This window comes from Staurois parvus, unplaced genomic scaffold (genome assembly GCF_062004578.1).
Source record: "Staurois parvus isolate SC_StPar_1 unplaced genomic scaffold, SC_StPar_1.0 ptg003145l, whole genome shotgun sequence".
NCBI classification, from domain to species: domain Eukaryota; kingdom Metazoa; phylum Chordata; class Amphibia; order Anura; family Ranidae; genus Staurois; species Staurois parvus.
In genome coordinates this window covers 3,959-76,047 of record NW_028320941.1, presented here as the reverse complement: position 1 = coordinate 76,047, position 72,089 = coordinate 3,959, and the positions used below count along the sequence as shown (strand labels likewise).

At 42.7% G+C, this 72,089-nt stretch overlaps 1 protein-coding gene across 1 annotated transcript; it reads right to left on the bottom strand.

Moving 5' to 3' along the window:
- Positions 1-40,305: 40,305 nt before the first annotated feature.
- LOC149428546 (tubby protein homolog) lies at positions 40,306-70,563 on the bottom strand. The gene is made up of 8 exons (XM_089667277.1): positions 69,854-70,563; positions 66,551-66,672; positions 64,059-64,250; positions 61,383-61,495; positions 51,005-51,119; positions 48,039-48,137; positions 46,696-46,867; positions 40,306-42,994 (listed from the first exon to the last, which is right to left on the bottom strand). Exons 1-8 carry the CDS (start codon positions 69,864-69,866, stop codon positions 42,861-42,863), a joined length of 960 nt encoding a protein of 319 aa, XP_089523403.1. The 5' UTR covers positions 69,867-70,563; the 3' UTR covers positions 40,306-42,860.
- Positions 70,564-72,089: the final 1,526 nt, after the last annotated feature.

Sequence of the window (72,089 nt, the reverse complement as noted above, 5' to 3'; positions counted from 1 at the left end):
TTTCTTCAGGGGTACCTTGAGGTTTCTTCAGGGGTGCCCAGGCACTCTGGGGTGCCTTGAGGTTTCTTCAGGGGTGCCCAGGCACTCTGGGGTGCCTTGAGGTTTCTTCAGGGATGCCTTAGAAAAATGTCTAAAAATTGCCCAAAAATTGTATACAAGCCAGTGGGTGGAACAAGCCGGCCTTTTAGTTACACAAAGCCACGGGCTTTCATTGTGCGCCATAAAAGGCCTTCTAACCGCTGGCGTCCTAACAACCAATAACATCAGTTGATGAGGACGATGTCAGCTACCAGCACAGCATCCTAGTTTGACCCTCCCCCGCCCCTCTCCATCAGTGCTGGGGTTACACTAGCTTTTTGATGGAGAACAATTGTGGGAGAGGAGAAACAATGGAATACTAGTCAGTACCAGTGTACAAAAGTGTATTTGCAATGGAAGGATAAATCCCCTCTAATATTGGGTGTCCTACGTGTGTGGATGTTGCTGTGTCATATAAAATTATTAGAATCTTTTTTCTCATTTTGGAATGGGGCGCCTCAGGACTGTCTATCATTTTAAAGGGTGCATTGACTGAAAAAAGGTTGAGAAACACTAATCTATATGTCAAGTCCAGTCACTTCGGTGTGGTCAGTATCGGTGGGAGGAGGGGAAGGGGTGCTGCCCTCTACAGGAAGCTCCCTGATCTGCTCTCTTATCCGCCCCTTGTTACTTGTTTCACTAATTGTAGCTGTCAATCAAATGAGAAGAGAGAACGTGGGATGGGACTGGGAGGAGCCATACTGTCCTGTGCAGTGATGTGCTCCGCCTTTTATGCAAATGTAGGAGCATGATGGCATATTAAGAGGGAGGTGTGGGATGTCTGTGACCTCTGAGCTGTTCAGCCAGCAGAGATCAAGCCGAGAGGTCGTAGAGAATCCCAGATCCTGCGGATCTACCTGCGGAGCAGCCGGGGAACGCAGTGAGGGCCACGAGAACTGCAGATTCCCCAAAATGTATTTATTACTGGATTCTGAAATCTGAAATCTCACACAAAGAAACGTTAACTATAATGTAACTTATATGAAGTGCCATGTCATGTGTCAGCACTACTCCCCTCCCCCACCCCTTTCCTCTCTCTCCCCTCCCCCCTTTCCTGTCCCCCCCTCCTCACACTCCCCCCCACCCCTTTCCTCCCCCCCCCCTCCTTACACTCCCCCCCACCCCTTTCCTCTCTCCCCAACTCCTCACACTCCCCCCCACCCCTTTCCTCTCTCCCCCCTCTTCACACTCCCCCCCGCCCCTTTCCTCTCTCCCTCCTCTTCACACTCCCCCCCACCCCTTTCCTCTCTCTCCCCTCCCCCCTGTCCTCACTCTTCCCCCCCCCCTCCTCACACTCCTTCCCTCCTCTTTGTACCCCTATTTCCCTTTCTCTCTCTCTCCCCTTTCCTCTCTGTCCCCCTCTCCTCCCCCCACTGCTTCTCTTGCTCCCCCTCCTCTCTCTGTCCTTCCTTCTCCCCCCTTCTCTCTTTCTCCCCCCCCCCTCAATATCCCTCTCTCTCCACCCTGTTCTCTCTCTCTCTCCCTCCCCCCTCACTCCTCCTCTCATCTCTGTCCCTCCCCCACTCTCTATCCCTGCCTCCCCTCCCATCTCTCTCTCAATCTCTTTCCCTCCGTTACTCCCCCTCCCTCTATCCCCCTCGCTCCCCCCTCTCCTCTCTGTCCGCCCTCTGTCTCTCTCCTCCACTTCTCCCCCCTCCTTCTCTCACTCCCCCTTTCTTTCTACACCCCCTCCTACCCCTCTCCCTCCGTCTCTCCCCTTTCTCTTCCCCCTCCCCACTCTCCCTCTCTGCCCCCCTCCTCCCCCTCACCTCTCTGTCCCTTTATTTATTGCTCTCATTCCTCCCTCGCTCCCCCTCTCTGTCCCTGCTCCCCTTTCCTGCACCTTCTCTCTCCCCCCATCTCTCTCAATATCTCCCCCCTTCTCCCCTCCCCCCTTCCCCCCTCTCCCTCTCTCTCTGTCTCTCCTCTCTTCCCCCCTCTCCCACCCTCTCTTTCTCACATATACCCCCTATCCCTCTTCCTCTCTCTCTTTTCTTCCCATTTCTCTATATCACCCTATCTCTCGCTCCTCCCTCTAGCCCCTTTGCCCCCCCCCCCCATCTCCCCTTCTAACACCCCCTCTTCCCTCTATTATCCCTCCTGGGGATACACAGACAATAGATTCCAAATTATTAACAAGAGAATTTCAGGCATCACTGGTTTTTATTTTCCATTTATACTGTAATGTCCATTGAATGTCAGCTGTGTTGTCTCTTATGGACTGCTATAGTCCTGGATGATTCCTTTATTCCAAAAGCTGAAAATGTATCGTTTACAGATGGATATCTGCCAATCGCGGGGCTCATACACTATATGGCCCGCAGTATTAGGCCACCGGCCTTTCCACACACATGACCTTTAATGGCCTCCCAGTCTTAATCCGTAGGGTTCAATATTGAGTTGGCCCCGCCCTTTCCACACACATGACCTATAATGGCCCCCCCCTGTCTTAGTCCTTAGGGTTCAATATTGAGTTGGCCCTGCCCTTCCCCCACACATGACCTTTAATGGCCCCCCGTCTTAGTCCGTAGGGTTCAATATTGAGTTGGCCCCGCCCTTTCCACACACATGATCTTTAATGGCCCCCCAGTCTTAGTCCGTAGGGTTCAATATTGAGTTGGCCCCGCCCTTCCCACACACATGATCTTTAATGGACCCCCAGTCTTAGTCCGTAGGGTTCAATATTGAGTTGGCCCCGCCCTTTCCACGCACATGATCTTTAATGGCCCCCCAGTCTTAGTCCGTAGGGTTCAATATTGAGTTGGCCCCGCCCTTTGCAGCTATAACAGCTTCAACTCTTCTGGGAAGGCCGTCCACAAGGTTTAGGAGGGTGTCTATGGGAAGGTTGGACCATTCTTCCAGAAGCACATTTGTCAGGTCAGGCACTGATGTCGGAGGAGGGGGCCTGGTTCGCAGTCTCCGCTCTAATTCATCCCAAAGGTGTTCTATGAGGTTGAGGTCAGGACTCTGTGCAGGACAGTCAAGTTCCTCCACCCCAAACTGGCTCCTCCATGTCTTTATGGACCTTGCTTTGTGCACTGGTGGGCAGTCATGTTGGAACAGGAAGGGGCCATCCCCAAACTCTTCCCACAAAGTTGGGAGCATGAAATTGTCCAAAATGTTCCCTTCACTAGAACTAGGGGGCCAAGCCCAACCCCTGAAAGACAACCCCACGCCATAACCCCCCCTCCACCAAACTTTACACTGGGCACAATGCAGTCAGGCAAGTACCATTCTCCTGGCAACCTCCAAACCCAGACATGTCCATCGGATTGCCAGACAGAGAAGAGTGATTGGTCACTCCAGAGAACACGTCTCCCCTGCTCTAGAGTCCAGTGGCGGCGTGCTTTACACCACGGCATCCGACGCTTTGCATTGCACTTGGTGATGGAAGGCTTGGATGCAGCTGCTCGGCCATGGAAACCCATTCCATGGAGCTCTCTACGCACTGTTGTTGGGCTCATCTGAAGGCCACACCAAGTTTGGAGGTCTTTAGCTATTGACTCTGCAGACAGTTGGCGACTTCTGCGCACTGTGCGCTTCAGCATGCGCTGACCCCGCCCTGTCATGTGACGTGGCCTACCACTTGGTGGCTGAGTGGCTGTTGTTCCCAGTTGCTTCCACTTTGTTATAATCCCACTAACAGTTGAGCGTGGAATATTTAGTAGCCAGGAAATGTCACGGATGGACTTATTGCCCAGGTGGCCACCTATCACGGGACCACGCTTGGAGTCACTGAGCTCCTGAGAGCGACCCATTCTTTCACCAATGTTTGTAGAAGCCGTCTGCATGTCTAGGGGCTTGATTGTATACACCTGTGTCCATGGAGGGGATTGGAACACCTGAATCACATGATATGGAGGGGATTGGAACACCTGAATCACATGATTGGGAGGGGATTGGAGCACCTGAATCACATGATATGGAGGGGATTGGAACACTGAATCACATGATATGGAGGGGATTGGAACACCTGAATCACATGATTTGGAGGGCGGGGACAATACTTGGGGCAATATCGTGTATGAGACAGTTGTCAGAATATTATTCAGTCAGTTGTGTTTAATTCGGGTTTTTGGCATTTTAGTGATATGGATATCCTGTATGGTCCCCTATGGTTCATTAAGGGTTAATATGTAAAAATGATGTAGTTTCTGTGTACTTGTGCTGTATATACTGTATCTGTATATGTATCTTATTATATGGAATGTAATAAGATCTTCTTACAGTTTGTTAAGGGTTATTATATTTTTATAAATATATATTTTTTTGTTTAAATATAAAAAACAAATTTTTTTTATGCAAATCTTGAATAGTTCTGTTCCCTGTGGCCATCATTAATATTTATTTGTATTTATTTATATTTATAAAAATATCTTTTTATATAGTGTTTTTATGTGTATTTAGTAATAAATTCCTCTCTGTAATGACTTTTTTGTGGGTGAGATTGAGGATATGAGCTGTTGCTGTGGTGAATTTATCTGATTTATTGGATTATTTTTTTTATTATTACACACATGTGTTGCAGATGCAAAAGTATCAATATTTTTATACAAGCTTTATATGATTTATTTATTTATTGTTGTAACTGCACCAGGGTGTGTTCGGTCTTTTTCAGATTTCAATACCACCAGGGCTTTTCTTTCCTCACAGAAAAGGTGCAGAAATTCCACCACGACCCCCCGAACACCCCTTCCTGTGAGGGAAAAGCTCGCTACATCAAATGGTGGGTGTGGTAAAATAGAGAAGTGGGAGGGTCTTAAAGTAATGCACAGAGTAAAGGACAACGCAGAGAATGCAGGGGTCAGATGTGCATAATGCACAGAATGCAGGGGTCAGGGGTAAGTAATGCAGAGACTGCAGGGGTCAGAATCAAGTAATGCAGTGTGTAGGGGTCAGGAGCAAGTAATACAGAGAGTGCAGGGGTCAGGGGTAAGTAATGCAGTGTGTAAGGGTCAAAGGTAAGTAATACACAGAGTGCAGGGGTCAAAAGTAAGTAATGTTAAGAGTTCAGGGGTCAGGAGTAAGTAATGCAGAGAGTTCAGGGGTCAGGAGTAAGTCATGGAGAGAGTTCAGGTGTCAGGAGTGAGTAATACAGTGTGTAAGGATCAGGAATAAGTAATGCAGAGAGTGTAGGGGTCAGGAGTAAGTAATGCAGAGAGTTTAGGGGTCAGGAGTAAGTATGCAGAGAGTTTAGGGGTCAGGAGTAAGTATGCAGAGAGTTTAGGGGTCAGGAGTAAGTATGCAGAGAGTTCAGGGGTCAGGAGTAAGTCATGGAGAGAGTTCAGGTGTCAGGAGTGAGTAATACAGTGTGTAAGGATCAGGAATAAGTAATGCAGAGAGTGTAGGGGTCAGGAGTAAGTATGGAGAGAGTTTAGGGGTCAGGAGTAAGTATGCAGAGAGTGTAGGGGTCAGGAGTAAGTAATGCAGAGAGTTTAGGGGTCAGGAGTAAGTAATGCAGAGAGTTTAGGGGTCAGGAGTAAGTATGCAGAGAGTTTAGGGGTCAGGAGTAAGTAATGCAGAGAGTGTAGGGGTCAGGAGTAAGTAATGCAGAGAGTTTAGGGGTTAGGAGTAAGTAATGCAGAGAGTTCAGGGGTTAGGAGTAAGTCATGGAGAGAGTTCAGGGGTCAGGAGTAAGTCATGGAGAGAGTTCAGGGGTTAGGAGTAAGTCATGGAGAGAGTTCAGGGGTCAGGAGTAAGTCATGGAGAGAGTTCAGGGGTTAGGAGTAAGTCATGGAGAGAGTTCAGGGGTCAGGAGTAAGTCATGGAGAGAGTTCAGGGGTCAGGAGTAAGTCATGGAGAGAGTTCAGGGGTTAGGAGTAAGTCATGGAGAGAGTTCAGGGGTCAGGAGTAAGTCATGGAGAGAGTTCAGGGGTCAGGAGTAAGTCATGGAGAGAGTTCAGGGGTCAGGAGTAGGTAATACAGTGTGTAAGGGTCAGGAATAAGTAATGCATTGTGTAAAGGTCAGGGGTAAGTAATAAAGAGAGTGCAGGGGTCAAGAGTAAATAATGCAGTGTGTAAGGGTCAGGGGTAATACAGAGAGTGCAGGGGTCAAGAATAAGTAGTGCAGAGAGTGTAGGGGTCAGGAGTGAGTAATGCAGTGTGTAAGAGACAAGAGTAAGTAATGCTTAGAGTTCAGGGGTCCTGAGTATGTAAAACAGCGTGTAAGGGTCAGTAATAAGTAATCCAGAGAGTGTAGGGGTCAGGGGTAAGTAATACAGTGTGTAAGGGTCAGGAATAAGTAATCCAGAGAGTGTAGGGATCAGGGGTAAGTAATAAAGAGAGTACAGGGGTTAAGAGTAAATAATACATTGTGTAAGGGTCAGGAATAATTACTGAAAAAAGTGTAGGGGTCAGGAGTAAGTAATACAGAGACTGTAGGGGTCAGGAGTAAGTAATACAGAGACTGTAGGGGACAGGTGTAAGTAATGCAGAGTGTAGGGGTCAGGAATATGTAATGTAGAGAGTGCATGCATCAATGTAGAGAGTGCATGGATCAAGAAAAAGTGATTCAGAGAGTGCAGGAGTCAGGAGTAAGTGATTCAGAGAGTGCAGGGGTCAGGAGTAAGTGATTCAGAGAGTGCAGGGGTCCGGAGTAAGTGATTCAGAGAGTGCAGGGGTCAGGAGTAAGTGGTGCCCAGGCCACTGTACAGAATAGAACCAAGCATTACAGAAAAAAGCCCTGAATACCACACATGCTGTAATGTGACGTCATCATGCAACCTTCTTCATATATAAAACATAACTATTTCCTTTTATCTCATACAGCACATGTGACGTCACACCAATAGGTTAGGCAGTGTGACGTCACGCGTGTTGCTGTATGAGATAAGAGGAAATAGTTTTGTTTTATATTTTATTCCATGTTAGCACCCGAGAAGTTCTTTTTTGTGTTAGAATATATCAAGTCTACATATTGGGTTCACATGAAGAAAAACAATACTCAGGTACTCTTTTGATCCTCAGTGGCTACTTAAAGAGGCCCTGTCACTAGAAAAGGATCCGTAGTTGGAGGAGGGTGGGGGTTTTAATGCTTTCTTTCATTTCTATTCTAACACATGGGAATCGGTAAGATTGTTGATGGGAGGAGCCTGCTCCTTTAAATTAAAAGTAAAAAAAACAACAAATAAAATACAAACCACCTTGATATTTAGAAAAAGTGCAGCTGCCCCTTTAAGTGTGTTAACACTGTGTGGAATCCAATAATAAACAAAGATACGACGCTTCCCACTGCGCACAATAAATCCAGAAATGAGAAACAATATATTAGTCCCACACTGGACTGCGTGAGGAAGTGTAATTGGGTTGGTTTGGGACATTTAATAGAAAGCATGTTCACACTTTATATATTGGGACTAGAACAGCGGGGAAAATAAATGATTCAATCCCCCAGAGAATGTGTACAATCGCCCACTTACACAGAAATGATCGGTCTATAATTATCATACGTGTATTATAAATGACAGAGACAGAATATCAACCGTAAATCCTGAAACAACACAATACAAATGTTATAAATGGAGTTGCAATTCAGGGAGTAAAATAATATTTGATCCCCGAGCAACACATGACTTAGTAGTTGGTGGAGGAACCCTTGTTGGCGAGCACAGAGGTGAGACGTTCATTGTAGTTGGTGGAGGGACCCTTGTTGGCGAGCACAGAGGTGAGACGTTCATTCTAGTTGGTGGAGGGACCCTTGTTGGCGAGCACAGAGGTGAGCCGTTCCTTGTAGTTGGTAGAGGAACCCTTGTTGGCGAGCACAGAGGTAAGTCGTTCCCTGTAGTTGGTGGAGGGACCCTTGTTGATAAGCACAGAGATGAGACGTTCCTTGTAGTTGGTGGAGGAACCCTTGTTGGTGAGCACAGAGCTGAGATGTTCCTTGTAATTTGTGGAGGAACCCTTGTTGGCGAGCACAGAGGTGAGACGTTCCTTGTAGTTGGTGGAGGAACCCTTGTTGGCGAGCACAGAGGTGAGACGTTCCTTGTAGTTGGTGGAGGAACCCTTGTTGATGAGCACAGAGGTGAAACGTTCCTTGTAGTTGGTGGAGGAAACCTTGTTGATGAGCACAGAGGTAAGTCGTTCCTTGTAGTTGGTGGAGGAACCCTTGTTGGCGAGCACAGAGGTGAGACGTTCCTTGTAGTTTGTGGAGGAACCCTTGTTGGCGAGCACAGAGGTGAGACGTTCATTGTAGTTGGTGGAGGAACCCTTGTTGGCGAGCACAGAGGTGAGCCGTTCCTTGTAGTTGGTAGAGGAACCCTTGTTGGTGAGCACAGAGGTAAGACGTTCCTTGTAGTTGGTGGAGGGACCCTTGTTGATAAGCACAGAGGTGAGACGTTCCTTGTAGTTGGTGGAGGGACCCTTGTTGATAAGCACAGAGGTGAGACGTTCCTTGTAGTTGGTGGAGGGACCCTTGTTGATAAGCACAGAGGTGAGACGTTCCTTGTAGTTGGTGGAGGGACCCTTGTTGATAAGCACAGAGATGAGAAGTTTCTTGTAGTTGGTGGAGGGACCTTTGTTGGTGAGCACAGAGGTGAGACGTTCCTTGTAGTTGGTGGAGGGACCATTGTTGGTGAGCACAGAGCTGAGATGTTCCTTGTAGTTGGTGGAGGAACCCTTGTTGATGAGCACAGAGCTGAGACATTCCTTGTAATTTGTGGAGGAACCCTTGTTGGCGAGCACAGAGGTGAGACGTTCCTTGTAGTTGGTGGAGGAACCCTTGTTGATGAGCACAGAGGTGAAACGTTCCTTGTAGTTGGTGGAGGAAACCTTGTTGATGAGCACAGAGGTGAGACGTTCCTTGTAGTTGGTGGAGGAACCCTTGTTGGCGAGCACAGAGGTGAGACGTTCCTTGTAGTTGGTGGAGGAACCCTTGTTGGCAAGCACAGAGGTAAGATGTTTCTTGTAGTTGGTGGAGGAACCCTTGTTGGCGAGCGCAGAGATGAGACGTTTCTTGTTGTTGGTTTCCAGGTTTGCAGACAACTCAGGAGGGATTTTGGTCCACTCTTCTCTAAATCCTGAAGGTTTCTTGGCCATCACTTGGCAACTCGAAGTTTCAGCTCCCTCCATACATTTTCTATAGGATGAAGGTCTGGAGACTGGCTAAGCCCCTCCATGATCTTAATGTGCTTCTTCTTGAGCCACTCCTTTTTTGCCTTGGCGGTATGTTTTGGGTCATTGTCATGCTGGAACACCCATCCATGACCCATCTTCAGTGTTCTGGCTGAGGGAAGAAGGCTCTCATCCAAGATTTCACAATACATGGCCCCATCCATTATCCCCTCAATGCGGCAAAAGTCGGTCTGTACCTTTAGCTGAGAAACAGCCCCAAAGCATGTTTCCACCTCCATGCTTGACTGTAGGGATGGTGTTCTTGGGCTCATAGTCAGCATTTTTCTTCCTTCAAACACAGCGAGTCGAGTTAATGCCAAAGAGCTCAATTTTGGTCTCATCTGACCACAGCACTTTCTCCTAATCCTTCTCTGAATCATTTAGAAGTTTATTGGCCAACTTCAGACGGGCTGTACATGTGCCTTCTTGAGGAAGGGACCTTGCAGGCGCTGCAGGATTTCAATCCATGGCAGCATATTGTGTTACCAATGGTTTGTTTGGTGACTGTGGTCCCAACTGCCTTGAGATCATTCACAAGCTCCTCCCGTGTAGTTCTGGGCTGATGCCTCACTTTTGTCATGATCATCCTTACCCCATGAGGCAAAAACTTGCATAGAGCTCCAGACCGATTGATGGGTAATTGTTTTCTTCCATTTTAAAAAAATCGCTCCAACAGTTGTCTCCTTCTCACCAAGCTTGTTGCTGATGGTCTTGTAGCCCATTCCAGCCTTGTGCAGGTCTACAATCTGGTCCCTGATATCCTTTGACAGCTCTTTGGTCTTGCCCATGGTGGTGAGGTTTGGATGGAAGAAAGAGATTCTGTGGACGGGTGTCTTTTATACACGAGTTGCCATTAGGAGGACCTTCGTACATTGACCAGTCTAATCTGTGTACCACATGGGCACAGAGCCAGTCTGTGGGAGCCAGAATCATTGTTGGTTGGTAGGGGATCAAATACATAATCTACACCCTGAACTGCAACTCCATTTATAACATTTGTATTGTGTTGTTTCTGGATTTTTGGTTGATATTCTGTCTCTATCATTTATAATACACGTATGATACAAATTATAGACCCTTCATTCCTGTGTAAGTGGGCGAACGTACGAAATCTGCAGGGGAACGACCCATTATCCCCCCCCCCCCCCGTATATTACCATGTATGGATTTGAGCCCGGTTGTGATATTGTGCGCGGTGTAAAGAGCCGCACCTTTGTTTATTATTTGATGATACACTTGGGAATTGGTGGTTTATTTGCAGAGAATAAACAAAATCTCTTATTTCATAACAACCAAAATATTTAATCAGTGATTCATTCTCCAGAGGCGTGGATACAATTGCACACTGTGTTGGGCCCCTTTCACAAGATTGGGTCCACCTGTCCATTTTATCAAGCGGACCCAATCGGACGCTCCATTGCTCTCTATGGAGCAGCCAGTATAAACGGACATGCATCCACATTTACACCCGCCTGCTTCCAATCCGATCCTGTACGCTAAAAACAGTCGGATGGGAATCCATTCCCCATCCATCTGGCGGATCGGATCAGATGACAGTCGGATGGAAATGATCCCCGCTGGGCAGGTGAACCCATTGATGGGTCCGCCACATGTGACAGGGGCCTTATAGTGTTTCAGCTTTGGATTGTTTGACCTTGTGCACACAGGATGTCCTCTGCCAGACAGCAGTGATTCCTGCCTGCAGTGACCCCTGTCCTCTGCCCTGCCACCAGTGACTCCTGTCCTCTGCCCTGCCAGTGGTGACCCCTGTCCTCTGTCCTGCCAGTGGTGACCCCTGTCCTCTGCCCTGCCAGCGGTGACCCCTGTCCTCTGCCCTGCCAGCGGTGACCCCTGTCCTCTGCCCTGCCAGTGTTGACCCCTGTCCTCTGCCCTGCCAGTGTTGACCCCTGTCCTCTGCCCTGCCACCAGTGACTCCTGTCCTCTGCCCTGCCAGTGTTGACCCCTGTCCTCTGCCTTGCCAGCGGTGATTCCTGTCCTCTGCCCTGCCACCGGTGACCCCTGTCCTCTGCCCTGCCAGCAGTGACCCCTGTCCTCTGCCCTGCCACCACTGACCCCTGTCCTCTGCCCTGCCACCACTGACCCCTGTCCTTTGCCCTGCCAGCAGTGACTCCTGTCCTCTGTCCTGCCAGCAGTGACCACTTTCCTCTGCCCTGCCAGCAGTAACCCCTGTCCTCTGCCCTGCCAGGGGTGACTTCTGTCCTCTGCTCTGCCAGAGGTGACTCCTGTCCTCTGTCCTGCCAGCAGTGACCACTTTCCTCTGCCCGGCCAGCAGTGACCCCTGTTCTCTGCCCTGCCAACACTGACCCCTGTCCTCTGCCCTGCCAGCAGCAACCCCTGTTCTTTTCCCTACCAGCAGTGACTCCTGTCCTCTGCCCTGCCAGTTGTGTCCCTTGCCCTCTGCCCTGCCAGCAGCAACCCCTGTCCTTTGCCCTGCCAGCAGTGACCCCTGTCCTCTGCCCTGCCAGCGGTGACCCATGTCCTCTGCCCTGCCAGCGGTGACCCATGTCCTCTGCCCTGCCAGCGGTGACCCATGTCTTCTGCCCTGCCAGCGGTGACCCCTGTCCACTGCCCTGCCACCACTGACCCCTGTCCTCTACCCTGCCAGCAGTGTCCCCTGTCCTTTGCCCTGCCATACAAACATTATATATATATAATTGTTGTATTTTACTTATTACAGGTACTTATATAGCGCCGTCAATTTACACAGCGCTTTACATATATATTGTACATTCACATCAGTCCCTAACCCTCAAGGGGTGTACAATCTAAGGTCCCTAACTCACATTCACACATACACATACTGGGGCCAATTTGCAAAGGAGCTGTGATGGATCTCCTGGGACCCCGCCTAGGTCAGAGAACTGCTTCCTCGCCACTGGGACCAAGGTATTATTGCCGGGCATTGCAGCCAAGACCTAGATGACACTAGCTTAGATGCAACTGGAACTGTTTAATGAACAGAAATACAGGCTTTTTATACACTTCAGAAATAGGGGGCAGTCCTCACGTGAACAATAAAAACAAATATTAAACATTGGGATAAAAATTCCACACTGATTGGATAATGAGGTCAAGTTGACACCAGACGAAGCTTCATGTAAGAATCTCCAGGAAAACTAGCCAACAGACAGACACAATAGGTGACTCAATTAACTCAACAATGGGAAAAAATACACAACGGTAAGCACATCCCACCTTGATAAACAGATTACAGCAGAAGAGCTCAGAATCGGGTTGTTTTGTGCTGATTATATCAACATCTTCTTAGAGTCTCTGAGTCCAGGAAGGAGGTCGGGGGTGGGGGTTGAAGCAGTCAATGCTGGTTTGGGCACAGAGACCCCAAATCTGTATCCTGGTCCTCCAGTTCTCAGAATCTGTGTGTTTCGGGAAGACATGGGCTTGAATCCCAAGTAAAACTACTCCAAAGGTCCCCCCGGGTACCCACCTCCAAAAGAATAGAGCCTCCCTCACACGCCAGGGCTCATGGTCAGTAGGTAAGAGGCAAGCTTGCAGTCCCCTTCAAAAGACACTGTCCTGGTTGGGTCTGTTACAGGAGCCAATTAACCTCCCAGCATGAGTGTGGAAGGAAACCAGACTTCCCCCATGCAGGCTCAGGGAGAACATGTAAACTCCAGGCAGGTAGTGCTTTGATTGGGATTTGAACCAACGACCCCAGTGCTGCCAGGCGGAAGAGCTAACCACTCTGCTCAGCAGTACTGTGCTGCTTTTTGGTTCAATTTGCCTTAAGTGTTTGCTAAAAGGGTCAAAAATGATTTACCTGACGGGCAGAAGAAGGGGCAGACTGACCATTTGGGAACTCGGGGCACTGCCCAAAGGCCGGGGTCAGTAGAGGGCCCTATGAGATTGCCAATCACTTCAAAAACAAGATTGACACAATTCGCAAGGACATCGCCGCAATTCACACGCCCTCTCAACCCGTCCCCTCTCACACAGTTACCCCCTCATCCCCCCTCCCCCTCAACATAACACGCAGGGACTTCATCGCTGCTCAAACTCCCTCCAACCCCGTTCCCCCTCCCTCAGCTACTCCCTCATCACCCCTCTCCCACAGCCCCACCACTGCTCTGACCTCCTCTTCCACCCCACCCTACATTCCTCATACTGAACCTCCCCCAACACTTCACACCTTTGACCTTACTACCATCGAGGAAGTCTCCAAGATCCTCTCTGATGCCCGCCTCACCACCTGCCCCCTCGACCCTATCCCCTCACAACTCCTACAACCTCCCTCCCCCTCCATCCTACGCTCCCTCACCCACATCTTCAATCTCTCCCTCTCCTCCGGCACTTTCCCCTCCCCTCTGAAGCATGCACACATCACCCCCATACTTAAAAAGCCCTCCCTGGACCCCAATGACCCGAACAACCTCAGACCCATCTCCCTGCTCCCATTTACATCCAAACTCCTCGAGCGCCTCGTCTACACCCGCCTATGCTCTCACCTCAACGACAACAACCTCCTCGATCCCCTACAGTCCGGCTTCTGTCCCCTACACTCCACCGAAACCGCCCTACACTCCACCGAAACCGCCCTACACTCCACCGAAACCGCCCTACACTCCACCGAAACCGCCTTACTCACCTCACCAACGACCTGCTAACCGCCAAAGCTAATGGCCACTATTCAGTGCTCCTACTCCTTGACCTCTCTGCGGCCTTCCACACCGTCCACCACCCCCTCCTCCTCAAAATACTACACTCCCTCGGCCTCAGAGATTCTGCTCTCTCCTGGCTCTCATCCGACCTGTCACAACGCTCCTTCAGCGTTACCTATAATGCTACCACCTCCCCCTCACTCCCCCTCTCTGTTGGGGTCCCTCAAGGCTCTGTCCTTGAGCCCCTTCTCTTCTCCATCTACACCTCCTCCCTTGGCCAACTCATACACTCTCACGGCTTCAACTACCACCTCTATGCCGACGACACACAAATCTATCTCTCAACCCCCCACCTCACCCCCTCAGTCTCCACTCCCCACCTCACCCCCTCGGTCTCCGCCCGAATCACACACCTACTGAGTGACATATCAGACTGGATGTCACTCCACTTCCTTAAACTGAACGTCTCCAAAACCGAGTTTCTTGTCTTCCCCCCCCCAGCCCAGACACCACCCCCACTGACTTCTCCATCACATCCAACAACGCCACCATCAAACCCGCCCTGCAGGCCAGAGTACTGGGTGTCATTCTGGACTCCAACCTATCCTTCCAGCCCCAAGTCCAATCTTTAACAAACTCGTGCGACTCCACCTCCGCAACATGCAGACTCCACCTCCGCAACATGCAGACTCCACCTCCGCAACATGCAGACTCCGCCTCCGCAACATCGCCAAAATCCGCACGTTCCTCACCCCACAAACCACTAAACAGCTCATCCACTCCCTCATCATATCACGACTCGACTACTGCAACTCCCTCCTCACTGGCCTGCCTCGCCACAGGCTATCCCCGCTTCAGTCCATCCTGAATATGGCTGCCAGACTCATTCACCTTTCCAACTGCTCCATCTCCGCCACCCCCCTCTGCCAATCCCTCCACTGGCCTCCACTCAGTGTCCACCACCCCCCTCTGCCAATCCCTCCACTGACCTCCACCCCCCTCTGCCAATCCCTCCACTGGCCTCCACTCAGTGTCCTCCACCCCCCTCTGCCAATCCCTCCACTGGCTCCCGATTGCGCAACGGATCAAATTCAAAATCCTAACACTGACATACAAAGCCGTCCACCATACTGCCCCGAACTACATCACTGACCTAATATCCAAGTACCGCCCAACACGCACACTCCGCTCCTCACAAGACCTCCTTCTCTCTAGTTCCCTGGTCTCCTCCTCCCATGCCCGCCTTCAGGACTTCTCCAGGGTGTCACCCATCCTCTGGAACTCCCTGCCCAAACCCATCAGATTATCACCTACTCTCCTCTCCTTTAGGCGCACCCTGAAAACCCATCTCTTCAGGGAAGCCTACCCTACTTACTCAATGCCCCAGGTTGAGCAAGATTGTAGGTGAACGTCCCCAGATGGTAGCAAGAAGAGCACCAAATCTTGGTGACCTCCTTATTCATTCAGATTATCAACCATTAAAACGAACAACATGGTTAAAATCACGTACCAAGGGGATGTTTAAATGTGGAAAATGTCAAATTTGCAAATATGTGGATCGCACGGATTCCTTTTATGATTCAGGAAATAACACTCACTATAAGATTCAGAGTCTTATAAACTGTTCCACAATAAGGGTATTATATATCTTAACCTGTCCCTGTAAAAAGATGTATGTAGGTAAGACTAAAAGACAACTTAAAGTAAGAATTGGTGAACACTTTAGAGATATTAGATCAAATGATCCTGATAGTAACCTTGCCCAACATTACGCTAAATATCATGGAGGTAAACTGGACGGCACTAAAGTAAAAGGTTTCTATGCACTGCACTTCCCACAGAGGAGAGGTGATTTTGATAGAGAACTGCTTAAAAAGGAGAAACATTGGATATATAAACTTGATACACTGTACCCTAAGGGGTTAAATGTGGAGTGTGATCTCCAAGTGTTTTTGGAAAAATAGGTTTATGGGACTATGTACCGGTGTTGGGAATATTAATGAAAATATGGATGATCTTATGATATGAGTTTTTTATATAGCTCTAAACAATGCAAAAGGACTTACTATCTGGTTAAATGTCCCTTAATACCTTCTGTCTCTGAACAATGACCATACCATAGGATGGATGTTAAAAAACTGGGGTATTTCTGTTATTATGACCCTCATGTGAATTTTCAGATTATATTGCCATCTTGTGGTATTTGTTGGTATTTTCTGATAATTGATATTGTCTCCCCCAAAAAACCCGATTCAGTAGATGGAACTGTTGATTCTCTGATTTACTGCCATGTGGCGGTTAGTTGATGGCATTTCTCAGTTTCTCTTAATGGCTGGAATTGCGATAAACCTGTGTATATTGGGAATATTAACGTAAATATGGATGACATTACGATATGAGTTTTTTATATAGCTCTAAATAATGCAAAAGGACTCACTGTCTGGTTATATGTCCCTTAATACCTTTCGTCTCTGAACAATAACCATACTATAGGATGGATGTAAAAAACTGGGGTATTTTTGTTATAATGACCCTCATGTGAACTTTCAGATTATATTGCCATCTTGTGGTATTTGTTGGTATCTTTTGATAACTGATATTGTCTCCCCAAGAACCCGATTCAGTGGATGGAATTCATGATTCTTTGATTTATATCGCCATCTCCAGGTTAAAGTGTGATAAAAGCCCCAACAGACTGGTATATGTAATTTATGACCTTTGATTAATATATGTTTTGGTTAAAATATCAAGCCTCTCCCCTCCCTGTGGACTCCAGCCGCCTGCCTTTTTAATTTTAATTAAGACCAGTAGCTGTGCTAAGTATTTAGCCCCCCCCCTTGTTTTCTTCCATTAGGAACAACTGCAGGTCACCTCTTTTGCATAAATGGGTGGGTCTTTACCCACTATAAATAGGATATTGAAATGCAGCTGTCCCATTGGTCCTGACGAAGCTGAGTGAGATACGCCCATCGGCGAAACGCGTTGACGTCATACGTCAGATACGTCACTTCCGGTCATGCGCACTAGGTGGAACGCACGCTGACCCATAAGGAGGAAGCCATCTTCACATGCCATGAGGCAAGCGTGAGCAGTACAGGCGCTGAGAGGGGGCTGGAACCCGCGGTATATCGGCGGATGTCAGCGGTGGTTCCTGGGCCTCTGTGGCCGTGTTTGGCAATATCCATGAAGGACATTTCTTTCATTCCCTTTATCCACGGCACAGGTGGTGAGTGGATTGTTACAGGACATTAGATATACGGTCCTCTGTGATCAATATGACCTACATATCTTATTGAGTGCAAGCTCTGTCAGTGACTTCCCACATTATTTGTTTCACTACAGGATGGGGACATTATGGTGCTTTGTGTAGGATACAGGACATACCGCATATAGCTCAACAGGCAGAAGATTCCTTGGGATATGTTTTGCTTTTCCTACAAAGGGTGGTGTGTAGTCCACATACAGTGGTGAAGACACCATTTCAAGCAGAGTGCTGCAATCTGCACCTTTTCTCCCATCCTGGGAATAAATGGGGCTTATTTCCATTCAAGAGCTTTATGATACAGCTGTTCACATTACAGATGAACGGGCCCCAACCACGTGTGCCGGCACAGGAATGTATTGCATCATATATTTGACATTTATGTCTTTTTCCAAACAGGCCTGAGGCTTACTGTTCCCCTCTTCACGCTTATTGTGCTTACTGCATTTCATACATGTGATATACGTATATCCATAGTATAATTTTTGGATTCCCTGTTCGGGACTCACCATTATGATATTGGTGTAAATTCATTATTTAATATTATGGTATACCTATGGTATAATTTTTGGATACACCTCTTCAGGGAAGTGTTTACCTATGTGTTTGTACTACAGAGATATTAGACTCTTGCAGTCACTTTTTCTGTTGCACATACATTTAGACCGGTCTTGATGTCATTTTATATGGTTTTAGGTCTGTGTGTTATTGTCTCATACTGAGGTGATGGTAAACCAGGGCGAATGCCCATATGTCATATTTATATCTGTGTAATAAAGCATAATTTTTGGAAAATTTTCTGAGTGTCACGGTCTGTTCATAATGTAGCCGCTTTTCTGTGAATCTCTTTTCACAAACCCCCCTTTTTTGAATGCCTTTTTTGGCTACTGAATGGAAACCAAACATTGGGTGACACGATAACTTAATTAACAACCTCTTAATAACTACCTATAATATATATGCGTCTTTTGGGTTCCTATGGACCTGTTCTTCTAGAGGTTATTTGACTTTGGTAATTTGGTTTGCCATCACCCCAGTTTATGAGTGTTTTATTTTTATAGACGGCTGGAGCGCATTGAGCGGAGGGGCTTGTATTCATGGCATTCATACCAGGAGAGGAGGTAGAGTTGGAAATGCATCAAGCCTTTGTAGCAGAAGGCCCAAATCTATCTACTGAAGATGAGGATATTAAGATTAAATTTCGGGAACATAAAAAGCTTGTTATCAAACGTCTCAATCGAAAGTGGGATGTGTGTTTCTTGGAAGCGTATATTAGACAGAGCATTATCCCACATGGATTGAGATGTAAGGTAGTTCCAGCTGAACATCTACATAATGAAAGGTTTTTGGAAAAATGGAAAGTGCTGTGTATAGAACATGGGATTAATGGTATGAAACTTATTGCAGAGGAGGAAAAATTACAACTTGAAGAATTGGATCAGGCCATCAGTAAAAGTGCATTAGATTTAGATCCCTTTAAAAATCAGGAGAATTTTGAAAAATATAATGAACAACTGAAAAAGGAAGTGGAAAAAGTACAAAAAAGTCTTAGAACTACTAAACAAACCAAATTTAGACGTGATTTAAAAGACTGGGAAACAGGTGAGATATTTGATCTCACTACAAAAAGAAGTAGAAGTCGATCTAAACGAAGAGGTTTTCGTTCACATTCTAGATCAATGGGAGAAACCATGTCTAGTGAAAGTGAGTCTGAAAACCTTGGAAAATCTGTTTCTTTTTTAGACCAACAAAATGGAGAACCTCCTCATATCCATCAATCACAGATGGGAAGAGGATCCAAAAAGAAAGTAGAGGAATCCTTAAAAAACAAACATCAGGAGGACAAGGGCAGAACAAGAAGTCAGAGGAGGTAGTAGAAGAGAATATTCATGACAAAAAGGTAATTAATTTGGCCAATTTTCCACTCAAAAGGGAACATATCTCTCTATTAAACAAAGGTATGTCCTTCTCACCAGTGACCCCCATGGACGAGTTCGAGGTATTCAAGGATGTGAACTTATTTCTAAGAAAAGTCTTCTTGAGAATGATACATGGTAATCCTACCATTTTGGAGGATATGGCCTCCGACTCGTCCATGGAGGACCGCAAGATACTGGATATGTTGATATCTCTCATAGAGGAAAATGAGGATGGTGATGAAAGTATAACAGACTTGGATAATTCCAACAATATAATTAGAAAGGTTGATCTAAATATTAGATCGACAAAAATGCCGAAAATTCGTTCCAATATGAGGATCTCGACATTTCTAGATTTTGTTGCTGATGACCTTAAAAATCTTGAGTGGAAAATGCCAATTGGCGATAACCTTACCAAAAAAGAAAGAAAAGCTCTTAAAGAACTAAAAGAGACCAAAGATATTGTCATTAAGAGAAGTGATAAAGGGGGCAATGTAGTGATTTTGAATGAACAAGACTATGTCAGGGAGGTGAAGCGCTTATTGAGTGACTCATCCACATATAGGAAAGTGACTGCAAATCCTTTCCATCTGGTGGTTAAAAAATTAAATTCCATTTTGACACTAGGAAAAGAAGTGGGCTTGTTAACTAAGAAAGAATATGACTATTTGAGAACTGAAGAATTCAATCACCCTACGTTTTACATTATCCCTAAAATACATAAAAACCAAGAAAACCCTCCAGGTAGACCTATTGTTTCAGCCATTAATGGTCCCCTAGATAAAACAGGGAAGTATATAGATTTGTTTCTTAAGGATATGGTTCCGAATCTCCCCTCCTATGTGAGGGACACTAAGGATGTGTTGGCTAAGATTGAAAATATGACCATTAAGGATAACTCCATTCTAGTGGGAATAGATGTGGAATCACTTTACACCTCTATCCCACATGAATGTGGCGTGAGATCAGTTTCCTATTTTCTTGAAAAAACATATCCTACTTTGGGAGGACAGAATGAATTCATTAGTGAGTTATTGGAGTTTGCTTTAAAACATAACTTTTTTCAATTTAACAATACCTTCTATCAACAAACTAGAGGTACTAGTATGGGAGCACCGTGGGCTCCGGCCTACGCATGTCTCCATTTGGGGTTTTGGGAGGAACAGGTTGTCTTTAAATCATCAAGATTTCTTGCTAATGTCCAGATCTGGTTAAGATATATAGATGATGTGTTCCTTGTGTGGCAAGGAACATCTGAGGAATTAAAATCATTTTTGGGAGAGTTAAATCAGAACTCCTTCAATATTGGACTTACATATATATGTGACGAAAGATGTATTTCTTTTCTGGATCTGGAGATTAGACTTGAAAATGGAAAACTCCTCACTAAGACATATAGGAAACCTACTGCTGCCAATACCCTATTAGAGGCAAGAAGCTACCATCCACGTTCACTGATCTCAGGGATTCCAGTGGGACAGTTTTTGAGATGTCGGAGAAACTGCTCAAACATCAATGATTTTAAAATGGAAGCTCAGGATCTCTATAGAAGATTTAGGGAAAGGGGGTATTCCCACTCCCAAATTAGAAATGCTCGGAGACGGGCATATCAAACTGATCGTGAGGATTTATTATCTACCAAAAAGGAAGTGAAGGCTAGATTGAGTGATCAGCCTGTGAGAATGATTACCCAATTTGGAGCTCAATGGCAAGATGTTAAATTAATATTGGAAAAACACTGGAAGATTCTTACTCAATGCCCCAGGTTGAGCAAGATTGTAGGTGAACGTCCCCAGATGGTAGCAAGAAGAGCACCAAATCTTGGTGACCTCCTTATTCATTCAGATTATCAACCATTAAAACGAACAACATGGTTAAAATCACGTACCAAGGGGATGTTTAAATGTGGAAAATGTCAAATTTGCAAATATGTGGATCGCACGGATTCCTTTTATGATTCAGGAAATAACACTCACTATAAGATTCAGAGTCTTATAAACTGTTCCACAATAAGGGTATTATATATCTTAACCTGTCCCTGTAAAAAGATGTATGTAGGTAAGACTAAAAGACAACTTAAAGTAAGAATTGGTGAACACTTTAGAGATATTAGATCAAATGATCCTGATAGTAACCTTGCCCAACATTACGCTAAATATCATGGAGGTAAACTGGACGGCACTAAAGTAAAAGGTTTCTATGCACTGCACTTCCCACAGAGGAGAGGTGATTTTGATAGAGAACTGCTTAAAAAGGAGAAACATTGGATATATAAACTTGATACACTGTACCCTAAGGGGTTAAATGTGGAGTGTGATCTCCAAGTGTTTTTGGAAAAATAGGTTTATGGGACTATGTACCGGTGTTGGGAATATTAATGAAAATATGGATGATCTTATGATATGAGTTTTTTATAGCTCTAAACAATGCAAAAGGACTTACTATCTGGTTAAATGTCCCTTAATACCTTCTGTCTCTGAACAATGACCATACCATAGGATGGATGTTAAAAAACTGGGGTATTTCTGTTATTATGACCCTCATGTGAATTTTCAGATTATATTGCCATCTTGTGGTATTTGTTGGTATTTTCTGATAATTGATATTGTCTCCCCCAAAAAACCCGATTCAGTAGATGGAACTGTTGATTCTCTGATTTACTGCCATGTGGCGGTTAGTTGATGGCATTTCTCAGTTTCTCTTAATGGCTGGAATTGCGATAAACCTGTATATATTGGGAATATTAACGTAAATATGGATGACATTACGATATGAGTTTTTTATATAGCTCTAAATAATGCAAAAGGACTCACTGTCTGGTTATATGTCCCTTGATACCTTTCGTCTCTGAACAATGACCATACTATAGGATGGATGTAAAAAACTGGGGTATTTTTGTTATAATGACCCTCATATGAATTTTCAGATTATATTGCCATCTTGTGGTATTTGTTGGTATCTTTTGATAATTGATATTGTCTCCCCAAGAACCCGATTCAGTGGATGGAATTCATGATTCTTTGATTTATATCGCCATCTCCAGGTTAAAGTGTGACAAAAGCCCCAACAGACTGGTATATGTAATTTATGACCTTTGATTAATATATGTTTTGGTTAAAATATTAAGCCTCTCCCCTCCCTGTGGACTCCAGCCGCCTGCCTTTTTAATTTTAATTAAGACCAGTAGCTGTGCTAAGTATTTAGCCCCCCCCCTTGTTTTCTTCCATTAGGAACAACTGCAGGTCACCTCTTTTGCATAAATGGGTGGGTCTTTACCCACTATAAATAGGATATTGAAATGCAGCTGTCCCATTGGTCCTGACGAAGCTGAGTGAGATACGCCCATCGGCGAAACGCGTTGACGTCATACGTCAGATACGTCACTTCCGGTCATGCGCACTAGGTGGAACGCACGCTGACCCATAAGGAGGAAGCCATCTTCACATGCCATGAGGCAAGCGTGAGCAGCACAGGCGCTGAGAGGGGCTGGAACCCGCGGTATATCGGCGGATGTCAGCGGTGGTTCCTGGGCCTCTGTGGCCGTGTTTGGCAATATCCATGAAGGACATTTCTTTCATTCCCTTTATCCACGGCACAGGTGGTGAGTGGATTGTTACAGGACATTAGATATACGGTCCTCTGTGATCAATATGACCTACATATCTTATTGAGTGCAAGCTCTGTCAGTGACTTCCCACATTATTTGTTTCACTACAGGATGGGGACATTATGGTGCTTTGTGTAGGATACAGGACATACCGCATATAGCTCAACAGGCAGAAGATTCCTTGGGATATGTTTTGCTTTTCCTACAAAGGGTGGTGTGTAGTCCACATACAGTGGTGAAGATACCATTTCAAGCAGAGTGCTGCAATCTGCACCTTTTCTCCCATCCTGGGAATAAATGGGGCTTATTTCCATTCAAGAGCTTTATGATACAGCTGTTCACATAACAGATGAACGGGCCCCAACCACGTGTGCCGGCACAGGAATGTATTGCATCATATATGTGACATTTATGTCTTTTTCCAAACAGGCCTGAGGCTTACTGTTCCCCTCTTCACGCTTATTGTGCTTACCGCATTTCATACATGTGATATACGTATATCCATAGTATAATTTTTGGATTCCCTGTTCGGGATTCACCATTATGATATTGGTGTAAATTCATTATTCAATATTATGGTATACCTATGGTATAATTTTTGGATACACCTCTTCAGGGAAGTGTTTACCTATGTGTTTGTACTACAGAGATATTAGACTCTTGCAGTCACTTTTTCTGTTGCACATACATTTAGACCGGTCTTGATGTCATTTTATATGGTTTTAGGTCTGTGTGTTATTGTCTCATACTGAGGTGATGGTAAACCAGGGCGAATGCCCATATGTCATATTTATATCTGTGTAATAAAGCATAATTTTTGGAAAATTTTCTGAGTGTCACGGTCTGTTCATAATGTAGCCGCTTTTCTGTGAATCTCTTTTCACAAACCCCCCTTTTTTGAAAGCCTACCCTACCCCCTGCTAACTTGACCGACCTCCTAATCTCTTCCTACCACCCCATCCCCCACAGCTGTCTCCTCCTGTGCCACCATCCCCTCCCTCCTAGATTGTAAGCTCCAAGGAGCAGGGCCCTCGATCCCCTCATGTATCACATTGTATTGGTATTGTTCTGTCACATGTTCTGTCCCCCTTTGTAATGTACAGCGCTGAGCGAACTATTGGCGCTTTATAAATACTGTATAATAATAATAATAATGAGATGCCGTTGGTACCTTTCATAGGCTTTTTTGGGTGCGGTTTAAGTGTGGATGAGGACACAGGGGCCCCATGATCCCCTGTTGCCCGGGGACCCCATGAGTTGTCAGTCCGCCTCTGGGCAGAAGTATCTCCCGATGTACAGCATGGGAAACTGATTGGAATGCTGTACCTTGTAGTACTCAAATATGTCCACAAGGTGGTGATGTCATGCAGCTCTCTTTTTGCTTACATGTTCAGCGTTTGCCAATTGGAAAAGGAGAAGAAAGATCCCATCTGAGAATGCGATGGTTCCAGAAAGAGAACAGGTCAAAAGTTTTGGAAAGTCAGTCCCTATTCGGTCCATGTTACATTGTCCCCGGACCCCGCATTCACTATATCCGCTCTCCCCGGACCCCGCATTCACTATATCCGCTCTCCCCGGACCCCACACTCACTATATATGCTCTCCCCGGACCCCGCATTCACTATATCCGCTCTCCCCGGACCCCGCATTCACTATATCCGCTCTCCCCGGACCCCGCATTCACTATATCCGCTCTCCCCGGACCCCGCACTCACTATATCCGCTCTCCCCGGACCACGCATTCACTATATCCGCTCTCCCCGGACCCCGCATCCACTATATCCACTCTCCACGGACCCCGCATTCGCTATATCCGCTCTCCCCGGACCCCGCATTCACTATATCCGCTCTCCCCGGACCCCGCATTCACTATATCCGCTCTCCCCGGACCCCGCATTCACTGTATCCGCTCTCCACGGACCCCGCATTCACTATATCCGCTCTCCCCGGACCCTGCATTCACTGTATCCGCTCTCCCCGGACCCCGCATTCACTATATCCGCTCTCCCCGGACCCCGCATTCACTATATCCGCTCTCCCCGGACCCCGCATTCACTATATCCGCTCTCCCCGGACCACGCATTCACTATATCCGCTCTCCCCGGACCCCGCATTCACTATACCCGCCCTCCCCGGACCCCGCATTCACTATATCCGCTCTCCCCGGACCCCGCATTCACTATATCCGCTCTCCCCGGACCCCGCATTCACTATATCCGCTCTCCCCGGACCCCGCATTCACTATATCCACTCTCCCCGGACCCCGCATTCACTATATCCGCTCTCCCCGGACCCCGCATTCACTATATCCGCTCTCCCCGGTCCCCGCATTCACTATATCCGCTCTCTCCGGACCCCGCATTCACTATATCCGCTCTCCCCGGACCCCTCATTCACTATATCTGCTCTCCTCGGACCCCGCATTCACTATATCCGCTCTCCCCGGACCCCGCATTCACTATATCCGCTCTCCCCGGACCCCGCATTCACTATATCCAGTCTCTACGGACCCCGCATTCACTATATCCGCTCTCCCCGGACCCCGCATTCACTATATCCGCTCTCCCCGGACCCCGCATTCACTATATCCGCTCTCCCCGGACCCAGCATTCACTATATCCAGTCTCTACGGACCCGGCAGAATCTGGTGCAGCTGTTTACAGGAGCCAATCAGCTTTTAGCTTCAGCTTGTTCAGTTAAGCTTTGGCAATAAATCCCGGAGCTGCACCAGATTTTGTACTCTGCAGTGTTAGTAAATATCCTCCTAATGTCATCCAGGCAGAGCTTACGTCTACTTTACAGCTGAAGTTCAATTTGTATATATTTTTCCTTCCCTGGCCCATCCCTCCCATCAATGTGCTAATGAAATATTTAACTAAAACCTTTCCGTTTTCATTACAGATCTTATTTTGATCTCTGTGATGTCATCTCCAGGTCTCTGCGCTTCTCTATGCAATGCAGGCAGATCATGGCTGGTGGGGGAGGGTCCAGCAGGGGACTGTACATAGCTTCCTGAAAACATCTCAGCACCCTGCCTCAGTGCTCCTCTCAAGAGCCAAGCAGTGGGAGGGGTTATGCAAATATAATGCCTTGATGGAGTGGGCGCTCCTGTATTTACATACAGCACCGTGCAAAAGTGTTGTGCAGTTGTGGAAAAAATGCTGTAAATGAAGAATGATTTCAGAATTCGAAGTGTTAACAGTTTATTGTTGATCAATTAACAAAATGGAAAGTAAATGAAGAGAAATCCAAATCCAATCAATATTTGGAGGGATCCCCCCCCCATATCCTGTGAGCAGTATTGGGGTGACCCCCCCCCTTTACCTTCTTCTAGGTAGACTTGCACCCAATGAAGGAACTCTGCCGGTAGGTCGTTCTCTGTCCATCTCGGAGGACTAAGCCCAGATCTTCTGTGGATGTCGGCCGCCTCCAATCCTTCGGTCTCTTCATGTCATCCCAGACAGACTCCATGGTGGGGAGATCGGGGTTCTGTGGGGGCCGAACCATCACTTCCAGGACTCCTTGTTCTTCTTAGATAGTTCCTGATGACATTGGCTGGATGTTGGGGGGGTTGTCCTGCTGCAGAATACATTTGAGGCCAATCACACGCCTCCCTGATGGCATGATGGAGAAGTATCTGCTGGTATTTCTCAGCATTGATGACACCATTGATTGGGTAACATTGAGTGTAGACTCAGTGTTCAGGTAACGTTGAGGAGTGTAGACGCAGTGGTCGGGTAACGTTGAGGAGTGTAGACGCAGTGGTCGGGTAACGTTGAGGAGTGTAGACACAGTGGTCGGGTAACGTTGAGGGATGTAGACGCAGTGGTCGGGTAACGTTGAGGGGTGTAGACGCAGTGGTCGGGTAACGTTGAGGGGTGTAGACGCAGTGGTCGGGTAACGTTGAGGGGTGTAGACGCAGTGGTCGGGTAACGTTGAGGAGTGTAGACGCAGTGGTCGGGTAACATTGAGGAGTGTAGACGCAGTGGTCGGGTAACGTTGAGGAGTGTAGACGCAGTGGTCGGGTAACGGTGAGGAGTGTAGACGCAGTGGTCGGGTAACGGTGAGGAGAGTAGATGCAGTGTTCGGGTAACGTTGAGGGGTGTAGACGCAGTGGTCGGGTAACGTTGAGGAGTGTAGACGCAGTGGTCGGGTAACGTTGAGGAGCATAGACGCAGTGGTCGGGTAACATTGAAGAGCGTAGACGCAGTGGTCAGGTAACATTGAGGAGGGTAGACGCAGTGGTCGGGTAACATTGAGGAGCGTAGATGCAGTGGTTGGGTAATGTTGAGGAGTGTAGATGCAGTGGTTGGGTAATGTTGAGGAGTGTAGATGCAGTGGTTGGGTAATGTTGAGGAGTGTAGACGCAGTGGTTGGGTAATGTTGAGGAGTGTAGACGCAGTGATTGGGTAATGTTGAGGAGTGTAGATGCAGTGGTTGGGTAATGTTGAGGAGTGTAGACGCAGTGGTCGGGTAACATTGAGGAGGGTAGACGCAGTGGTCGGGTAATGTTGAGGAGCGTAGACGCAGTGGTCGGGTAACATTGAGGAGCGTAGATGCAGTGGTTGGGTAATGTTGAGGAGTGTAGATGCAGTGGTTGGGTAATGTTGAGGAGTGTAGATGCAGTGGTTGGGTAATGTTGAGGAGTGTAGATGCAGTGGTTGGGTAATGTTGAGGAGTGTAGACGCAGTGGTCGGGTAACATTGAGGAGAGTAGACGCAGTGGTTGGGTAACATTGAGGAGTGTAGACGCAGTGGTCGGGTAACATTGAGGAGTGTAGACGCAGTGGTCAGGTAACAATAAGGAGTGTAGACGCAGTGGTCGGGTAACATTGAGTAGTGTAGACGCAGTGGTTGGGTAATGTTTAGGAGTGTAGACGCAGTGGTCGGGTAATATTGAGGAGAGTAGATGCAGTGGTTGGGTAACATTGAGGAGTGTAGACGCAGTGGTCGGGTAACATTGAGGAGAGTAGATGCAGTGGTCGGGTAATATTGAGGAGAGTAGATGCAGTGGTCGGGTAACATTGAGGAGAGTAGATGCAGTGGTCGGGTAATATTGAGGAGTGTAGACGCAGTGGTCGGGTAACGTTGAGGAGTGTAGACGCAGTGGTCGGGTAACGTTGAGGGGTGTAGACGCAGTGGTCGGGTAACGTTGAGGGGTGTAGACGCAGTGGTCGGGTAACGTTGAGGGGTGTAGACGCAGTGGTCGGGTAACGTTGAGGGGTGTAGACGCAGTGGTCGGGTAACGTTGAGGGGTGTAGACGCAGTGGTCGGGTAACGTTGAGGAGTGTAGACGCAGTGGTCGGGTAACGTTGAGGAGTGTAGACGCAGTGGTCGGGTAACGGTGAGGAGTGTAGACGCAGTGGTCGGGTAACGGTGAGGAGAGTAGATGCAGTGTTCGGGTAACGTTGAGGGGTGTAGACGCAGTGGTCGGGTAACGTTGAGGAGTGTAGACGCAGTGGTCGGGTAACGTTGAGGAGCATAGACGCAGTGGTCGGGTAACATTGAGGAGCGTAGACGCAGTGGTCAGGTAACATTGAGGAGGGTAGACGCAGTGGTCGGGTAACATTGAGGAGCGTAGATGCAGTGGTTGGGTAATGTTGAGGAGTGTAGATGCAGTGGTTGGGTAATGTTGAGGAGTGTAGATGCAGTGGTTGGGTAATGTTGAGGAGTGTAGACGCAGTGGTTGGGTAATGTTGAGGAGTGTAGACGCAGTGATTGGGTAATGTTGAGGAGTGTAGATGCAGTGGTTGGGTAATGTTGAGGAGTGTAGACGCAGTGGTCGGGTAACATTGAGGAGGGTAGACGCAGTGGTCGGGTAATGTTGAGGAGCGTAGACGCAGTGGTCGGGTAACATTGAGGAGCGTAGATGCAGTGGTTGGGTAATGTTGAGGAGTGTAGATGCAGTGGTTGGGTAATGTTGAGGAGTGTAGATGCAGTGGTTGGGTAATGTTGAGGAGTGTAGATGCAGTGGTTGGGTAATGTTGAGGAGTGTAGATGCAGTGGTTGGGTAATGTTGAGGAGTGTAGACGCAGTGGTCGGGTAACATTGAGGAGAGTAGACGCAGTGGTTGGGTAACATTGAGGAGTGTAGACGCAGTGGTCGGGTAACATTGAGGAGTGTAGACGCAGTGGTCAGGTAACAATAAGGAGTGTAGACGCAGTGGTCGGGTAACATTGAGTAGTGTAGACGCAGTGGTTGGGTAATGTTTAGGAGTGTAGACGCAGTGGTCGGGTAATATTGAGGAGTGTAGACGCAGTGGTCGGGTAACATTGAGGAGAGTAGATGCAGTGGTCAGGTAACAATAAGGAGTGTAGACGCAGTGGTCGGGTAACATTGAGTAGTGTAGACGCAGTGGTTGGGTAATGTTTAGGAGTGTAGACGCAGTGGTCGGGTAATATTGAGGAGAGTAGATGCAGTGGTTGGGTAACATTGAGGAGAGTAGATGCAGTGGTCGGGTAATATTGAGGAGAGTAGATGCAGTGGTCGGGTAACATTGAGGAGAGTAGATGCAGTGGTCGGGTAATATTGAGGAGAGTAGATGCAGTGGTCGGGTAACATTGAGGAGAGTAGATGCAGTGGTTGGGTAATGTTGAGGAGTGTAGACGCAGTGGTCGGGTAATATTGAGGAGCGTAGACGCAGTGGTTGGGTAACATTGAGGAGTGTAGACGCAGTGGTTGGGTAACATTGAGGAGTGTAGACGCAGTGGTTGGGTAACATTGAGGAGTGTAGACGCAGTGGTCGGGTAACATTGAGTAGTGTAGACGCAGTGGTTGGGTAATGTTGAGGAGTGTAGATGCAGTGGTCGGGTAATATTGAGGAGCGTAGACGCAGTGGTTGGGTAACGCTGAGGACTGTATAAGCAGTGGTCAGGTAAGGAGAGGTGCTCTGGACTGAGGAGTCAAAGGGTAAAGTATTTGTCTGTAGCAGGAGGCAGTTTGTTGGCTGGAGATCGGCACAATAATGAATGTCTGCAGCCAACTGTGAAGCATGGTGGAGGTTCTTTGCAAGTTTGGGGCTTCATTTCTGTAAATGGAGTTGGAGATTTGGTCGGGATCAATGGTGTCCTCAATCCTGAGAAATACCGGCAGATACTTCTCCATCATGTCATACCATCAGGGAATTGGTGATTGGCCCCAAATGTATTCTGCAGCAGGACATCCACCCCCCCCGCCCCCCCCAAACATCCAGCCAATGTCATCAGGAACTATCTAAGAAGAACAAGGAGTCCTGGAGGTGATGGAACGCATTCTTTACAGCATTTATTCACAGCTGCCTACAACTTTTGCACAGTACTGTAGGCAACACCCACATGTGATACCGAGCCTCCATGACTGAAAGAACTGAAATCCAATGAATGAAAGGGGCGGGGCCAGGGACAGTCAGGCTGGGGAGGAAAGGGCTAGAAGATGCTGGACATCCTCCAGCCAGGAAATGAGGCAGAGCTCTATCTGACTGGCTGAAGCTTCTAATGCATACTCTGAGAAGCTCAGAGTGTGCAGTGAAATCAGAGGAAGCCATTCAAGTCCAGGAGAGGAGACGGCACACCTGTGCAAGACTGGAGGGGAGGAGCCTGTACACCTGTGCAAGACTGAAAGGGAGGAGACGGTACACCTGTGCAAGACTGAAGAGGAGGAGCCGGTACACCTGTGCAAGATTGAAGGGGAGGAGCCGGTACACCTGTTCAAGACTGAAGGGGAGGAGCCAGTACACCTGTGCAAGACTGAAGGGGAGGAGCCGGTACATCTGTGCAAGACTGAAGGGGAGGAGCTGGTACGCCTGTGCAACACTGGAGGGGAGGAGCTGGCACACCTGTGCAAGACTGAAGGGGAGGAGCTGGTACAACTGTGCCAGACTGAAGGGGAGGAGCTGGTACACCTGTGCAAGACTTTAGGGGAGGAGCCGGTACACCTGTGCAAAACAGGAGGGGAGGAGCCAGTACTCCTGTGCAAGACTAAAGGGGAGGAGCCGGTACATCTGTGCAAGACTGAAGGGGAGGAGCCGGTACACCTGTGAAATACTGGAGGGGAGGAGCCTGTACACCTGTGCAAGACTGAAGGGGAAGAGCTGGTACCCCTGTACAAGACTGGAGGGGAGGAGCCCGGTACCCCTGTACAAGACTGGAGGGGAGGAGCTGGTACACCTGTGCAAGACTGGAGGGGAGGAGCTGGTACCCCTGTACAAGACTGGAGGGGAGGAACCGGTACACCTGTGCAAGACTGGAGGGGAGGAGCCGGTACACCTGTGCAAGACTGGAGGGGAGGAGCCGGTACCCCTGTGCAAGACTGGAGGGGAGGAGCCGGTACACCTGTACAAGACTGGAGGGGAGGAACCGGTACACCTGTACAAGACTGGAGGGGAGGAGCCGGTACACCTGTACAAGACTGGAGGGGAGGAGCCGGTACACCTGTACAAGACTGGAGGGGAAGAGCCGGTACACCTGTACAAGACTGGAGGGGAGGAGCCGGTACACCTGTACAAGACTGGAGGGGAGGAGCCGGTACCCTTGTACAAGACTGGAGGGGAGGAGCCGTTACATCTGTGCAAGACTGGAGGGGAGGAGCCGGTACACCTGTACAAGACTGGAGGGGAGGAGACTGTACACCTGTACAAGACTGGAGGGGAGGAGCCGGTACACCTGTGCAATACTGGAGGGGAGGAGCCGGTACACCTGTGCAATACTGGAGGGGAGGAGCCGGTACACCTGTGCAAGACTGGAGGGGAGGAGCCGGTACACCTGTACAAGACTGGAGGGGAGGAGCCGGTACACCTGTACAAGACTGGAGGGGAGGAGCCGGTACACCTGTACAAGACTGGAGGGGAGGAGCCGGTACACCTGTACAAGACTGGAGGGGAGGCCGGAGGTCAGAATGAAGAACAATGGCCGGTCCGTAGACCATAACGATGAAATAAAGAAATCTCGTACAATAATGAACAGTTATCTCTTTTTAATATATAATACACTTTCAAAATATTCACCCGCCCTCATTTTACAGAGACCAAAAAAAAAAGTTCTGAATAACGAAAAAGGGAGGAGTCTCCCCCGTCACTGAGGGTTAGAAGGATTCTCTATCGATGACTAGAAATGGAAAGGAAGGAACTTTGATCGTCACGATATCGGCAATGGCGGGAAGCGGGTTAGTTACACACCGAAGAAGAAAGAAACAAAAACGGTTTCCGGGATGAGTGAAGGCATGGCGCGGCTTGTGCTTCTGGAGTAAAAATCGATCCATTGTTAACAGCGAACTCGGCACAGTTATAGACGTCGCTAGGACAAGTCAGCGTTAGAGATTAGCGTCCGATATACACTGAACAGGGACAACCAAGAGGAGTCGGTTAGTTTTCTAGTAAAATAGACAAGGCAACTTCTTTATTGTACAATTCAGACCACGCTGAGGGCCACCCAACCCAACCCAAAGGCATTGAGGATTGCTCAACCCAACCCAGGGTTCTGAGGGCCACCCAACCCAACCCAGAGGCATTGAGGATTGCTCAACCCAACCCAGGGTGCTGAGGGCCACCCAACCCAACCCAACCCAGAGGCATTGAGGATTGCTCAACCCAACCCAGGGTGCTGAGGGCCACCCAACCCAACCCAGAGGCATTGAGGATTGCTCAACCCAACCCAGGGTGTTGAGGGCCACCCAACCCAGAGGCATTGAAGATTGCTCAACCCAACCCAGGGTGTTGAGGGCCACCCAACCCAGAGGCATTGAGGATTGCTCAACCCAACCCAGGGTGTTGAGGGCCACCCAACCCAGAGGCATTGAAGATTGCTCAACCCAACCCAGGGTGCTGAGGGTCACCCAACCCAAAGGCATTGAGGATTGTTCAACCCAAGCCAGGGCTCTGAGGCCCACTCAACTCAACCCAAGATGCTGAGAGCCACTCAACCCAACCCAGAGGCGCTGAAGACCGATCAACCCAACCCAGGGCACTGAGGGCCACCTAACCCAACCAAGAGGCATTGAGGATTGCTCAACCCAACCCAGGGTGCTGAAGGCAACCCAACCAAGAGGCATTGAGGATTGCTCAACCCAACCCAGGGTGCTGAGGGCCACCCAACCCAGAGGCATTGAGGATTGCTCAACCCAACCCAGGGTGCTGATGGCCACCCAACCCAACCCAGAGGCATTGAGGATTGCTCAACTCAGCCCAGGGTGCTGAGGGCCACCCAACCCAATCCAGAGGCATTGAGGATTTCTCAACTCAGCCCAGGGTGCTGAGGGCCACTCAACCCAACCCAAGAGCTCTGAGGGCCACCCAACCCAGAGGCATTGAGGATTGCTCAACCCAACCCAGGGCTCTGAGGCCCACTCAACCCAACCCAAAGTCGCTTAAGGCCGCTCAACCCATCAACCCAACCCAGGGTTCTGAGGGCCACTCAACCCAACCCAGAGGCATTGAGGATTGCTCAACCCAATCCAGGGCGCTGAGGGCCACTCAACCCAACCCAGGGCACTGAGGGCCACTCAACCCAACCCAACAGCGCTGAGGACCGCTCAACCCAACCCAGGGCACTGAGGGCCACTCAACCCAACCCAAAGGTGCTGAGGACTACTCAATCCAACCAAGGACACTGAGGGCCACTGAACCCAATGTTCTGAGGGCCGCTCAACCCAACCCAAGACACTGAGGGCCACTCAACCCAATCCAATCCTTTAAGAGCTACTCAACCAAACCCAAGGCGCTGGGGGCTGCTCAACTCATCCCAAGGCATTGGAGGCTGCTCAATCCAAGGCGCTGGGGGTCGCTCAACCCAACGTGATGAGGGTCACTCAACCCATTTTACACATCGTCTTATGTAAAAGAACTTCTAATAACATTCAAAGACTTCAACATTTGGATAAGATGATGGTGGGGTGGTGGGAGGAGATGTCCTCCAACCCTCAGCTCAGTTCCTGTCCAGAAAGACCATGTGACCAGTTTTGGAGACATGTTTAGGAGTGCCTAAAAAATGGTCATAAACTTATTTAAAGAGCTTATTGAACTGAAACTTCAGATACAACCAACGCCTTTCGGGGACCATGGGAAGAACAATACAAATATTCGGTTCAGATGGTGTTGTATATTCTTGTTCCTTCTACGTCTATAGGATGACTATACTGTATATCTTAGATCATATGTGTCAAACACAAGGCCCGTGGGCCGAACCTGGCCAACCAGGTCATTTCATGTAGCCTTCCCACCTCTCCTGAAACTGCGGCACCCCCCTTGTCTCCACCCCCACCCTGTCTCACCAATCAGCAGCAGAGAGGAGGACAGAACTCCTCCTACAGATCCTGTGCTTCTCTGTGAAGCCACAGCACCCTTTCATCTCCACCTCTCCACGATCTCAGCATTCAGCAGACTCCAGCCCTCCTCTGGTCCTCCTCCAGAACCTGCACATTCTGCTTCCCAGCACCACCCTAAGCTTCAGTCTCAGCATCAGCAACACAAGGTGAGGGGGTCACTGTGATGTAAGGGAGGGTGGGGGATTCTTAATTTCTGATGGTATGGGGGCTCTTGACAGTTGATGTAAAGGGGGGAGGGGTGTTCAGGACGTCTTACAGATACAACCGGCCCTCTGAGGGCAGCCATAATGCTGATGCGGCCCGCCATGAAATTGAATTATTAGAAACTCTTGTCTTAGATGATATTCTAATTGTCCTTTTACATGTCAGCCCTGAAGAAGAGAAGTCCATTCACCCGAAACGCGTCGGACATTTTTTATTTTTTTTTTAATAGGCACTCCTAAACACCAATCCTGGATTTGATCTTCTGGTGATCCCTCCATCATGATCAGAGAGACAGCAACTTGATACCTGAAAGTGGATCTGAACCCTAAAACTATTTTGCCCTTAGCCCCCCCCCACTCCCACCCCCCAACACACACATATGGATATTTTTTTTGTTTGGTTTTTAATTTGTGTTTCAAAGGAGCATTTTTTGGCCTAAATGAGAATGACCTAAAAATGTACAAAGAATGGATAGAGGAGAAACCGAGGGCACCAGCATCCCAACAGATCCATCAAACCAAAAAGTAGGGGTTCCGGCAAAAGGATACATATATATGATAATAATACCAAGTGTATAATAACAGATACGTCTGATCTGATACAATTTTGTGTCGATAAAATTAATGTTTTTATATACATATCCTTTGTCGGCACCTCAAAAGTCCCCAAAAGTCCCCTTCTTGAAATACTTCATGGTTTGATAGGGTACTAGGACAGGGGTGTCAAACTGGCGGCCCTCCAGCTGTTGCGAAACTGCAAGTCCCATCCACTGAACATTCAAGCACTCGGGCACTGCCCGAGGGCCCGGGATCAGTAGGGGGCCCCACGAGATGCCCCTGGTACCTTTTTCATAGGCTTTTTTGGGTGTGGGCAAGGACACAGGGGCCCCATGATCCCCTATTGCCCGGGGGCCCCATGAGTTGTCAGTCCGCCCCTGGTCCCATCATGCTCCTGTCTGTGGGAGTCATGTTTGTAACTGTCAATCTTGCGATGCCTCATGGGACTTGTAGTTTGGTAACAGCTGGAGGGGCACCAGGGGCGGAGTAAGAACTTATGGGGCCCCTGGGCAATAGGGGATCATGGGGCATCTGTGTCCTCGCCCACACTCAAACCACACCCAAAAAAGCCTATGAAAGGTACTAGGAGCATCTCATGGGGCCCCCTACTGACCCTGGGCCCTCAGGCAGTGCCCGAGAACTCCAATGGTCAGTTCTCCCCTGAGTGGCACCAGTTTGACACCCGTGCTCTAGGATGTGCCTGTGCAGATGTGCTGCAGGGCTTCAGGTCTTGCAGATGTGTGGGAATCCCAACTGCATATGAATGGCTTTCCCACACATTTGCGCAAGTGCAGCTTTCCCCATGCGTGTGCAAAGATGGCAGTTACGGGAGTCCCAAACCTCCACCGAAGGAAATCCCCTGCACAGGCACAGATGTGTCAGAGGGTCCTGCCAGGACCTGAAGGCCAGGTAAAGCCCTCTGCACATCTGCACACATGCCGTAATCATGAAAATGGCAGCGCGGGGACACAAAACCCAAGAATACAGATGTGGTATGTTGCAGCGTGCAGCCTTTACATGTGGGGACTGCATTAGTTTTCCTTTTTTTTAAATTTTAGGTAAGAACATCTTCAGCAAATTCAACAGGTAATTGTTCTGATCACCTGACCAATTCAGCCACCAACTCCACATGGAAGGACAGTGAGAGGTAATCAGCTCCATCAGCAGGCAGGGAATGGTGTGAATGTGGCTGTGAGCTCTGTGCTGTGCAATTGGTCTTCACTAAGTGAATGGCAGGAACGTGTTTTGCTTTTATGTGTATTGAACAGCAGTTGTTACAAAAGGTTACTTTGTATCTCTCTAAATCCCATCTGATCGATGTTTATAAACAATGTTACTTTGTATCTCTCTATATCCCATCTGATCGATGTTTATAAACAATGTTACTTTGTATCTCTATCTCCCATTTGATCGATGTTTATAAACAATGTTACTTTGTATCTCTATCTCCCGTCTGATCGATATTTATAAACAATGTTACTTTGTATCTCTATCTCCCGTCTGATCGATGTTTATAAACAATGTTACTTTGTATCTCTATCTCCCGTCTGATCGATGTTTATAAACAATGTTACTTTGTATCTCTCTAAATCCCATCTGATCGATGTTTATAAACAATGTTACTTTGTATCTCTCTATCTCCCGTCTGATCGATGTTTATAAACAATGTTACTTTGTGTCTCTCTATCTCCCGTCTGATCGATGTTTATAAACAATGTTACTTTGTATCTCTCTATCTCCCATCTGATCGATGTTTATAAACAATGTTACTTTGTATCTCTATCTCCCGTCTGATCGATGTTTATAAACAATGTTACTTTGTGTCTCTCTATCTCCCGTCTGATCGATGTTTATAAACAATGTTACTTTGTGTCTCTCTATCTCCCGTCTGATCGATGTTTATAAACAATGTTACTTTGTATCTCTCTATCTCCCATCTGATCGATGTTTATAAACAATGTTACTTTGTATCTCTCCATCTCCCATCTGATCGATGTTTATAAACAATGTTACTTTGTATCTCTCCATCTCCCATCTGATCGATGTTTATAAACAATGTTACTTTGTATCTCTCTATCTCCCGTCTGATCGATGTTTATAAACAATGTTACTTTGTGTCTCTCTATCTCCCGTCTGATCGATGTTTATAAACAATGTTACTTTGTGTCTCTCTACCTCCCGTCTGATCGATGTTTATAAACAATGTTACTTTGTATCTCTATCTCCCGTCTGATCGATGTTTATAAACAATGTTACTTTGTGTCTCTCTATATCCCGTCTGATCGATGTTTATAAACAATGTTACTTTGTATCTCTGTCTCCCATCTGATCGATGTTTATAAACAATGTTACTTTGTGTCTCTCTACCTCCCGTCTGATCGATGTTTATAAACAATGTTACTTTGTATCTCTCTATCTCCCGTCTGATCGATGTTTATAAACAATGTTACTTTGTATCTCCTTGTCTCCCGTCTGATCGATGTTTATAAACAATGTTACTTTGTATCTCTATCTCCCGTCTGATCGATGTTTATAGACAATGCTACTTTGTGTCTCTCTATATCCCGTCTGATCAATGTTTATAAACAATGTTACTTTGTATCTCTATCTCCCATCTGATCGATGTTTATAAACAATGTTACTTTGTATCTCTCTATCTCCCGTCTGATCGATGTTTATAAACAATGTTACTTTGTGTCTCTCTACCTCCCGTCTGATCGATGTTTATAAACAATGTTACTTTGTATCTCTATCTCCCATCTGATCGATGTTTATAAACAATGTTACTTTGTGTCTCTCTATCTCCCGTCTGATCGATGTTTATAAACAATGTTACTTTGTATCTCTCTATCTCCCGTCTGATCGATGTTTATAAACAATGTTACTTTGTGTCTCTCTATCTCCCGTCTGATCGATGTTTATAAACAATGTTACTTTGTATCTCTCTATCTCCCGTCTGATCGATGTTTATGAAAAATGTTACTATGTATCTGTCTTTCTCCCATCTGATCGATGTTTATAAACAATGTTACTTTGTATCTCTATCTCCCGTCTTATCGATGTTTATAAACAATGTTACTTTGTGTCTCTCTATCTCCCGTCTGATCGATGTTTATGAAAAATGTTACTTTGTATCTCTCTATCTCCCGTCTGATCGATGTTTATGAAAAATGTTACTTTGTATCTCTCTTTCTCCCGTCTGATCGATGTTTATAAACAATGTTACTTTGTATCTCTCTATTCCATTTACATTATCTCTGAGTTTAGTTACGTTTTTATCTTCATTGCAGAAATGCTCCTTTCATACTGAAAATTGTCCTTAGTATGTGTCAGATTGTAAGCTCCTTTGGTGGGCAGGGAATGGAGTGAACATGCCTGTGGGTTCTGTGCTGTGAATTTCATCTTCAGTAAACGATTGGCAGGAATGTGTTTTGTTTTTATGCGTATTGAATAGCCGTGCCGAAAAACCAACCAGAGAACTGATAAATCCGGCTGGGAATTTGTAAACGACAGAAAATTCAACTATTTTACCTTTTTATGATACCCCTGTAAGCTTGTGACACTTTCTATGTAAAAGGCAACAAGCAGCCTGTAGGGGGCGTATCTGGGACTTCCCTTCTCTACATTACTAACAAGTGTTCCCAGATAACCAGACCATTGACATCCGGGGGTGAGGAGGATGAAAACAATTCGATAAATCTTGGATGGAAAACAGAAATCCAGAGCAGGTTGGAGAGCTCCCTGTGCGCGTCTCAAGGCTTCATTTTATATTGACTGCACCTTTAAACTTCAGGTCAAAAGACTTTTTTTCCCTTTAAAGCAAACCTTTCCTGAGGGATCCATGGAGACTGGCATTGGCAATCGAAGATATCTAAAGATGTTCTCCTACTACACTGACCAACTGGGTTCGGTAAGGTTTGAGTTACTGACCTGAACTGAATATATTTATCTGGAAAGCCAGACATTTATCTGCAATCTGGTTCCAGGTCAGGAATGAGAAGTAGAAATGGCTGCTCCCATAAGTCTCTTTAAGAAAAGGTTCCAAAGGTTTGTGGACACTTGACCATCGCTCTTATACGACCTTGTAGAGCATCCCAGTCCGAAACCATGGCCATTAATATGGAGTTAATCCCTCCTGCTTTCATGAAGAGTAATATTGAGTTTGCTTCAGTTGTGGCTGTCCTCCTACTGTGCCCTTTCGTAAAAATACCAGCTCCATAAAGACATGGTTTGACCAGCTTGGTGTGGAGAAACTCGAGTGTCCTGCACAGAGCCCTGACCTCAAGCCTACTGAACTCCTTTGGGACGAATTGGAACACCCATTGACAGCCAAGTCTTTTTTTTTGGTGCCCAATGTGGGGCTCAAGGTATGATTCAGTCTTCTCATCCAACATCAGCACCCGACCTCACAAATTTTCTTTCGGATGAGTGGGCAAGGGAACTAAATTGCTCAATTCAACCCAAAAGCGTTCAGTAGGGTTGAGGTTAGAGCTTTGCACTTGACATGTTCTGATCAGTTTGGTGTGGAGGACCTCATGTGTCCTGCACGAAGCCCAAACCTCAACCCTACTGAATGCCTTTAGGGTGATTTGAACACTTTAGCTCCTTTGCCCACTCATCCAAAAGAAAATTTGTGAGGTCAGGGTTTGGGATGAATTAGAACACCCATTGCCAGCCATGTCTTTTTTTTTTTTTTTTTGGTGCCCAATGTGGGGCTCATGGTATGATTCAGTCTGCTCATCCAACATCAGTACCTGACCTCACAAATTTTCTTTCGGATGAGTGGGCAAGGGAACTAAATTGCTCAATTCAACTCAAAGGCGTTCAGTAGGGTTGAGGTTAGAGCTCTGCACTTGACATGTTTTGATCTGTTTGGTGTGGAGGAACTGGAGTGTCCTGTATGAAGCCCCAACCTCAACCCTACTGAATGCCTTTGGGTGATTTGAACACTTTAGCTCCTTTGCCCACTCATCCAAAAGAAAATTTGTGAGGTCAGGGTTTGGGATGAACTGGAACACCCATTGCAAGCCAGGTCTTTTATTTTTTTGGTGCCGAATGTGGGGCTCAAGGTATGATTCAGTCTTCTCATCCAACATCAGTACCTGACCTCAAAAATTTTCTTTCGGATGAGTGGGCAAGGGAACCAAATTGCTCCATTCAACCCAAAAAGCGTTCAGTAGGGTTGAGGTTAGAGCTCTGCACTTGACATGTTGTGATCAGTTTGGTGTGGAGGAACTGGAATGTCCTGCACGAAGCCCCAATCTCAACCCTACTGAATGCCTTTGGGGTGATTTGAACACTTTAGCTCCTTTACCCATTCATCCAAAAGAAAATTTGTGAGGTCAGGTACTGATCTTGGATGAAGACTGGATCACATCTTGAGCCCCACACTGGGCACCAAAACAAAAAAAATTTACTTGGCTGACAATGGGTGTTCCAATTTATCCAAGACGTATTCAGTAATGTTGAGGTCAGGGCTCTGTGAAGGACACTCAAGTTCCTCCACACCAACCTGGGCAAACCATCATGTCTTTATGGAGCTGGCTTTGTACACAGGGCCACAGTCATGCTGGAATAGAAAAGGATCTTCAACAAACTGTTACCACAAGGTTAGAAGAACACAATAGTCTACAATGTCGTTGTGTGATGTAGTATTATTAGTACTTATTACTGAAAACACCTGAATTCCATCATTTGGAGGGGTCTCCATAGTTCATGTGCATCCAGGCACTGTTAATACTAGAACATACAACTCCATTTTAAACAATTTTGTCCAACCTTGTGGTGAAGGACCTTTTCTGTTCCAATATGACTGTGCCCTTTTGTAAAAATGCCAGCTCCATAAAGACATGGTTTGACCAGTTTGTTGTGGAGGAACTCAACTGGAAGACCCATTGCTAGCCAGGTCTTTTTTTTTTAGGTGCCAAATGTGGGGCTCAAGGTGTGATTCAGTCTTCTCATCCAACCTCAGTACTTGACCTCACAGATTTTCTTTTGGATGAGTGGGTAAGGGATCTAAATTGTTCAATTCAACCCAAAGGCATTCAGTAGGGTTGAGGTTAGAGCTCTGTGCAGGAGACTCAACATGGTTTGATCAGTTTCTTGTGGAGGAACTGGAGTGTCCTGCACGGAGCCCCAACCTCAACCCTACTGAATGACTTTAGGGTGATTTGAACATTTAGTTCCCTTGCCCACTCGTCCAAAAGAAAATTTGTGAGGTCAGGTACTGATCTTGGATGACAAGACTGGATCACACCTTGAGCCCCATGTTGGACACCAAAAAAATGACTTGGCTGGTAATGGGTGTTCCAATTCATCCCAAAGGTGTTCAGTATGGTTGAAGTCAGGGCTCTGCAGAACTGTCAAGCTCCTCCATACCAAACTGGGCAAACCATGTCTTTATGGAGCTGGCTTTGTACGCAAGGGCACAGTCTTGCTGGAATAGAAAAGGGTCTTCACCAAACTGTTACCACACTGAAAATGTTCAGTAGGGTTGAGGCCAGGGCTCTGCGAAGGACACTCAAGTTCCTCCATGCCAAAACTGGGAAAACCATCATGTCTTTGTGACGCTGGCTTTGTACACAGGGTCACAGTCTTGCTGGAATAGAAAAGGGTCTTCACCAAACTGTTACCAAACTGTTACCAAGATGTTCAGCAGGGTTGAGGCCAGGGCTCTGCAAAGGACACTTAAGCTCCTCCATACCAAACTGGGCAAACCATGTCTTTATGGAGCTGGCTTTGTACACAGGGGACAGTCATGGTGGAACAGAAAAGGGTCTTCACCAAATTGTTACCACACTTAATATGTTCAGTAGGGTTGAGGCCAGGGCTCTGTGAAGGACACTTAAGCTCCTCCATACCAAACTGGGCAAACCATCATGTCTTTATGGAGCTGGCTTTGTACACAGGGCACAGTCATGGTGGAACAGAAAAGGGTCTTCACCAAACTGTTACCACACTAAAGATGTTCAGTAGGGTTGAGGCCAGGGCTCTGTGAAGGACACTCAAGCTCCTCCATAGCAAACTGGGCAATTCATGTCTTTATGGAGCTGGTTTGTATACAGGGCACAGTCATGGTGGAACAGAAAAGCGTCTTCACCAAAATGTTACCACAACATTGGAAGAACACAATAGTCTACAATGTCTTTGTGTGATGTAATACTACCAGGACCCTTCACTGGAAACACGTGGACCCCATCATTGGGAGGGTCACATACTATCAGTCATAGTAGCAGTGGTGGTCAGGTGCCCAGAAATTCTTGGTTATATAGTATGAGAGTAACTGTTTTACGGACGCAAAGAGCAACCCAGAGGATAAGGCATGTCACCCTTCCCATCCAATGTGCTGCCAAAAACATGAGAACAATTTGCACATAACACATCATTCGGTATCACTGCTCAGACAGAAGATTCGTGAATTGCGATAGCTATTTCTCCAGAAAATACTTTCCAATTCCTAAGAACCAAAAAAAATGACCGGGGCGATTGGGCTGTGGGATAAAAGCGTTCAGTGCTTAAAACTTCAACACATAAGGTGCCCCATAAAATTCCTGGCCGGAGATCCACCCTCTGCCTCGTGTCCGGGCCGGAGAGTTTGCCTGGTCATCAGTAGCAGGATAAAAAATGTATCATTTTCTATATAAAATTTGATACAAACATTATCAGGAGTTCTTTCACAGGAGGACATTTTCTGTTACGGGTTTACCAGTCCTGTTGTAAAGAAAATATAAAGGAGCCGTCCAGTTGCTGAGCCTTGTAGTTCCTCAGCAGCTAGAGGGCTGAGGTTCTCTTCGCTTTCCTAAACAGATCACAGAGGGGGGGTCAGCTGTCTAGCAACGTATCCCCTGTCTGTGGGTTTCGTTAAAGCTCTGATCCCCCCCCCCCCCCCACCAAACCTCTCCGACCAAAAAACAAATACAAAAATATGACGACTTTCCACAATGGGTCACCAGCTTGACGTTCCCTACTGAGTCCCACAAGACGCTCGGGGAGCGGCCATACGCCTATTTACAAAAGAAGACTTCCCGGAAATAGAAATCTAGCCGAGTGTAAACACTGAGATCTGTTCTTCCTCCTCTTCATGGCAACAGAACGAAACACACTGTGTGAGCGAAGTCATCGGCCCATAGACAGGAGAGTAAGACACAAGTAGGCGGCCAGCTTTCTTTTTCTTTCTTTTTCTTTCTTCTCCTGGTTACTCGCAGGCCAGTTTGCTGTCAAAGCTGGACAGGGCTATGGCGAACGCCTGCAGGGCGCACATGGGGTAATTGTAGTCCATCGTGAACACGTCCTCCGCTACGCGACCGAACTGCATGACAATGTAATCCGCTGAAAGAGAACAAACATTGCACTTTAGGTCAACAATGTAACTGTGTATCTCCTGTCTGAATAATGTACACTAGATTACCAAAAGTATTGTCCCCGCCCTCCCAATCATGTGATTCAGGTGTTCCAATCCCCTCCCAATCATGTGATTCAGGTGTTCCAATCCTCTCCATATCATGTGATTCAGGTGTTCCAATCCCCTCCATATCATGTGATTCAGGTGTTCCAATCCCCTCCATATCATGTGATTCAGGTGTTCCAATCCCCTGCCAATCATGTGATTCAGGTGTTCCAATCCCCTGCCAATCATGTGATTCAGGTGTTCCAATCCCCTCCCAATCATGTGATTTAGGTGCTCCAATCCTCTCCATATCATGTGATTCAGGTGTTCCAATCCCCTCCCAATCATGTGATTCAGGTGTTCCAATCCCCTCCCAATCATGTGATTTAGGTGCTCCAATCTTCTCCATATCATGTGATTCAGGTGTTCCAATCCCCTCCATATCATGTGATTCAGGTGCTCCAATCCCCTCCCAATCATGTGATTCAGGTGTTCCAATCCCCTCCATATCATGTGATACAGGTGTTCCAATCCCCTCCCAATCATGTGATTCAGGTGCTCCAATCCCCTCCATATCATGTGATACAGGTGTTCCAATCCCCTCCATATCATGTGATTCAGGTGCTCCAATCCCCTCCCAATCATGTGATTCAGGTGTTCCAATCCCCTCCATATCATGTGATTCAGGTGTTCCAATCCCCTCCCAATCATGTGATTCAGGTGTTCCAATCCCCTCCCAATCATGTGATTCAGGTGTTCCAATCCTCTCCATATCATGTGATTCAGGTGTTCCAATCCCCTCCATATCATGTGATTCAGGTGTTCCAATCCCCTCCATATCATGTGATTCAGATGTTCCAATCCCCTCCATATCATGTGATTCAGGTGTTCCAATCCCCTCCATATCATGTGATTCTGGTGCTCCAATCCCCTCCCAATCATGTGATTCAGGTTCTCCAATCCCCTCCATATCATGTGATACAGGTGTTCCAATCCCCTTCCAATCATGTGATTCAGGTGCTCCAATCCCCTCCCAATCATGTGATTCAGGTGTTCCAATCCCCTCCATATCATGTGATTCAGGTGTTCCAATCCCCTCCCAATCATGTGATTCAGGTGTTCTAATCCCCTCCCAATCATGTGATTCAGGTGTTCCAATCCCCTCCATATCATGTGATTCAGGTGTTCCAATCCCCTCCATATCATGTGATTCAGGTGTTCCAATCCCCTCCATATCATGTGATTCAGGTGTTCCAATCCCCTCCTAATCATGTGATTCTGGTGCTCCAATCCCCTCCATATCATGTGATACAGGTGTTCTAATCCCCTCCCAATCATGTGATTCAGGTGCTCCAATGCCCTCCCAATCTTGTGATTCAGGTGTTCCAATCCCCTCCATATCATGTGATTCAGGTGTTCCAATCCCCTCCCAATCATATGATTCAGGTGCTCCAATCCCCACAATATCATGTGATTCAGGTGCTCCAATCCCCTCCATATCATGTGATTCAGGGTCTCCAATCCCCTCCCAATCGTGATTCAGGTGTTCCAATCCCCTCCCAATCATGTGATTCAGGTGTTCCAATCCCCTCCCAATCATGTGATTCAGTTGTTCCAATCCCCTCCATATCATGTGATTCAGGTGTTACAATCCCCTCCATATCATCTAATTCAGGTGTTACAATCCCCTCCATGGCCACAGGTGTATACAATCAAGCCCCTAGGCATGCAGACGGTATCTACAAACATTGGTGAAAGAATGGGTCGCTTGCAATATTGAACCCTACGGACTAAGACTGGGGGGCCATTAAAGGTCATGTGTGTGGGAAGGGCGGGGCCAACTCAATATTGAACCCTACGGACTAAGACTGGGGGGCCATTAAAGGTCATGTGCGTGGAAAGGCCGGCGGCCCAATACTTGGGGCAATATAGTGTATATATACGGGGGGGCGGGGACAATACTTGGGGCAATATAGTGTATATATACGGGGGGGCGGGGACAATACTTGGGGCAATATAGTGTATATATACGGGGGGCGGGGACAATACTTGGGGCAATATAGTGTATATATACGGGGGGCGGGGACAATACTTGGGGCAATATAGTGTATATATACGGGGGGCGGGGACAATACTTGGGGCAATATAGTGTATTTATACGGGGGGGCGGGGACAATACTTGGGGCAATATAGTGTATATATACGGGGGGGCGGGGACAATACTTGGGGCAATATAGTGTATATATACGGGGGGCGGGGACAATACTTGGGGCAATATAGTGTATATATACGGGGGGCGGGGACAATACTTGGGGCAATATAGTGTATATATACGGGGGGGCGGGGACAATACTTGGGGCAATATAGTGTATATATACGGGGGGCGGGGACAATACTTGGGGCAATATAGTGTATATATACGGGGGGGGACAATACTTGGGCCAATATAGTGTATATATACGTGGGGCGGGGACAATACTTGGGGCAATATAGTGTATATATACGGGGGGCGGGGACAATACTTGGGCCAATATAGTGTATATATACGGGGGGCGACAATACTTGGGCCAATATAGTGTATATATACGTGGGGCGGGGACAATACTTGGGGCAATATAGTGTATATATACGGGGGGCGGGGACAATACTTGGGCCAATATAGTGTATATATACGGGGGGCGGGGACAATACTTGGGCCAATATAGTGTATATACGGGGGGCGGGGACAATACTTGGGGCAATATAGTGTATATACGGGGGGGGGCGGGGACAATATAGTGTATATATATTGGGGGCGGGGACAATACTTGGGGCAATATGGTGTATATATACGGGGGGCGGGGACAATACTTGGGCCAATATAGTGTATATATACGGGGGGGGACAATACTTGGGCCAATATAGTGTATATACGGGGGGGGGACAATACTTGGGCCAATATAGTGTATATACGGGGGGCGGGGACAATACTTGGGGCAATATAGTGTATATATACGGGGGGCGGGGACAATACTTGGGGCAATATAGTGTATATATACGGGGGGGCGGGGACAATACTTGGGGCAATATAGTGTATATATACGGGGGGCGGGGACAATACTTGGGCCAATATAGTGTATATATACGGGGGGCGGGGACAATACTTGGGGCAATATAGTGTATATATACGGGGGGGCGGGGACAATACTTGGGGCAATATAGTGTATATATACGGGGGGCGGGGACAATACGTGGGCCAATATGGTGTATATATACGGGGGGGCGGGGACAATACTTGGGCCAATATAGTATATTTAAACAATATTACTTTGTATCTCCTGTCTGATCAGGTACAATGTATCCCAGGGGTCTCCAAAATGAGGGCTGCATGTGGCCCTTTGTTAGCCTTTATCCGGCTCTTGGGAAACTATTCCTCCCACTGACACCAATGATGGCCACTACTCTGCCTCCTACTGACCACCAACCCTGAGGCCATGTTTGCTCTCACTGATGGGGGGCCTGAAACATGTTCTACCCCCACTGGCCACGATCTGGCCCACAAACCGGCCCTTTGTTTGAAAAGTTTGGATAAAAACTAAAAATCACAAAGTAAATGGAAGAGATGTGAAAGACATTCCACTAGTGGCGATTTTGTTCCACTTACGATCGTTGTCGTGTATAATTTGGAAATTCTTCACAGAAGCCTGCGTGACGCGGCCGTGGAAATTCAGGACGTAGGACTGGGTGTCATCGTTCCAGACGGGGGTCTTGTTGTGCAGCTCTATGACGCTCTCCGTGCTCTTGTTCTGCCATCGGGAGAGAAGCGTCTCATGTTCCTGCAGAAAGAGAATCCCAATCAACAGGAGAGACAAATCCCTTCCCAGGTCTCAGGATACAAATCACACTCTGGGTCTCGGGACACGGTTCCCTTTCCAGATCCGGGAACTCAGCACAGGGATGGTGGGAACTCCTCATAATGGGCTCATACAGGGGCGGACTGACCATTTGGAAACTTGGGCACTGCCCGAGGGCCCGGGGTCAGTAGGGGGCCCCATGAGATGCCCCTGGTACCGTTTTCATAGGATTTTTTGAGTTTGGCAAGGACACAGGGGCCCCATGATCCCCTATTGCCCGGGGCCCCATGAGTTGTTAGTCCGCCCCTGTGCACATAGGGCGTACAGACCTGGGAACTCAGCACAGGGATGGTGGGAACTCTTCATAATGGGCACAGCGGGTGTATAGACCTGGGAACTCAGAACAGGGACGGTGGGAACCCCTCGTAATGGGCACAGTGGGCGTACATACCTGGGAACTCAGCACAGAGATGGTGGGAACCTCTCATAATGAGCACAGTGGGCATACAGACCCGGGAACTCAGTACAGGGATGGTGGGAACCCCTCATAATGGGCACAGCAAGGGTACAAACCCGGGAACTCAGGACAGGGATGGTGGGAACTCCTCATAATGGGCACAGTGGGTGTACAGACCCAGGAACTCAGCACAGCGATGGTGGGAACCCCTCATAATGGGCACAGCAGGTGTACAGGCCCAGAAATGCAGCACAGGGATGGTGGGAACCCCTCATAATGGGCACAGCGGGTGTACAGACCCGGGAACTCGGCACAGGGATGGTGGGAACCCCTCATAATGGGCACAGCGGGTGTACAGACCCAGAAATGCAGCACAGGGATGGTGGGAACCCCTCATAATGGGCACAGCGGGTGTACAGACCCAGAAATGCAGCACAGGGATGGTGGGAACCCCTCATAATGGGCACAGCGGGTGTACAGACCCGGGAACTCGGCACAGGGATGGTGGGAACCCCTCATAATGGGCACAGCAAGGGTACAAACCCGGGAACTCAGCACAGGGATGGTGGGAGCCCCTCATAATGGGCACAGTGAGGGCACAAAGCTGGGAATTTTGGGTGAAATGAGTTTATCTTGTGTATCATGTTGTCACAAGCGGTAGGTAGAAATCCTTCCAGGACGGAGGTAAGTACTCACATTTCTGGGTCTTATAGACACCCTCTCGTGGTCCATGTTCATCCCTGGAATAATCACACTCATTTTCCGAGGTCCTTTAAAGCCTAAAACGTTGGTTTCCTGGAGCAACAAAGACAAAATATTCCCATCAGATCGATGAACGACTCTTATGCAGGCCATAGATGGGGAGAAAACCGGCCGAAAATTCGTCTGAAAGAATAATCGGCCGATTTTCGGATCGTTAGTGGCTGAATTTTTCGGCCGTTTTTCGTCATTCTGACACATTTTTTTAATCGGTGAAGTTGGAAAAAAATCGGCAAATTCGGCCGATTTTCATGGCAATGATGGGCAAGTCAGCCGATCTTTTTACCGATTAAAAAAATGCGCATGAGCCATGACCTGCAAGAGGAAAAAGAAGAAACAGAAGAAGATGAAGACAAAAGAAAAGGAACGTCTGTACTTATAAATGTCACATAGAATCGTGAGGTGTCCCTGCAGAGAGATCCGCGATTATATCTGACATCTAAAAGTACAGCAAAGTTGTAACATTGTATCCATTTGTATCCGAATAGAAACATCTGGATCCGAAATGGACACAAATAGATACAATGTTGCAACTTTGCTATACTTTTAAATGTCAAATATAATAGCGGATCTCTCTGCAGAGACACTTCACTATTATATCTGCCGGCCGTAGACGGGACGAAAATCACACGAATTTTTTTTACCAATGGTGGTAATTAGAGATGAGCGAAGTATTCAAAAATTCGATTTGGCTGATTCGGCGAATTCGAGGAATAAATTCGATTCGATGCAAATATATTCGCTGTGAATTTAACTTATAAAAGGGTTTCTAGGCTTCAGAGAGACTTAATATTAGTGCAGAACACTGTACCTTTAATTTAAATGCCCTTGGAGTCTGCTGGGGAAGAGAAATAATACTGTCAGTCAGTATGACATGCAGATGAGTGCCGTCGATCTTAGAATCACCGCACACTTCACTCATTTGGGCAGTCACGGGGCCAAAACCAGAGTGTGGAGCCACAGTGTGGCGGTGGAGGCAGCAGCAATGGGAGGCCATACAGCACCCTATGACAAAAATGGAAACCACCAGCAGTGTGAGGAGACCTGAAAGTGGCACATGGCAGAGTGTGGCGATGGAGACAGCAGCAATGGGAGGCCGTACAGGGACCCATGACACACTCTGGACCTGGCAGCAGCATGAGGAGGCGGTACAGGGGCCCATGGCAAGAAGAAGAAGAGGAGGATGAGGATGAGGATGAAGAAGAAGAAGTAGGATGAGGATGAAGAAGAAGAAGAAGAAGAAGAAGTAGGATGAGGATGAAGAAGAAGAAGAAGAAGAAGTAGGATGAGGATGAAGAAAAAGAAGAAGAAGAAGAAGAAGAAGTAGGATGAGGATGAAGAAGAAGAAGAAGAAGAAGTAGGATGAGGATGAAGAAGAAGAAGTAGGATGAGGATGAAGAAGAAGAAGAAGAAGAAGAAGTAGGATGAGGATGAAGAAGAAGAAGAAGAGGAAGGATGAGGATGAAGAAGAAGAAGAAGAAGAAGAGGATGAGGATGAAGAAGAAGAAGAAGAAGTAGGATGAGGATGAAGAAGAAGAAGAAGAAGAAGTAGGATGAGGATGAAGAAGAAGAAGAAGAAGTAGGATGAGGATGAAGAAGAAGAAGAAGAAGTAGGATGAGGATGAAGAAGAAGAAGAAGAAGAAGAAGTAGGATGAGGATGAAGAAGAAGTAGGATGAGGATGAAGAAGAAGAAGAAGAAGAAGAAGAAGTAGGATGAGGATGAAGAAGAAGAAGAAGAAGGATGAGGATGAAGAAGAAGAAGAAGAAGTAGGATGAGGATGAAGAAGAAGAAGAAGTAGGATGAGGATGAAGAAGAATTCCATTCCAGCAAAAAGTGTATCTGCAGAGAGTTCCACTATTTCTGACAGTTCTCTGACAGTTCCTTCACATTTACAGCGGTTGAAACATTGTATCTATTTGTTTCCGAATAAAAACATCTGTATCCTAAATGGAAACAAATAGATACAATGTTTCAACCGCTGTAAATGTGAAGGAACTGTCAGAGAACTGTCAGAAATAGCGGAGCTCTCTGCAGGGACACTTTTTGCCGGCTGTAGAAGGGATGAAAATCGGCCGATCGGGGAAAATTCGATTCGTGCATCCGAAGTTTGCTAATATTCGGATTCGACGCGAATCGAATTTTTCCTAATATTCGAAACGAATTCCACTTCGCCAAGTTCGATTCGCTCATCTCTAGTGGTAATGTCGGCTGATTGAACAACCGATTTTCCGTTTTTCTTAAAAAAAAAATGGCCGGTTTTCTCCCCGTCTATGGCCTGCATTAGAAGAATGATGCAGGGCGGGGCTGGAAATGCTACAAATGCTACTCTTCACTCAGCCTGCGTTTACACCAATCACGGAGGGACCAATCACACTTCTCTGTCTGGCAATCTGATGGACATGTCTGGGTTTGGCGGTTGTCAGGAGAACGGTACTTACCTGACTGCATTGTGCCAAGTGTAAAGTTTGGTGGAGGGGGGATTATGGTTGGGGGTTGTGTCTCAGGGGTGGGCTTGGCCCCCTAGTTCCAGTGAAGGGAACTCTTAAGGCGACATTTTGGACAATTTCATGCTCCCAACTTTCTCGGGGATGGCCCCTTCCTGTTCCAATATGACTGCCCACCATATATATATATATATACGTTGTTTGGTTTTTTTTGCTATTTTTCCCACGAAAGTGGAGTCACCCTTTAAAAGCAACTTAAGTATTCAGCTGCAACCACAGAAATGTATTAAATTCAGGAAAAATGCATTTTCTCACTGAAATGAGACCTTATAGTATCATGGCAAATAACACCCCCCTCCCCCCCTGGGATATCCTGTAGTACAGAAGAATACAATGTATCCATGAGACAATTGGATAAATCTGATGCCGCAGGCGCTGAGTTTCGCCGCGCACTCACGTAGCAGATGGCGGCCAGCTCCTGCCGTAGATTGCTGGCCTCCAGGCTGGAGGACGTTTTCACTGGGTTCACCCCGTTGTCATAGACGGTGAACTTCGTACCCATTAGGTTTGATCTGAGCCGGAAAATAAAAGAGAAAAGAATTTGTTATTGTGATTGTCATGTATGCTGCACACATGCGCCGAACGAAAAAATTGGTTTCGTTTCGATTTGTTATTTTAAAAAAATTTGTGTACTTCATTTTTTTTTATAAATTGCAAAATATATGAAAAATATATTTTAAAATATATATTTTTAAAATATATTATTCAGATTTTTTTTAACATATAAAAAAGTCATTTTAACATGTATTTTATATAGATATTTCTAAATACATTCCAAAAATGTAGATTAAATGTATTTTTAAAGACCTACAGTATATTTGAAAATGTATTTTTAAAAATATTTTTCATATATTTTGTAATAAAAACACATTTCAACATGCAGTATATATATATATTTATTTATTTATCAAAATATATGAAAAATATATTTTAAAATATATATTTTTAAAATATATTATTCAGATTTTTTTTAACATATAAAAAAGTCATTTTAACATGTATTTTATATAGATATTTCTAAATACATTCCAAAAATGTAGATTAAATGTATTTTTAAAGACCTACGGTATATTTGAAAATTTATTTTTAAAAATATTTTTCATATATTTTGTAATAAAAACACATTTCAACATGCAGTATATATATATATTTATTTATTTATCAAAATATATGAAAAATATATTTTAAAATATATATTTTTAAAATATATTATTCAGATTTTTTTTAACATATAAAAAAGTCATTTTAACATGTATTTTATATAGATATTTCTAAATACATTCCAAAAATGTAGATTAAATGTATTTTTAAAGACATACGGTATATTTGAAAATGTATTTTTAAAAATATTTTTCATATATTTTGTAATAAAAACACATTTCAACATGCAGTATATATATATTTATTTATTTATCAAAATATATGAAAAATATATTTTAAAATATATATTTTTAAAATATATTATTCAGATTTTTTTTAACATATAAAAAAGTCATTTTAACATGTATTTTATATAGATATTTCTAAATACATTCCAAAAATGTAGATTAAATGTATTTTTAAAGACATACGGTATATTTGAAAATGTATTTTTTTAAATATTTTTCATATATTTTGTAATAAAAACACATTTCAGCATGCAGTATATATATATATTTATTTATTTATCAAAATATATGAAAAATATATTTTAAAATATATATTTTTAAAATATATTATTCAGATTTTTTTTAACATATAAAAAAGTCATTTTAACATGTATTTTATATAGATATTTCTAAATACATTCCAAAAATGTAGAATAAATGTATTTTTAAAGACCTACGGTATATTTGAAAATGTATTTTTAAAAATATTTTTTATATATTTTGTAATAAAAACACATTTCAACATGCAGTATATATATATTTATTTATTTATCAAAATATATGAAAAATATATTTTAAAATATATATTTTTAAAATATATTATTCAGATTTTTTTTAACATATAAAAAAGTCATTTTAACATGTATTTTATATAGATATTTCTAAATACATTCCAAAAATGTAGATTAAATGTATTTTTAAAGACATACGGTATATTTGAAAATGTATTTTTTAAAATATTTTTCATATATTTTGTAATAAAAACACATTTCAACATGCAGTATATATATATATTTATTTATTTATCAAAATATATGAAAAATATATTTTAAAATATATATTTTTAAAATATATTATTCAGATTTTTTTTAACATATAAAAAAGTCATTTTAACATGTATTTTATATAGATATTTCTAAATACATTCCAAAAATGTAGATTAAATGTATTTTTAAAGACATACGGTATATTTGAAAATGTATTTTTAAAAATATTTTTCATATATTTTGTAATAAAAACACATTTCAACATGCAGTATATATATATTTATTTATTTATCAAAATATATGAAAAATATATTTTAAAATATATATTTTTAAAATATATTATTCAGATTTTTTTTAACATATAAAAAAGTCATTTTAACATGTATTTTATATAGATATTTCTAAATACATTCCAAAAATGTAGATTAAATGTATTTTTAAAGACATACGGTATATTTGAAAATGTATTTTTTTAAATATTTTTCATATATTTTGTAATAAAAACACATTTCAGCATGCAGTATATATATATATTTATTTATTTATCAAAATATATGAAAAATATATTTTAAAATATATATTTTTAAAATATATTATTCAGATTTTTTTTAACATATAAAAAAGTCATTTTAACATGTATTTTATATAGATATTTCTAAATACATTCCAAAAATGTAGAATAAATGTATTTTTAAAGACCTACGGTATATTTGAAAATGTATTTTTAAAAATATTTTTTATATATTTTGTAATAAAAACACATTTCAACATGCAGTATATATATATTTATTTATTTATCAAAATATATGAAAAATATATTTTAAAATATATATTTTTAAAATATATTATTCAGATTTTTTTTAACATATAAAAAAGTCATTTTAACATGTATTTTATATAGATATTTCTAAATACATTCCAAAAATGTAGATTAAATGTATTTTTAAAGACATACGGTATATTTGAAAATGTATTTTTAAAAATATTTTTCATATATTTTGTAATAAAAACACATTTCAACATGCAGTATATATATATATATTTATTTATTTATCAAAATATATGAAAAATATATTTTAAAATATATATTTTTAAAATATATTATTCAGATTTTTTTTAACATATAAAAAAGTCATTTTAACATGTATTTTATATAGATATTTCTAAATACATTCCAAAAATGTAGATTAAATGTATTTTTAAAGACATACAGTATATTTGAAAATGTATTTTTAAAAATATTTTTTATATATTTTGTAATAAAAACACATTTTAACATGCAGTATATATATATTTATTTATTTATCAAAATATATGAAAAATATATTTTAAAATATATATTTTTAAAATATATTATTCAGATTTTTTTTAACATATAAAAAAGTCATTTTAACATGTATTTTATATAGATATTTCTAAATACATTCCAAAAATGTAGATTAAATGTATTTTTAAAGACCTACGGTATATTTGAAAATTTATTTTTAAAAATATTTTTCATATATTTTGTAATAAAAACACATTTCAACATGCAGTATATATATATATTTATTTATTTATCAAAATATATGAAAAATATATTTTAAAATATATATTTTTAAAATATATTATTCAGATTTTTTTTAACATAAAAAAAAGTCATTTTAACATGTATTTTATATAGATATTTCTAAATACATTCCAAAAATGTAGATTAAATGTATTTTTAAAGACATACAGTATATTTGAAAATGTATTTTTAAAAATATTTTTCATATATTTTGTAATAAAAACACATTTCAACATGCAGTATATATATATATTTATTTATTTATCAAAATATATGAAAAATATATTTTAAAATATATATTTTTAAAATATATTATTCAGATTTTTTTTAACATACAAAAAAGTCATTTTAACATGTATTTTATATAGATATTTCTAAATACATTCCAAAAATGTAGATTAAATGTATTTTTAAAGACCTACGGTATATTTGAAATTGTATTTTTAAAAATATTTTTTATATATTTTGTAATAAAAACACATTTTAACATGCAGTATATATATATTTATTTATTTATCAAAATATATGAAAAATATATTTTAAAATATATATTTTTAAAATATATTATTCAGATTTTTTTTAACATATAAAAAAGTCATTTTAACATGTATTTTATATAGATATTTCTAAATACATTCCAAAAATGTAGATTAAATGTATTTTTAAAGACCTACGGTATATTTGAAAATTTATTTTTAAAAATATTTTTCATATATTTTGTAATAAAAACACATTTCAACATGCAGTATATATATATTTATTTATTTATCAAAATATATGAAAAATATATTTTAAAATATATATTTTTAAAATATATTATTCAGATTTTTTTTAACATATAAAAAAGTCATTTTAACATGTATTTTATATAGATATTTCTAAATACATTCCAAAAATGTAGATTAAATGTATTTTTAAAGACCTACAGTATATTTGAAAATGTATTTTTAAAAATATTTTTCATATATTTTGTAATAAAAACACATTTCAACATGCAGTATATATATATATTTATTTATTTATCAAAATATATGAAAAATATATTTTAAAATATATATTTTTAAAATATATTATTCAGATTTTTTTTAACATATAAAAAAGTCATTTTAACATGTATTTGATATAGATATTTCTAAATACATTCCAAAAATGTAGATTAAATGTATTTTTAAAGACATACAGTAATATTTGAAAATGTATTTTTAAAAATATTTTTTATATATTTTGTAATAAAAACACATTTCAGCATGCAGTATATATATATATTTATTTATTTATCAAAATATATGAAAAATATATTTTAAAATATATATTTTTAAAATATATTATTCAGATTTTTTTTAACATATAAAAAAGTCATTTTAACATGTATTTTATATAGATATTTCTAAATACATTCCAAAAATGTAGATTAAATGTATTTTTAAAGACATACGGTATATTTGAAAATGTATTTTTTAAAATATTTTTCATATATTTTGTAATAAAAACACATTTCAGCATGCAGTATATATATATATTTATTTATTTATCAAAATATATGAAAAATATATTTTAAAATATATATTTTTAAAATATATTATTCAGATTTTTTTTAACATATAAAAAAGTCATTTTAACATGTATTTTATATAGATATTTCTAAATACATACCAAAAATGTAGATTAAATGTATTTTTAAAGACATACGGTATATTTGAAAATGTATTTTTAAAATATTTTTCATATATTTTGTAATAAAAACACATTTCAACATGCAGTATATATATATATTTATTTATTTATCAAAATATATGAAAAATATATTTTAAAATATATATTTTTAAAATATATTATTCAGATTTTTTTTAACATAAAAAAAAGTCATTTTAACATGTATTTTATATAGATATTTCTAAATACATTCCAAAAATGTAGATTAAATGTATTTTTAAAGACATACGGTATATTTGAAAATGTATTTTTAAAAATATTTTTCATATATTTTGTAATAAAAACACATTTCAACATGCAGTATATATATATATTTATTTATTTATCAAAATATATGAAAAATATATTTTAAAATATATATTTTTAAAATATATTATTCAGATTTTTTTTAACATATAAAAAAGTCATTTTAACATGTATTTTATATAGATATTTCTAAATACATTCCAAAAATGTAGATTAAATGTATTTTTAAAGACATACAGTAATATTTGAAAATGTATTTTTAAAAATATTTTTTATATATTTTGTAATAAAAACACATTTCAGCATGCAGTATATATATATATTTATTTATTTATCAAAATATATGAAAAATATATTTTAAAATATATATTTTTAAAATATATTATTCAGATTTTTTTTAACATATAAAAAAGTCATTTTAACATGTATTTTATATAGATATTTCTAAATACATTCCAAAAATGTAGATTAAATGTATTTTTAAAGACATACGGTATATTTGAAAATGTATTTTTTAAAATATTTTTCATATATTTTGTAATAAAAACACATTTCAACATGCAGTATATATATATATTTATTTATTTATCAAAATATATGAAAAATATATTTTAAAATATATATTTTTAAAATATATTATTCAGATTTTTTTTAACATATAAAAAAGTCATTTTAACATGTATTTTATATAGATATTTCTAAATACATTCCAAAAATGTAGATTAAATGTATTTTTAAAGACCTACGGTATATTTGAAAATGTATTTTTAAAAATATTTTTCATATATTTTGTAATAAAAACACATTTCAACATGCAGTATATATATATATTTATTTATTTATCAAAATATATGAAAAATATATTTTAAAATATATATTTTTAAAATATATTATTCAGATTTTTTTTAACATATAAAAAAGTCATTTTAACATGTATTTTATATAGATATTTCTAAATACATTCCAAAAATGTAGATTAAATGTATTTTTAAAGACATACAGTAATATTTGAAAATGTATTTTTAAAAATATTTTTTATATATTTTGTAATAAAAACACATTTCAGCATGCAGTATATATATATATTTATTTATTTATCAAAATATATGAAAAATATATTTTAAAATATATATTTTTAAAATATATTATTCAGATTTTTTTTAACATATAAAAAAGTCATTTTAACATGTATTTTATATAGATATTTCTAAATACATTCCAAAAATGTAGATTAAATGTATTTTTAAAGACATACAGTATATTTGAAAATGTATTTTTAAAAATATTTTTTATATATTTTGTAATAAAAACACATTTTAACATGCAGTATATATATATTTATTTATTTATCAAAATATATGAAAAATATATTTTAAAATATATATTTTTAAAATATATTATTCAGATTTTTTTTAACATATAAAAAAGTCATTTTAACATGTATTTTATATAGATATTTCTAAATACATTCCAAAAATGTAGATTAAATGTATTTTTAAAGACATACGGTATATTTGAAAATGTATTTTTTAAAATATTTTTCATATATTTTGTAATAAAAACACATTTCAACATGCAGTATATATATATATTTATTTATTTATCAAAATATATGAAAAATATATTTTAAAATATATATTTTTAAAATATATTATTCAGATTTTTTTTAACATATAAAAAAGTCATTTTAACATGTATTTTATATAGATATTTCTAAATACATTCCAAAAATGTAGATTAAATGTATTTTTAAAGACATACGGTATATTTGAAAATGTATTTTTTAAAATATTTTTCATATATTTTGTAATAAAAACACATTTCAACATGCAGTATATATATATATTTATTTATTTATCAAAATATATGAAAAATATATTTTAAAATATATATTTTTAAAATATATTATTCAGATTTTTTTTAACATATAAAAAAGTCATTTTAACATGTATTTTATATAGATATTTCTAAATACATTCCAAAAATGTAGATTAAATGTATTTTTAAAGACCTACGGTATATTTGAAAATGTATTTTTAAAAATATTTTTCATATATTTTGTAATAAAAACACATTTCAACATGCAGTATATATATATATTTATTTATTTATCAAAATATATGAAAAATATATTTTAAAATATATATTTTTAAAATATATTATTCAGATTTTTTTTAACATATAAAAAAGTCATTTTAACATGTATTTTATATAGATATTTCTAAATACATTCCAAAAATGTAGATTAAATGTATTTTTAAAGACATACAGTAATATTTGAAAATGTATTTTTAAAAATATTTTTTATATATTTTGTAATAAAAACACATTTCAGCATGCAGTATATATATATATTTATTTATTTATCAAAATATATGAAAAATATATTTTAAAATATATATTTTTAAAATATATTATTCAGATTTTTTTTAACATATAAAAAAGTCATTTTAACATGTATTTTATATAGATATTTCTAAATACATTCCAAAAATGTAGATTAAATGTATTTTTAAAGACATACAGTATATTTGAAAATGTATTTTTAAAAATATTTTTTATATATTTTGTAATAAAAACACATTTTAACATGCAGTATATATATATTTATTTATTTATCAAAATATATGAAAAATATATTTTAAAATATATATTTTTAAAATATATTATTCAGATTTTTTTTAACATATAAAAAAGTCATTTTAACATGTATTTTATATAGATATTTCTAAATACATTCCAAAAATGTAGATTAAATGTATTTTTAAAGACCTACGGTATATTTGAAAATTTATTTTTAAAAATATTTTTCATATATTTTGTAATAAAAACACATTTCAACATGCAGTATATATATATATTTATTTATTTATCAAAATATATGAAAAATATATTTTAAAATATATATTTTTAAAATATATTATTCAGATTTTTTTTAACATATAAAAAAGTCATTTTAACATGTATTTTATATAGATATTTCTAAATACATTCCAAAAATGTAGATTAAATGTATTTTTAAAGACATACGGTATATTTGAAAATGTATTTTTTAAAATATTTTTCATATATTTTGTAATAAAAACACATTTCAACATGCAGTATATATATATATTTATTTATTTATCAAAATATATGAAAAATATATTTTAAAATATATATTTTTAAAATATATTATTCAGATTTTTTTTAACATATAAAAAAGTCATTTTAACATGTATTTTATATAGATATTTCTAAATACATTCCAAAAATGTAGATTAAATGTATTTTTAAAGACATACGGTATATTTGAAAATGTATTTTTTAAAATATTTTTCATATATTTTGTAATAAAAACACATTTCAACATGCAGTATATATATATATTTATTTATTTATCAAAATATATGAAAAATATATTTTAAAATATATATTTTTAAAATATATTATTCAGATTTTTTTTAACATATAAAAAAGTCATTTTAACATGTATTTTATATAGATATTTCTAAATACATTCCAAAAATGTAGATTAAATGTATTTTTAAAGACATACGGTATATTTGAAAATGTATTTTTTAAAATATTTTTCATATATTTTGTAATAAAAACACATTTCAACATGCAGTATATATATATATTTATTTATTTATCAAAATATATGAAAAATATATTTTAAAATATATATTTTTAAAATATATTATTCAGATTTTTTTTAACATATAAAAAAGTCATTTTAACATGTATTTTATATAGATATTTCTAAATACATTCCAAAAATGTAGATTAAATGTATTTTTAAAGACATACGGTATATTTGAAAATGTATTTTTTAAAATATTTTTCATATATTTTGTAATAAAAACACATTTCAACATGCAGTATATATATATATTTATTTATTTATCAAAATATATGAAAAATATATTTTAAAATAAATATTTTTAAAATATATTATTCAGATTTTTTTTAACATATAAAAAAGTCATTTTAACATGTATTTTATATAGATATTTCTAAATACATTCCAAAAATGTAGATTAAATGTATTTTTAAAGACCTACGGTATATTTGAAAATGTATTTTTAAAAATAGTTTTCATATATTTTGTAATAAAAACACATTTTAACATGCAGTACATATATATATTTATTTATTTATTGAAATATATTTTGAAATATATTGAATATGGCCAAAATTGTAGTATTTCAAATATATGTCAATTTAATACTAAAATTTTGGCCATATTCAATATATTTCAAAAATATAATTCAATATATTTGGGAAATATATTTCAAAGTGTATTTTGGAATGCATTTACAAATATATGTAAAAATATATGCTGAAATTACTTTTTTATCTGTTAAAAAAAAATCTGAAGAATATGTTTTAAAAATATATTTTCAAATATATGTCTTTGGAAAATACATTTAAATTACATTTTTGGAATGCATTTACAAGTATATTTAAAAATCTATGTTTAAAAGCATTTTTTTAGATGTTCAAAAATATCTGGAAAATATATTTTAAAAAATATATTTTTAAATATCTGCCTTCAGAAAATATATTTTAATTTACATTTTTGGAATACGTTAAAATATATTCGCGTGGCCAATATATTTTAAATATATGTCGCATGTATATTTTTTTTTCTAAATATGTTGCAAAAATATTTCTCTTCCATATGGAAACATACGCGATTTGCCGCAGCGCGGTTTCAACAGTAGTTCTTGTATGACTTTTTCTGCAGTTTTGTTGCGATTTCAGGTGCATAGACTACATTAGAAATCGCACTGCAAAACGCAATGGAAAACGCAAGAAATCGTCGGGAAATCTTCACCAGTTGTAAACGAATCTTCAGAAAACGCGGTGAAATCGCAAACAAAACGCTCGATTTTAAATCGCATCCAGTGTGAGCCAAGCCTTTAAAATCGAGCGTTTTGTTTGCGATTTCGCCGCATTTTCTGAAGATTCGTTTGCAACTGGTGAAGATTTCCCGACGATGGAATGGACAGGTAGGTTGTCATCAGATTTGATGAATTCCGGATGTTGTTCCCTGATCGATACTGAACTTACTCTCCCGATTGTGGGTGGAGATCGGTCCCAGTAAAATATGGACATTTATTCGATGTATCCCTCCCATATTATTACCGCAATTTGCCGATGAAGCTCTCCCCTCCCCGGGAGAGGTCGGTCGGATCGATGGAGATGAGGTAATTGGAGGTTTTGCTCTTCTTCCTTTTCCTCCCAGCCAATAGAAATACCTGAAAAATATATATATATTCGAGACACTAAAACCCCCTTCTGGACCTTCAGGAAGCAAAGAGGAGACAATACAAAATCAGTTCTAAACTGGAACACAACCCCCCCCCCTCCGGAATATTCCACATAACACCCACAGCCACAAATATTTTCAATTGTGCTTTCCCACAATGCACAATAATATGTATTGACAACCTCCATGGCTAAGCCCTGTGGGTGGGACGAAACGCGTCGGTGGGTGGCCTGGACGGAGCCTGGGCTGAGGCTGCTCTTCCTATAGAGACTGTTGGGCTTTGTCGATGGGGGGTGCTCCTTCTTCAGTTGGGCCCTCAGAGTCCTTCCCTCAGTATTTGTGTTCTTCAGTATTTGTGTATTTGATGATTATTTGCACGTGATTGTTTTTATTTATTTACACATTATGTATTATTTATATAAATACAAACAATGAAAAAAGTCAAAACAAATGTTTTGACTTTTTTCACTGTTTCTATTTCTGGGGGGAAAAAAACCATCAAATAAAAAGAAGAGACCCAGGAGAGTTAAAAGGAACCTCGGGAGCCATAAACCAGTTGAGCACTTCGGGCAATTTGATGCAGACCCTGAGAATCTCCAACAAAGTACCACTGCTGCTTTTATAAGGTAATATCTGGGTTTGTAAAGGCATTTGGTGCCCACTGAGTGGATTTATATTCTTTATAGCTTCTGTGGAAGATGTTTAAGTGAAAGTTTTTCTGACTAGGGTTCAACTTTCCTACTGACTCCACTTTCCCATTTACTTTTCCTATTGGCTTTTCCCATTGACACAATTTTCCTATTGACCTTTCTTATTGGTTTTTCCCAGTCACTCCATTTTCCCATTGACTTTTCCCATTGACTCCACTTTCCATTTACTTTTCTTATTGGCTTTTTTTATTGACTCAGTTTTGCAATTGACTTTCCATTAGTTTATCCCACTGACTCCATTTCCCATTGGCTTTTCCCATTGACTCCATTTTCCCGATGACACCATTTTCCCATTGACCTTTCTTATTGGCTTTTCCCATTCACTCCATTTCCCATTGACACCATTTTCCCATTGACTTATCCCATTGGCTTTTCCCATTGAATCCATTTTTATATTGACTTTTATTGTTGGTTTTTCCCAGTGGCTTATCCCATAGACTTCATCAATTTTCCCATTGACTCAATTTTCCTAGTGACTTTTCCCGTTGGCTTTATTCATTGACTCAATTTTGCAATTGACTTTTCTTATTGGCATTTTCCATTGTTTATATTTTCCCATTGACACCATTTTTCCATTGACACCATTTCCCATTAACTTTTCTCATTGATTCCATTTTCCCATTGACCTTTCTTATTGGTTTTCCCCATTGACTCAATTTTCCCATTGAATTTTATTATTGGCTTTTCCCATTGACTCCATCTTCCCATTGACTTTTCCCATTGGCATTTTTCATTTACTCCATTTTCCGATTGACTCCATTTTTATATTGACTTTTCTTGTTGGTTTTTCCCAGTGGCTTATCCCATAGGCTTCATCAATTTTCCCATTGACTTTTCCCATTGACTCCATCTTCCCATTGACTTTTCCCATTGACTCCATCTTCCCATTGACTTTTCCCATTGACTCCATCTTCCCATTGACTTTTCCCATTGACTCCACTTTCCATTTACTTTTCTTATTGGCTTTTTTTATTGACTCAGTTTTGCAATTGACTTTCCATTAGTTTATCCCACTGACTCCATTTTTCCATTGACACCATTTTCCCATTGACACCATTTTCCCATTGACCTTTCTTATTGGCTTTTCCCATTCACTCCATTTCCCATTGACACCATTTTCCCTTTGACTTTTCCCATTGACTCCATCTTCCCATTGACTTTTCCCATTGACTCCACTTTCCATTTACTTTTCTTATTGGCTTTTTTTATTGACTCAATTTTGCAATTGACTTTCCATTAGTTTATCCCACTGACTCCATTTCCCATTGACACCATTTTCCCATTGACACCATTTTCCCATTGACACCATTTTCCCATTGACCTTTCTTATTGGCTTTTCCCATTCACTCCATTTCCCATTGACACCATTTTCCCATTGACCTTTCTTATTGGCTTTTCCCATTCACTCCATTTCCCATTGACACCATTTTCCCTTTGACTTTTCCCATTGACTCCATCTTCCCATTGACTTTTCCCATTGACTCCACTTTCCATTTACTTTTCTTATTGGCTTTTTTTATTGACTCAGTTTTGCAATTGACTTTCCATTAGTTTATCCCACTGACTCCATTTTTCCATTGACACCATTTTCCCATTGACACCATTTTCCCATTGACCTTTCTTATTGGCTTTTCCCATTCACTCCATTTCCCATTGACACCATTTTCCCATTCACTCCATTTCCCATTGACACCATTTTCCCTTTGACTTATCCCATTGGCTTTTCCCATTGAGTCTATTTCACCTAATGGCATAATTTCATCTAAGTGTTCCAATTTTTTCCCCAACATTTCAGCAAAACAAAAAATGGTCTCTTTCCTTAAACCCTTCAACATCACAGACCTTTTTGCCGTCTTCCCTCTCCAGGTGGAGGTAATAGGTGGGGTACATGCCCCGGTCCATGCCCTTCTTATCCCGGGTGATCCTGCACTTAATGGTGACTCCCTGAGGGGCCGGCCGCATTGAGAACTCTTCCAGGTCCTCCACGTCGATGGACGGTTCGTTGGTCTGTGGGCTCGGTGCTGCGGCGCTCTCCTGAGGGGAACAAACACTTAATTAACCAACCAAAGAGAGTCATTTCTTACAGAAGTACATAGAGAGAGAAGTGCATGTTGTGTCATTGCTAACCTCTCGATGAAAAATGTGTCATGCTATCCTCTGAAGTCAGACCTCCTGCATCAGTTTTGGGTGGATTTAGTTACAACTAAGCTACTTATAGTGTTCCCAAAACTAAAACTTTTTAAACAGTTCTGGATAGAGTGGCGAAAGGTTAGAACATGTGTTTGTCCTGGTGACCACTGTCTCTGAGGTGAGAAATATAAAGTTTAGAGTTGTCACCAGAACAGGAAGGGATTTCCTCTCAATTCCTGTTTTTTTTTTCTACAGGGCAGAAAGTGAAGGGAAATCTCCCCAAATGAACAAAGAGGGCTATAAGAAAACCCTTTTAACCCTTCCCTAAGCCATCACAAATGGGAAAGTTATGGCCTTCGATATAAATGGGGAAAGTTATGGCCTTCGATATAAATGGAGAAAGTTGTGGCCTTTGATATAAATGGAGAAAGTTGTGGCCTTTGATATAAATGGAGAAAGTCGTGGCCTTCGATATAAATGGGGAAAGTCGTGGCCTTCGATATAAATGGGGAAAGTCGTGGCCTTCGATATAAATGGGGAAAGTTATGGCCTTCGATATAAATGGGGAAAGTTATGGCCTTTGATATAAATGGAGAAAGTCGTGGCCTTCGATATAAAAGGGGAAAGTTATGACCTTTGATATAAATGGGGAAAGTTATGGCCTTCGATATAAATGGGGAAAGTTATGGCCTTCGATATAAATGGAGAAAGTTATGGCCTTCGATATAAATGGAGAAAGTCGTGGCCTTCGATATAAATGGGGAAAGTTATGGCCTTCGATATAAATGGGGAAAGTTATGGCCTTCGATATAAATGGAGAAAGTTGTGGCCTTCGATATAAATGGAGAAAGTTGTGGCCTTCGATATAAATGGGGAAAGTCGTGGCCTTCGATATAAATGGGGAAAGTTGTGGCCTTCGATATAAATGGGGAAAGTTATGGCCTTCGATATAAAAGGGGAAAGTTGTGGCCTTCGATATAAATGGGGAAAGTCGTGGCCTTCGATATAAATGGGGAAAGTTATGGCCTTCGATATAAATGGGGAAAGTCGTGGCCTTCGATATAAATGGGGAAAGTTGTGGCCTTCGATATAAATGGGGAAGGTTATGGCCTTCGATATAAATGGAGAAAGTTGTGGCCTTCGATATAAATGGAGAAAGTTATGGCGTCCGATATAAATGGAGAAAGTTGTGGCCTTCGATATAAATGGGGAAAGTCGTGGCCTTCGATATAAATGGGGAAAGTTGTGGCCTTTGATATAAATGAAGAAAGTCGTGGCCTTCGATATAAATGGGGAAAGTCGTGGCCTTCGATATAAATGGGGAAAGTCGTGGCCTTCGATATAAATGGGGAAAGTCGTGGCCTTCGATATAAATGGGGAAAGTCGTGGCCTTCGATATAAATGGGGAAAGTCGTGGCCTTCGATATAAATGGGGAAAGTCGTGGCCTTCGATATAAATAAGGAAAGTTGTGGCCTTCGATATAAATAGAGAAAGTTGTGGCCTTCGATATAAATGGAGAAAGTCGTGGCCTTCGATAAAAATGGGGAAAGTCGTGGCCTTCGATATAAATGGGGAAAGTTGTGGCCTTCGATAAAAATGGGGAAAATTGTGGCCTTCGATATAAATGGGGAAAGTCGTGGCCTTCGATATAAATGGGGAAAGTCGTGGCCTTCGATATAAATGGGGAAAGTCGTGGCCTTCGATATAAATGGGAAAAGTCGTGGCCTTTGATATAAATGGGGAAAGTCGTGGCCTTTGATTTAAATGGGGAAAGTCGTGGCCTTCGATATAAATGGGGAAAGTCGTGGCCTTCGATATAAATAAGGAAAGTCGTGGCCTTCGATATAAATGGAGAAAGTTGTGGCCTTCGATATAAATGGGGAAAGTCGTGGCCTTCGATATAAATAAGGAAAGTCGTGGCCTTCGATATAAATGGGGAAAGTCGTGGCCTTCGATATAAATGGGGAAAGTCGTGGCCTTCGATATAAATGGAGAAAGTCGTGGCCTTCGATATAAATGGGGAAAGTCGTGGCCTTCGATATAAATGGGGAAAGTCGTGGCCTTCGATATAAATGGAGAAAGTTGTGGCCTTCGATAAAAATGGGGAAAGTCGTGGCCTTCGATATAAAATTCTCTGGTACTTTTGCCCACCATGCTCATTGGTCTTAGTCCCGGAGCCAATCAGATTGAAGGTGCTCCTCACCTTGTTGGACTTTTTGCTGGTGGCGGAGCCGGGCCGGGTGTTGCTGTTCAGTTGGGAGGAACTTGAGCTGTCTTCATCTTCCTCGTCTCCTTCTTCATCGAAGTTCATGCTGCTGGATATACCTGGGGGGGGGACACCAGACAGGAATTGGGGGCTCATTCACATGGCATTTACAAGCCTAATCCGGTTTTAGGCAAACCTATAAATACATATAAAAGAGATTCAAAAAGACTTGTTGTCCATCCAGTTCTGAGATTCACACAACTCTGTCACGCAGCACAGGCCTGTCTGGCAGGCCGCAGACCTGGCATTTCACTGCTGCAGTTTAGTAGCGCTTACAGGTCTTGTCCCTCCCCAGAAGACTGATGAGCTCATCTCCACGTCACTTTGCCCTCTCCTCCTGTCAGCATGCTCCTGATTGGCTCCTGGTGCTGCCTCTCCCTCCCCCAGTCTGAGCTATGCTGTAAAAAGGATGCAAGAAGCCGATCACAATGGGTCACATGACTGGCGATCCTTCCTGCCCGCCGGCTGTACAGACCCTATGAAAGCAGCGCCAGGGCCGGATGGAAGGGGTTAATCTGTGAAGAACTTTTTTGCATCTAGATTGACCACAAATTTCTCCATCGTATGGCCACCTTTAGGCGCCATTCACAGGAACGCGCGCAGATATGCGCATCTCGGCGCGCACTTCCAGAAATACGTTAAAAATGCGCCCGAACCTTCATCGCACTTATTTCCTAGTAACATCCCAAACTCTGCTGGAGAAACACGCATTTTGTCACGCATGGCAAAGACACGTGAGCTCACGTCCAGGGGATACTTTGGTGCATTTGTCGCGCATAGAGAAGCCCATTCAAGTGAATAGGCCGCCCTCTGCTGTACCACGAAAACCGTGTTGTGTCGCGCAGGTGTGAATGGGGCCCTAGTGAGGAGCTGCACAGCCTTCATGCAGGAGCTAAGATGGATGATGAGGACGCTGTCTATGGCACAAGCACCGCCGGATCCAGCCTCTCTGATGTGGGAGTGCAATAAAAAAGGGCAGCGTACAGGGGTCAGCAGGGCAGTGTACAGGGGTCAGCAGGGCAGCGTACAGGGGTCAGCAGGGCAGCGTACAGGGGTCAGCAGGGCAGCGTACAGGGGTCAGCAGGGCAGCGTACAGGGGTCAGCAGGGCAGCGTACAGGGGTCAGCAGGGCAGCGTACAGGGGTCAGCAGGGCAGCGTACAGGGGTCAGCAGGGCAGCGTACAGGGGTCAGCAGGGCAGCGTACAGGGGTCAGCAGGGCAGTGTACAGGGGGTCAGCAGAGCAGTGTACAGCGGTCAGCTGGGCAGCGTACAAGGGTCAGCAGGGCAGCGTACAGGGGTCAGCAGGGCAGCATAGAAGGGTCAGCAGGGCAGTGTAGAAGGGTCAGCAGGGCAGTGTAGAAGGGTCAGCAGGGCAGTGTACAAGGGTCAACAGAAAACTGTACAGGGGTCACCAGGGCAGGGCACAGGGGCCAGCAGAACTGAGGATAGGGGACAACAGAGCTAAGGAGAGGGGTCAGCAGGGCAGAGGAAAGGGTCACAACTGGCAGGGCAGAGGACAGGAGTCACCGCTGGCAGGGCAGAGGACCAGAGGACGGGGTCACTTATGGCAGGGCAAAGGACAAGCTCACTGCTGGCAGGGCAAAGGACATGGGTCACAAATGGCAGGGCAGAGGACAGGGGTCACAAATGGCAGGGCGGAGGACAGGGGTCACTGCTGGCAGGGCAGAGGACAGGGGTCACCGCTGGCAGGGCAGAGGACCAGAGGACGGGGTCACTTATGGCAGGGCAAAGGACAAGCTCACTGCTGGCAGGGCAAAGGACATGGGTCACAAATGGCAGGGCAGAGGACAGGGGTCACAAATGGCAGGGCACAGGACAGGACTCACTGCTGGCAGGGCGGAGGACAGGGGTCACTGCTGGCAGGGCGGAGGACAGGGGTCACTGCTGGCAGGGAAGGGGACAGGGGTCACTGCTGGCAGGGCAGAGGACAGGGGTCACTGCTGGCAGGGAAGGGGACATGGGTCACAAATGGCAGGGCAGAGGACAGGACTCACTGCTGGCAGGGCAGAGGACATGGGTCACAAATGGCAGGGCAGAGGACAGGACTCACTGCTGGCAGGGCGGAGGACAGGGGTCACTGCTGGCAGGGCAGAGGACAGGGGTCACAAATGGCAGGACAGAGGACAGGGGTCACTGCTGGCAGGGCAGAGGACGAGGGTCACTGCTGGCAGGGAAGGGGACAGGGGTCACTGCTGGCAGGGCATAGGACAGGAGAAGAGAAGAGAAAAATGAGAAAAGAGAGGAGCAGAGAGGAGAAGAGGGGAGGGGAGAGGAGAGGAGAAGAAAGGAGAAGAGAAGAGAGAAGAGCAGAGAAGAGAAGAGAGAGGAGGAGAGGGGAGGGGAACGGAGAGGAGGGGAGAGGAGAGGGGAAGAAAAGAGAAGAGAGGAGAGGAGAAGAGAAGAGAAGAGAAGAGAGAAGAAGAGAGGAGAAGAGAAGGGAAGAGAAGAGGGAAGAGAAGAGGGAAGAGGAGAGAGAAGAAGAGAGAAGAGCAGAGAGAAGAAAAGAGAAGAGGAGAGAGAAGTAAAGAAAAGAGGAGAGAGGATAGGAGAGGAGAAGAGAGAAAAGAAGAGAAGAGAGGAGAGGAGAGGAGAAGTGAGAAAAGAAGAGAAGAGAGGAGAAGAGAGAAAAGAAGAGAAGAGAGGAGAGAGGATAGGAGAGGAGAAGAGAGAAAAGAAGAGAGGAGAGGAGAGGAGAAGAGAGAAAAGAAGAGAGGAGAGGAGAGGAGAAGAGAGAAAAGAAGAGAGGAGATGAGAAGAGAGAAAAGAGAAGAGGAGAAGAGAGAAAAGAAGAGAAGAGAGGAGAGGAGAAGAAAGAAAAGAAGAGAAGAGAGGAGAAGAGAGAAAAGAAGAGAGGAGAGGAGAAGAGAGGAGAAGAGGGGAGGGGAGAGGAGAAGAGAGAAAAGAAGAAAAGAGAGGAGAGGAGAAGAAAGAAAAGAAGAGAAGAGAGGAGAAGAGAGAAAAGAAGAGAGGAGAAGAGGGGAGGGGAGAGGAGGGGAGAGGAGAGGAGGGGAGAGGAGAGAGAGGACTGCAGAGCAATAGACTGGATCACTTCTCTGGGGATATGGAAGGGTTTACAATCACTTTAGGAGTCCAGAAACTTTATTATTCAACTAATTACGACGAGCAGAGCAATGCGTTTCGGGGGCCACACACTCCCCTTCCTCAGGGCCGGGTACAATGGCAGCATTCCCTACAATCCAGGCCGTTTTATTTGCTCACCTTTCTTTTGCATGGTCACCCTCAGGTCCTGCTTGCTTTGCGATTGTCCGCCGGTTGCCGTCTCCTTCTCGTCCTCCTCCTGAGGGGACTGTCCCACCGTCAGGATCTGCACATGGCTCCCCGTGTCCTGAGCTTCGTCCTGGAAAGCAGCCGGACCGTCGATTCCTGTAGGGAAGGATGATGGGTCAGATCAATGTATTGTCTGTGTTGTGTGTATGGGGGATCGTTCGCCGACCAACCATGAGCACCAATCAATGGCGGGCACACCAAGGAAAGTGCCTGTTCTTTATGTGACACCAAAGACGAGGGAGTGACTCCTCACTATTTCTGGTGGAGTTAAAGGCTCAACCCACAAAGCTTCAACACGAAGATAAGGATCTTTATTGTTACCGTTTTGGCTTTAATTTTCCAATCTGATTGGACCTGAGTGACAATAACGTCTTGGCTTTGGGAATTGAGTCAGGTTTATGCAACTCAGCTGTAAAAGCTTCTGATCTGTCCATCCACCTAACGAGTCAGCTGGAAGGAGATATGAAGGGGAAGACTCTGAAGGAAAATGATGCAAATCAATTTGTAGGTTTCTGCTGAGGGAAAGGCTGACACCGGGGATCCTTCTGAAAATCCTGTTTGCCTGGCAGTCTCTGTATTGAATACTCCCTGAGTCAGTGACCCTCAACAAGCCTACAGCAGGTGGCAGAAGTAGAAGAATTTGGGTTCTGTAAAAACTGCCCGTTACTATTTGTGGACCAAAAGGCATCAGCATCACAAGATGACCAGGGCAAGGAATAAATGGGGGATGAGGAAGGGATGGGCGAGGGATGAGGAAGGGAATGGGTGAGGGATGAGGAAGGGATGGGCGAGGGATGAGGAAGGGAATGGGTGAGGGATGAGGAAGGGAATGAGTGAGGGATGAGGAAGGGATGGGTGAGGTATGAGGAAGGGAATGAGTGAAGGATGAGGAAGGGAAGGAGTGAAGGATGAGGAAGGGATGGGCAAGGGATGAGGAAGGGAATGGGTGAGGGATGAGGAAGGGAATGAGTGAGGGATGAGGAAGGGATGGGTGAGGGATGAGGAAGGGAATGAGTGAAGGATGAGGAAGGGAATGAGTGAAGGATGAGGAAGGGAATGGGTGAGGTATGAGGAAGGGAATGAGTGAGGGATGAGGAAGGGAATGAGTGAGGGATGAGGAAGGGAATGGGTGAGGGATGAGGAAGGGAATGAGTGAAGGATGAGGAAGGGATGGGTGAGGGATGAGGAAGGGAACGGGTGAGGTATGAGGAAGGGAATGAGTGAAGGATGAGGAAGGGAATGAGTGAGGGATGAGGAAGGGAATGGGTGAGGTATGAGGAAGGGAATGAGTGAGGGATGAGGAAGGGAATGAGTGAGGGATGAGGAAGGGAATGGGTGAGGGATGAGGAAGGGAATGGGTGAGGGATGAGGAAGGGAATGGTCGAGGGATGAGGAAGGGAATGGGTGAGGTATGAGGAAGGGAATGGGTGAGGGATGAGGAAGGGATGGGCGAGGCATGAGGAAGGGAATGGGTGAGGTATGAGGAAGGGAATGAGTGAAGGATGAGGAAGGGAATGGGTGAGGTATGGGGAAGGGAATGGGTGAGGGATGAGGAAGGGAATGGGTGAGGGATGAGGAAGGGAAAGGATGAGGGATGAGGAAGGGAATGAGTGAGGGATGAGGAAGGGAATGGGTGAGGGATAAGGAAGGGAATGGGTAAGGGATGAGGAAGGGAAAGGTTGAGGGATGAGAAAGGGAACGAGTGAAGGATGAGGAAGGGATGGGTGAGGGATGAGGAAGGGATGGGTGAGGGATGAGGAAGGGAATGGGTGAGGTATGAGGAAGGGAATGAGTGAAGGATGAGGAAGGGAATGAGTGAAGGATGAGGAAGGGAATGGGTGAGGTATGAGGAAGGGAATGAGTGAGGGATGAGGAAGGGAATGAGTGAGGGATGAGGAAGGGAATGGGTGAGGGATGAGGAAGGGAATGGGTGAGGGATGAGGAAGGGAATGAGTGAGGGATGAGGAAGGGATGGGTGAGGGATGAGGAAGGGAATGGGTGAGGTATGAGGAAGGGAATGAGTGAAGGATGAGGAAGGGAATGAGTGAGGGATGAGGAAGGGAATGGGTGAGGGATGAGGAAGGGAATGGGTGAGGGATGAGGAAGGGAATGGTCGAGGGATGAGGAAGGGAATGGGTGAGGTATGAGGAAGGGAATGGGTGAGGGA

Excerpts from the sequence above, each read along its gene's own strand:
- LOC149428546 (XM_089667277.1), bottom strand. Across the intron at positions 46,868-48,038 it reads TGTCTATAAGACCCAGAAAT|GAACATGAGACGCTTCTCTC; the intron begins GTGAGTACTTAC and ends CTCTTTCTGCAG. Across the intron at positions 42,995-46,695 it reads AATTATACACGACAACGATC|CGGATTACATTGTCATGCAG; the intron begins GTAAGTGGAACA and ends GTTCTCTTTCAG.